Raw genomic sequence first — 69,597 nt, 5'->3', positions numbered from 1 at the left:
CATGTCAGCCAGGCCTTTTTTATTTATTCGACAGCTTCTCAGTCTCCTTTGGGGAACTTGAACTTTTTTTGGATTCAGTCTTTCTGATTTCCTCTTCCTTTTCCTGCTCCTCCCACGAAGATGTCGAGGCTGTATGGGGTGTTGTGAGGCAGCAGTAGGACTTTGCCCTCTGGCTTATATATCCTGGAAGGAGAGTTATGCAGGTTGAAGGGAAGGGGTAAAGTTGAGGGCCTTTTTGCACCCCATTCCTCATTTAAACTTCTTGTGTGAGAAGGGACAGTGGTGCTGAGTGAGCCCAAGGCAGCATGGAGATGCTGAAGAGGGCCTGGGCAGGAAAGGCATATTTGGCAGAAAGCCCAGGTTGCCCCACCTTGCCCTAGGGCACCTTCTGCTCACAGGTGGGGTGGCAGGGACCTAGAAGCCCTCCAACCCCAGGCCAGGTAGGGAATGGATGGAGTTTCAGCAGGTGGGAACTCAGAGGGCCTAAAGCGGGTGGGGAAAGGTAGGACATGGTGGCCCTGCCTGGGTCCCGTTGCCCACACTGCATGGTGACTGCTGGACCCTATTAGAATCCAGGATATGGAGCTTAGGGATTTAATCAGCAGACAACAAGTGGTAAAAAGAACAAATTTCAAAGCAAGCAATAAGATAGATTGGCAAACATGCCATAGTCAGTGGACTCTCAACCTTTTAATAATTTTTTCAATCAAAACCGCTTGGTGACAGAAAATATGTTATGCAACATTGGGGTTACTCTATAACTCTTGTCCTCTCTCAGGAGTTCGTTTCAACTGACTGCTTTTTAGGAGTTCATATTGAGCAAACGTTTATGGAGGGACAGCGAAGGGTCAGGCATTGGGCTGGCCAATACCCTGTGTCCTCTCCAGTCAACTACCACCCATCTGTGTGTCATACTGTGGGGACTTGCATGTTGCTGTGATTCTGGAAGCTCTGCCAGCAGGGTCACCCATGGTGGACAGGTTTCAGTGGAGTTTGCAGTCTGAGACACACTAAGAAGAAAGGCCTTGAGAACTACTTGTGAAATCGGCCAATAAAAATTCTATGAATCACAACAGAACATTGTCCGATATAGTGCTGGGAGGTGGGCTCTGGGGTTGGAAGATCCTCAAAATACACAGTGGACATAACAATGGGCTCACCCATACCAATGATCATGAAGATGGCACAGGACCGGGCAGCGTATTGTTCTGCTCTACTTAGGGTCACCAGGAGTCAGAGCCCACCGGACAGCAACTAACAACAACATCTCTAGTCAAAGACTCCATCTGGTGCCTCACTTCCCACTTGCAGATCTAGGCCCCAACCCCTCTGCAGCCCTTGTCTGGTCTGTGGCCTCCTTGGGGAAAGGCAAGCATAATGTTTTACCACCATTTTATAGATTAGGCAACTGAGGCAGAGGGAATTCCAATCATTCACCCAGGGCCTGGGAGTCAGTCAAATTCTGAGAACCCCTACTTGCTAGCTGCCTACAGAACAGAGAGAATAGATCCCCTGGACTCCATAGAAGGCCCAGGAGCCAACTGGGCCAGGCTTCCAATCACACTCTTTTCTTGCTCCCCCATCTCTAATCTCTTTTCACAAACTCTTAACCATGTGTGGTTGAACAAAGTCAAAATCCCAGAAATTTATCCCAAAAAGCATGAGACAATATTAAAAAAGATTGTTTTATTGGGGTAAAGTATATATAACAAAACACATACCAATTCAGCAGTTTTTACTTGTACAGTTCAGTGACGTGGGTTACATTCATCATGCTGTGCAGGCATCACGATTGTTCTTTCCCAAATTATTCCACTGCCACTAACAGAAACTCTGTGCCCCCTAAACTAAGACTCTCCCTTCCCCTCCTCAGCTGATGGATTCAAACTGCCGACCTTTTGGTTAGCAGCCAAGTTTTTAACCATTGCGCCACCAGGGCTCCACCCCCCATCCCTGAAAACCATTAATAAACTTTGGTTTCTGTGTTGTTATTGTTGTTAGCTGCTGTCGAGTCAATTCTGACTCACGTCTACCCCATTTGTGCAGAGTGGAACTGCTTCATAGGGTTTTCAAGGCTGTGACCTTTTGGAAGAGGATTGCCAGGCCTGTTTTCCAAGGTACTTCTGGGTGGGTTTGAACCACCAAGCTTTTAGCTAGTAGTCAAGCACTTAACTGTTTGAGCCACCTATTCCACGTAAGTGAGATCATATAATATTTGCCCTTTTGTGTCTGGTTTCTTTTACTTAGCATGTCTTTAAGGTTCATCCATGTTTTAGCGTGTATCAGAACTTCCTTTCTCTTCATGGCTGAGTAGTATTCCATTGTGTGTATGAACCACATTTTGTTTATCCATTCATCTGTTGATGAACACTCAGGTTGTTTCCACCTTTTGGCTATTGTGAAAGGGGCTGCAATGAACATTGGTGTACGAGGAGACAACATTTTTGCGTGCAATTCCAAGAGCCATGTCACTATAGTGCCTATCAAGCCCAGTGACTTTTTCTAGGGGCCCTGCCCAGCATTGAGCCCCTTGCCGACTGGTCCATGGCTGAGCCTTCACCCCAAAGGCAGAGGATCCCTACTCTGACCTGCGACTTTCTTACTGCCTCACTAGCCCTGATGATAAACGGCCCCACCCAGCCACTATATTTTGACAGGAAAGTCAGCAAGGATAAGGTTGGTAAGAGTGGGTTATTCCCTCTTCTCCATAATGTCATCTCTCTTCCTCTTCTTGTTTCCAAACACTTCTCTGTCCAGGATTGTGCGAGTGAGTGCCATCTCCTCTGGGAAGCCTTCCTGGATGGCTCCATATCCCATTTATCTCTGACTTCCAAGCTCCCTCTGGAGACGATCTCACTCAGTGTTGCTGTGTAAGGCGCCTTTGTTAGGCTCTTGTTCAGGCTTTGGCTGTGGTGCACCATAGCACCAGGCAGATTGAAGACACAGTTCAGACTGGCAAAAGGCCCCCTTACCCTAGGGATAACCGTGTAATGCTCAGAATAGGACCTTATGAGCTGGAGTTTAGTGGTAGGCTGAACTAGGTTAGGCAGAGCCCCTGGAAGAAGCCAGCAAAGTAACATGGTTCCTTGGGAAGCCCTTGGAATTACAAGCAAAAATGCTAGGTGTTGGTTTATTTTCTGGAGAGATGGTCCTTTAATTTCACCAGATTATCCCAATTAAAGGTCAAGAACTACAGCTTGCAAACCCAGGCAATTTCAGCCAGTTTTCTCTTTCCCTCCTATGTTTGAAATGGGTCAGTTCAGGCAGCCTCACAAGGTGGAACATATTTATGTTTCTTCAGTGATTTACGAGCCTTCCCCCGTTCACACTGAGATCCACAAGCTGGATCCCTGCCACAGTGAGCAATTACGGTCTTCCCATTTAGAGCAAAATTTAAGTTAATTGATGGATTAAATACATAATTTATTTTATTTTTTGTTGCTGTTGAGAATATGTACAGCAGAACATACACTCATTCTACAATTTCAACCTGTACAATTCAGTGATATAGGTTACATTCTTTGAGTTGTATAACCATTCTCACCCTCCTTTCCTGAATTTTTCATCCTCCATTAGTATAAGCTCACTGCCCCCTAAGCTTCCCATCCAACCTTTCAAGTTGCTGTTGTCCATTTGATAGTTCTTTATAAGAGCACGATGCTGAAGGTAGATATTCTGTACTTTTTTATTGTTTGGCTTAAAGGAGATTTCAGGCGATATTTTTGGTTTAAGGTTTAAAGATTATCTCACAGTAACAGATTCAGGTGTTCATCCAGGCTTAATGGCTCCAGAATGTCTGGATTCCATGAGGATCTGAAATTTTCTTCTGCATTTCTCCCCTTTTAATCAGGGTTCTTCTGTAGAATCTTTGATCAAAATATTCAGTAATGGTAGTTCAGTACCATCTAGTTCTTCTGGTCTCATGGCAAAGGAGGCAGTTGTTCATGGAGGCAATTAACCATGTGTTTCATTTCCTCCCCCTGTCCCTGACTCTGCTTCTTCCTCTGTTGTTCCAGGAAAATAGAAACCAATTGACGTACCTTGGGTAAACACTGGCAGTCTCTTAAGACCCTGGGCACTACACGATGAACTGGGAGTAGACCAGAAGCACTAAAAATATTAGTGCAATTAACATGGATGTCTAATGGGATTTTCTTGATTTATGGTAATGTTACTATTTTTGGAAAGGTAATGCGTACGCATGGTAAAACATTAAAATGGTATAAGAGGATAATGCTTTTATACTATTAAGAATGATGTTTCTTTTGCATTTCAAGAGCTTGGTTTTAAAAGTATCTGGTGAGTGCATTAATACACCAATTTATATACAAATGAGAGACATGGCTGTATGGCTGTATGGTACCTTACTTTACACGTTCAGCATAACTCTTTTAAAATTTATTGTGCTTTAGGTAAAAGTTTACAGTGTAAATTAGTTTCTCATTCAAAAATTTATATACATTGTTTTGTGGCATTGGTTGCAATCCCCGCATTGTGTCATCACTCTCCTGCATTCCCTTTACACGGCAAATTCCTTGTGTCCATTCGTTCACTTTTCCTATCCCTTCCTGCCTTCTCATCTTTGCATTTGGGCAGGTGTTGTCCATTTGGTTTTGTATATATGCTTGAACTAGGAAGTACTTTCCTCACGTGTGTTACTGTTTGTTTCATAGACCTCTCTAATCTTTGGCTGAAATGTGGACTTTGGGGAGTAGCTTCAATTCTGAGTTAGCAGGGTATCTGGGAGCTATAGTCTTGGGGGTTCCTCCAGTCTCTGTCAGAGCAGTAAGTCTGGCCTTTTTTGGTGAATTTTAATTTTGTTTTACATTTTTCTCCTGTTTTGTCCAGGACCCTCCGTTGTGATCCCTGTGGGAGCTGTTGGTGATGGTAGCCAGGCACCATCTAGTTCTTCTAGGCTCAGGCTGGTGGATACTTTGGTTCAGGCGGTCCATTTTTCCCTTGAACTAATATTTTCACTGTGCCTTTTGTTTTCGTCTGCTCCGGACAGGATGGGAGCAGTAGATGTATCTTAGAGGCTGCTCACAAGCTTTTAAGACCCCAGATGTTACTCATCAAAGTAAGATGTAGAACATTTTCTTTATTAACTATTTTATGCCCATTGACCTAGATGTTCCCCAAGACAGTGGTTCCCCTCCCTCAGCCCCAGTAACTTGGTCTCTTAAGGTGTTCAGTGTGTCTAGGAAGCTTCTATGACTTTGCCATGGTCAAGTTGTGCTAACTCCCCCTCTATTGTGTGTTGTCTTTCCCTTCACCAAAGTTACCGCTTCTCTACTATCTAGTTAGTGATTTCTCCTCCTCACCACTCCCCTCCCTCATAACCATCAAAGATAGTTTTGTTTCTACGTGTAAACCTTTTTTTGGTTTTTTATAATAGTGGTCTCATACAATATTTGTCCTTTTGTGATGGACTTATTTCACTTAGCACAGTGCCCTCCGGATTCTTCCATGTTGTGAGGTGTTTTGCAGATTCATCATTGTTCTTCATCATTGGGTAGTATTCCATCGTATGTGTGTACCGTAATTTGTTTATCTGTTGATGGGCAGTTAGGTTGTTTCCATCTTTTTGCTTTTGTGAATAATGCTGTAATGAACGTGGGTGTGCATATGTGAATTTTTGTGATGGCTCTTATTTCGCCAGGTTATATTCCTAGTAATGGGACTGCTGGATCGTATGGTATTTCTGTCTCTTTGAGGAGGTGTCATATTGTTTTCCATAGTAGTTACACCATTTTACATTTCCAACTGCAGTTCATAAGACCTCCAATCTCCCTGCAATCTCTCCAACATTTGTTATTTTCTGTTTTTTTTTTTTTTGATTTGTGCCAGAAACGTTGGGATAAGATGGTATCTCATTGTAGTTTTGATTTACATTTCTCTAATGGCTAATATTCACGAGCATTTCCTCATTTGTCTTTGGCTGCCTGAAAATTTTCTTTCGTGAAGTGTCTGTTCATATCCTTTGCCCATTTTTTAATTGGATTATTTGTCTTTTTGTTATAGAGGTGTTGAAGTATTCTACAGATTTTAGAGATTAAACCCTTGTTGGATATGTTGTAGCCAATTATTTTTCATGGTCTATATGTTCTCTTTTTACTCTTTTGGCGAAGTCTTTTGATGAGCATAAGTGTATAATTTTTAGAAGCTCTCAGTTATCTAGTTTCTTTTCTGTTGTTTGTACATTGTTAGTTATGGCTTGTATTGAATTTATGCCATGGATTAGGTCCCCTAGCATTGCTCCTATTTTTCTTCCATGATTTTTAACAAATGGTACTGTTTCTTTTTTTTAAAGATGGACATCCAATTTCGCCAGTACCATTTGTTAAAAAGAATATCTTTTCCCCATTTAATGGACATTGATCCTTTGTCAAAGATCAACTGAACATAGGTGGATGGATTTACATCAGTTCTATTCCATTCGGCTATGTCATTGTACCAGTACCAGGTTGTTTTGAGATTGTGGCTGTGTAGTAGGTTCTGACATCAGGTACTGTGAGGCCTCCTATTTTTTTTTTTCCTCCTCGATAATGCTTTGTTTATCTAGGTCCTCTTTCCTTTCCATATAAAATTGGTGATTAGTTTTTCTGTCTCATTAAAGAGTGCTGTTGATACTTGGATCATGATTGCATTATATCTGTAGATTGCTGCTTAACAAAAAGGTCAGCAGTTTGACTCCACCAGTTGCTCCTTGGAAACCCTATGGGGCAGCTCTACTCTGTCCTTTAGGGTTGCTATGAGTTGGCAGCAACTCAATGGCAATAGATACTTTATTCTGATTAGTAGGTTTGTTAACTTTCTTTGTGTTTACCTTAAAATTTGCTGTATTTTCCTAAGTTTGCACTAGTTTTTTATTACTTGATATCTCCTTGACTTCTTCTCCGTTTGAAAATTCTATACCTACACTGTTTAGTCCCCCTTTTATTGTTTTGACATTGTCATCATTTACAGATTAATACTCTATTTCTGTGTTTTAAGTCTTTTAGGTTTGTTTTATTATTGAAAGTTCTTTACCTATGTTGGTATCTGGCTGATGCTGACCTGTGTGCTAGAATTTGGCTGTTTTCTGATGTTGTTGGTTCTCTAACCAAAGGATTCCCTTTAATATTTCCTGTAAGTTTGGTTTGGTTTTTATGAATTACCTTAATTTCTGTTATCTGGAAATATCCTAATTTTGCCAACGTATTCAAGAGTTTTGCAGGATGTATTATTTTTGGTCGGCAGTTTTTTTTCTTTCAAGGTTTTAAGTATGTCATCCCATTGTCTTCTTGCCTGCCTAATTTCTGCTGAGTAATCAGAGTTTAGTCTTATTCTTTCCTTTTTGTAAGTGACTTTTCGTTTTTCTTGAGCTGCTCTGAGGATTCTTTCTTTGTCTTTGGTTTTGGTGAGTGTGATTATGATATGTCTTGGTGACTTTCTTTTGGAGCCTATGCTTTGTGTGGTTCATTGAGCTTCTTGGATAGTCAGCTTTTCGTCAGCAAATCTTCAACAATCTTCTCTGTGTTTTCCGTATTCTCCCCCTTTTCTGGAACTCTAATCACACGCACATTTTTGCTTTTGGTTGTAGTCCACAGAGTTATGTTTCTTATGTGTTCTTCATTTTTCTACATCCTTTTCTCTGATTTTTCCTCAAAGTGACATTCATGGATTTGTCTTCAATCTCACTGATTCTGTCTTCCATTGTTTCATATTTCTCCTAAAACATTCTATTGAGTTGTCTGTTTCTGAAGTTTATTGTTTGTCTTTTGGATTTCTAGTTGCTGTTCTTGTATGATTTCTAATTGTTTATTTATTTTGATACTTTGTTCTTATATTATTTTCCTTAGTTCTTCTATTGCTTTGCCTGTATTTTCCTTGATTTTGGTTATGTCTTCACTGGTTGTGTCTGTTTTCCATGATTTTGTCTACCTTTTCCTTTTTTTTCCTGTGTTTTCTTCAATCTCTTTCCCAATATCTTGGAGACCCCAAATGTTAGTCTTTTGAATTTCATATCAGATAGTTCCACTGGCTTTTCTTCTACTGAAGGTCATCTGATGCTTTTTTTGGTCACTTGCTGGAGCCATCTTGTCCTGCTTTTTTATATGTTTTGATATTGTCTGCTGTCTATGTGACATTAAGGTATCATTTCATTTATTGATTGTATGTTCATTTTTTTTACCCTGCTTTTTTGTTTTGTTTTGACATGTCAGGGCTGGCATGCTGCGTGTGTTTTGCTGCTTGGTCATCTGTGCGCATGATAGCTCTCATCACCTTGTCCTGTTGAGCAGGGCAGCAGCAGGAAGGGTGAGCCCTATTCACTGTTCACTGGTTTAGTGAGGTGGCTGAGGGTGGATTGGGTGAGCACTGCCTGCCTCCTGATGTTGGTCCAGTGGTGTGGGAGTATTCACAGCCCCTTGCCAGATGGGTGGGTGTGTTGGACAGGGAATGGCATGGGCTCACTTCCTGCTGTTCAGGAGCTGATTGAGTGGTGGGAGGAGAAATGTGGTGTGGATGAGGTATGGCAGCAAGCCTGACTGCTGGTAACACTCCAGTTGTGGTGCAGTGGTGGGGGCTGGTGGGAAGGGGGGAGAGGTAATGTATGGGGCTAGGTGGGAGGGAGAAAGAAAAAAGAGAAGTGAAAGAACAAAAAAAGAAGGAAAAAAGGGGAAAAATGGCAGTATGACGGGAGCCAGCTGGTGAGGGCATGGTGCACCTGGGGCAGCAGTGGGCTGGTGTGGCTGGTAGCTCTCTAGCTGCTGCAGTACTGTGAAGGTTCAGCGGGACGTGGGGGGAGGTGGTTACGGGCTGGGTAGGAAGGAGGAAGGAAAAGGAGAAAGGGAAAAAAAGAAAACATACAAACAAGGTGGCAAGGCAGGAGCTGGACAGTGGTGGCCGGCTGATGGCTCTTTGGCTCTGCTGGTGCAGTAAGGGCCTTCAGAGAAGGGGAAAGGTGGTATATGAGGTTAGGTGGGAGGGAGAAAAAAATGGAAGATAGGGAAAAACAAGCCATGTGGCGGGAGGGGGTGGTAAGGTGGGAGGGTGGAAGTGTCATTTCGTATTGTGGACCCTGGCAGTGGGGGCTGCTGGGGTGAAGGGGTTCTTGCTTTTCTTCACCATAATGGTGAGGGGACAGAATAGCATGTTTCTGTGGTTACTGGGTGCTCTGTTCCCTGTTGGGAGCTCGGTGAAGTTGCTGCTGTACTCCCTGCCTGGGCTTGTTGCTGGTGGTTTTCCAAGATGGTGACACTGTGCTGTGTTAGTTGGCAGGGGATCTGCAGTCCATATCTCAGCTTGTTCTCTGTTTTCCATCAGTTTCTTCTTCTATTCGGTGTTTGATCTTGTTCTTTATTCCTTCATTTGATGTTTAAGATTCCAAGATTGACATTCGTTATCTGTTTTACTTGGTTTTTTGGGTCTTTGTTGCAGGATAGCATGCATGGTGTGGCTATCTAGGGCACCATGTTGGCTCTGCCTAACAGCACAACTCTTGTTACTCGAGTCTCTTCACGTTGTTAGGTGTTATCTTCTATGGGATTAAGTTGTATAAAAGACATAGCTCTGTCCTAGCAGAGCAAAACCATTTTCATCGGTTAGGGCATGGTACTGGCTATGTTTCAGTTCCAAGGAGAAGCTAGCTTATTGTTGCTGTAGAACCAGTTGAATCAGGTGGTAGGGTGGGTAGTTGGTCATATGAGGCTTAGTTATAAAAACATCTTAACTGAGTATGCGTTTTGGAGAAAGAAGAAAGCATTTTAGTTTCCACAGGGGTTTTGTTTCCAAAAGGAATATGAAAGTCTGTGGACTGAGGGAAGGTAATTAAGTTGTCAGTAATTATCAGGTGACATTCTAATCTCTCCTTGTTTGAATGTGTTTTATGAACCACTAGGGTTGGGAATCAAAAAGGGAGATTGCACACAACACCTTTAGTATCTGCTGTAACTTGCATCTTTTTTTGTGTTTGCTGAGATGAGAAGGAGTCTTTTGTTTCAAAAACTTGTGGGAAAACTGCTGTAAGAATAACCAGGGAGATAGGAACCAGAATTTTAAAAAAATTGCTGTTTTGGTCTGAGTTTTCTCTATTTTCGTAGTGGCCCCTATCAGGGACCAGTAAGCATTGAATATTATCATTCCTCAGTAGCAGGGGGCTTTCTAATCTGTCGTCATAAAACTTATACATAATATTTTGGTGCAGTCAGTAGCTATTGAGAAGCCAGTTGCAGTCACTGGGCCTCAGTTCCTACGTTTGTAAGCTGGGGTTAATAGCAGCTGACCTATTTAACAGTGCCAAGTGAAGCCACCAAAAGGGGGAGGAAATGTATCACAGTTCTCTGGAATCCCATTCTTCCTGGAGAGGCTGCCTTCCGTGAGAAGGGCCATTCTTTGTTCAGGAAATTGCCCAACATGCTGTCTACAGCAGGGCCCTCTGAGTAGCTGGACAGGAAGCAACGCAAATTGATATCGCCCAGCCCAACCATCAGCTTCATCTCCTCCATGCCGCATCTGTCTTTCAGGGTCATCTGGCTCAGGGCCTCTTGCTGCATCAACTGTACGGGATGATGGAGTGGTCACTGCAGAGTCACAGGCAGGGAACACACCAGGGCCCCACAACATCATCCATTTCAACACATCTGACCTTTTTGGATGTCCACTCATGTAAGGCACTCTGCCAGATACTAGGAACATGACCATAACTAATACCCTGACTGTGCCCTTGAGTAGCTCAGGATCTGACAAGGAAACATACAGTGGTGCTGGAAGGTGGGCACTACGGCGATAGAAATGTGTACAGGGAAGGGGACTGTGCAGAGGAGAAAGTGGTTAAATCTGTTTGAGGTAGTTGGGGAGGCTGGACTCTGACAATGGGGGTTCTGTCTGAGCTGGGCTTTGAAAGATGAATAGGAGCCCTCAGAATACACAAAAGCCATTGAGGTTGAGGAAACTGCATGAGTTTCCTGGACTTGTTTAGAGGAATTTCAAGAATTTTGTAGTGAGAATAGCCATGGCTGACAAGGAAGGTCACAGTAGTTTTAATGCCAGCAGCTTCACTGAAATTCCTTTTTTTTAAAAAAATTTATAATGTTTATTTTTAAACAATAGCCGCGACAATGGCCTCAAACATACAGCTATTGTGAGGACGGCCCAGAACAGGACAATGTTTTGTTTTGTTATACATCAGGTCACCATGAGTCGGAGCTAACTTGAGGGCAACTAACAGCAACATTTTTAAATCCATAGGTAATATAGACAGCTAATAACTCCGTAAGATTCAGTTGGAATTTCTGATAAGAACTAATAACTAATAACCTTCCATTTTGCTGATAACACTGAATTATTTAGTTATTTATTTCCCACAAAGTATGAACTCCAGGTAAGTCAAAGTGGAGGTGTGCTTCAATGCTTTGCCTACTGCCAGGTGGGAACGCACCTAGAACTCCCCAGGCCGCGTGTGGGGCTCAGCTGGCTGTTGCACTGGCTGCCGCTTGAGTCCTACCTGCCTGCCAGCGTATAAGCCTGCCAGCAGCCTCCCTGAGTCACAGACGGTATGGGAAGGAGGCTGTGCAGTGCTGGGGGACCCAGAGGCACATCTCCAAGGAACACCCAGAGGATACACTCGGCCAAGGAAAGTGACCATGGATTTGATCCTAAGCTTTTCCATGGAGTCCTGGATTCTCCTGGCCACCAGCCTGGTGCTTCTCTACCTGTGAGTAGCTTTCCAGCTACCTCTGAGACCTTGGACTTGGGATTATTGTTGTTTCTCTGGCCACTTTTCCCCTGGCTGTTTTGAAGATAAAAAAAGAGATAGCAGAGGGGAAGTTGCTTAACTGTTGGCTGCTACAAAGCCATGACTGGTGATATTAGTCATCTTATGCAGATCCTATGAAGCTACTCTTTCTTAAACCATCCCCACCCCACCCCCAAATCCCAATTTCTGTGGCAAGAAGTGTTTAGTGACATTGTTTGTTCCTGGGGATTGACTACCACTTGAACCTACACAAATCAACAAGAATACAGCAGAGGAAGGTTTAAAAAAATTGGCCACTCTGATGGGGAATGTTTAGAGCAAAAGGGGCCTTTCACATAGCAATATGATTTTCATCTACTTTTTTTTTTTTTCCATGCCTTTCCTTGGCTTGCTGCCTTTTTAAATTTTTATCACTGACCTTCATGTCCTTTTACGGTTTTATTTTTTTGCATGTTATAAGATTAGCTGGATTTGTACAAAATATTTGGAACCTGTTCTGAATTAAACGGTAACTCTAAAGAAGAGGAAAGAAGGTGTCATTTCAACTGGCTGGGACATTTTATGGTTGCTTGTTTTAAGTTGGATAGCAACAGGAAGTTGCCTGGATTTTAGAAAGTCCCTTCTCTTTTAACCGAATACATTTGTAGGGCGTTTTGAACCATTTATACATTTCAGGCACATGTTCCTAAATTGCTTCTACGGTTCTAACCTTGTAGGACAAGCAGCTTTGCTGGAAATGGGTATCAACAACTCCTTCCTCAGCCTCACGACTTCCTCTAGTCGGTCACCTCTCAGTAACACTGGAGTGGCAAGGGCTGTCTACAGATGTAGATACAAACATCAGAAACTGTGGCTCTTCTGAGGCCTCTCTATGAAGGCATATTTGAGAAGGACCAGATCCTAAAATGGGGAGCAGAGAATATAGTAAAGGAAAAGTATAATAAACACGTCAGAGCAAAGTGTAAGAAAGACATCACTCTTGTTAACCCTCCATGATAAATTGGATGCAATTACACAAAACCATCAGGACAGAAAGGTCTTTTTCTTTTTTCTACCTAGAGTTGTCTTGTGTCATCGAGTCGATTCTGACTCATGGCAAAGCTATGCGTTAAGAGTAGAGCTGCTCCATTTGGTTTTCTTGGCTGTAATCTGTATGGAGGTAGATACCAGGTCTTTTCTTCTATGGTGCCACTGGGCAGGTTCTAATCATCGACCTTTTGGTAACAACAACCTTTTGTGCCACCCAAGGATCTCTCTTATTCGAATGGGAACCGCCCAAACCTGCAAGAGTCCACTTATGAAACAGGCACAAGGAAAGACCCTGGAAAAGTTCCAGCTTGACTCTCCTCAGATCCCAAAGTTTGGGAACCTTTATCAAGTATTCACTCTAGATTTGGTTTCAGGGTGATTTTAGCTGCTTTTCACTAAACATCAATTCTTTTTGTGGGTCTCACAGTGGAGGTGGGAAAGGAAATGATGATGAAGTGTGATTATTGCTGTTGGAGTTGTTATTGTTATTTATCACCTACATGTTATCTCCCTAACACTGGCATCTATACTACAGTCCTGGTGACCTGGTAACCTACATTATAGATATGGAACCTACTCACACACTGTTCTGAAGAAGCTCTGGATTCCTGGGCCCAAGCCTCTGCCTTTTGTGGGAACGGTCCTGGCCTACCGCAAGGTGAGTGTAGTAGCTCGCTCTTTTGCTTCTCATGGTTGCATATGCCTGCTCAGTTCTATCAATACAAATGCCCTTCCTCAGGAAAAAATTTCTAGAGCTTTCTAGAAGCTGTATATATGCTATAGAGAACATTGTCCTGGATTCCCTATAGGGCTCTATTGTCAAATATTGAGGTTTCTGCCCCAGTCTGACAGTCCAGTTCCCTGGCCTATTCAGCACAAGGCTTGATCTTCTACCATTGTGAACATTATGAAGAGGAATATCTTTCTGCCAGATGCTTCTTCCTAAGAAGGCACAGTGGTCCTTAGTGTTAAGAGAAACAAAAAAAGGGAGCCTTGGTAGTGGCTCATTAAGTTGTGTGGGCTAGATTCAAACTCTTCTGCTTCTAGCATGCATGAGTTCTGGGTTCCTTTTTTTGTTTTCTTTCCTGGATAGATTGTTTTAAAAAAATAATTTATTTTATTTTTTTGTTGTTGTTCCTCCTGGATAGATTTTGAACTTTAGATTACTAGGCACTTGAAATATTCACCATCTAGTAATTTGCTCATACTACATTCTCTCAAGAACTGCTAAACCTCCGTAGTTATTTCCATGGCTTTTTTTTACCCAGCTCTTGCTACCCATGACATCTTTTAGGGATTTGAGAGCTAGAACAAGATCTTTCTGCCTTTATTCTTTTCCATCAAAGCGTTTATGAGTGAAGATGAACAGGGAGTATCGCTGAGACAAGATGGTGGTTGTCAACTTCAGATATTTAACCACTAAAGTTTTTTTTTTTTTTAAACAAGAGCATGTTGCTGTTAGGTGCTGTTGAATCGCTTTCTACTCGTAATAATCTCATATGACAGAGTAGAACTGCCCTATGGGACACTCACTCATTTTCTCCAAGCTTTAGTTTTCTGGAGTTCCCATGGAGGTAATTATTCAGAGGGTTATGAGATTTTAGAGACATGGTATACAAAAGCAAAAACATTTCGGAAAGACAAAGAGTTACTTATTATTTATAGAAAAGGTTACATCATTCAGCATCTATAATACTTGGAGAAAATTCAAGTTATTTTAAATTCTCCATTTAGAATATCTCAGCTATTTTCCCTCTTTACTCCTAACGTATCTCTGAAGAAGAATTTCCCTTTATCTGATAGTGAAAAGATAGTGTAATAGTTTCCTAGGGCTGCCGTCACAAGTATAACAAAGTTGGTGTCCTAAAACAACAAATTTATTGCCTCACAGTTGTGGAGGCCAGAATCAAGGTGTTGACAGGGCAGTGCTCTCAGTGAAGACTCTTGGGAAAGATCTATCCTCGCCTCTTCCTAGCTCCTGGTGGTTCCTGGCAATCCTTGGCATTCCTTGATTTGTAGATGTATCACTCCCATCTCTGCCTTAGTCTTCACATGACCATATTCTCCCTGTGTTGATGTCTGTGTCACTGCTTCTCTTCTTATGAGGATGGCATTCATATTGGATGAGAGTCTACCCTGCTCCAGTATGACCTTATGTCCAGTTAACTGATAACATCTTTGTTGTCGTTAGTTGCCGTAGAGTCAGCTGCAACTCACGACGACCTAATGCATAATAGAATGGACCATTACCTGACCTTGCACCATCTGCACGGTTTTTGATATGTTTGAGTCTATTGTTGAGGTCCTGTTTCCCCAGAAGTTTACATTCACTGGTACAGAAGGCTCGGATTTCAACATATCCTTTTGGGGGACACATTGCAGTCCATAATAGAGAGTAAGCTTGATTGCAGTCTTTTTTTTTTTTTGCCCCAGAAAAAGGTTGAGTATATTTGAATTTATAATCTAATTTTATTTTGTTTCTCCTTGCAGGGTATGTGGGATTTTGACATGAAATGCTCTAAGAAGTATGGAAAATTATGGGGGTGAGTATTCTGGAAACTTCCACTGGATAAACTTGTTGCGATGAGGCACTCAGCTGTGTGGAGGACAATCACAGCCCAGAGCCTCATAGGATAAACTATTTCTTGTAATGCTCTAGGAGAAATGCCATACCTATGATCCCATATGTCTCCAGGTGTCAAAGTCTACAATCTGAATTGTAGACTTTGACACCTGGAGACATATGGGATCATAGGTATGGCATGGATGAGGCCTGGAAAATTGCAGATAATCGGTTTTCTCTAGAGTTTGATGGGCAGAGACTGCTAGCATTATTTTCCTACTATAAAAAAAAAAAAATTTTTTTTAATTTCATAAAAATGCATTATTTCAAACCCTTCTGTTTTTGTAGTTGTGTGTGGTTGAGTCAATTCTGACTCATAGTGACCCCATGTGACAGAGTACAACTGCCTCATAGTGTTTTCCTGGCTATGATCTTTACATGGAACAGATCACCAGGTCTTTCTCTCATGGTGCCGCTGGGTGTATTCGAACTACCAACCTTTCGGTTAGCAGCGGAGTGCAGACTGTTGCTCTGCCAGGGCTCCTTCGAACCCTTCTAGTAGGTGCTAATTCCTAATAGGCTTCATCCTAATAACTTATTTCTGAGGATCAACACTAAATATCTTCGATACTTACTCAAAACCCCTTGCTTCAGAATAGTTTAGGAAATGGATAGTAGGAAGTGCAGTGGTTCTCAACAAGTTTTATATATGATCACAGAGCCATTTGAGGTTCCTCTGTGAAGTCAAAGAATAGGCGACTTTTGGAAAATATTACATTTTGTTCCATCAAATTCAAATGACTTGTAACTGAAAGCAAAATGTCAGGACAGTGTAAGTAAACTTACACTTCATTCCATTTGTTTATTCCCACAAGTGGACATTTTAATGCCAGGAGAGCAGCCCAATTTGGATATATCACATAGAAAGACTCAGCTTTTGTGTAGCACATGTGTCAAAATTGGGATTTCCCTGATAATATCATCAACATGGAGCTGAGGCCCAGTTGGGGTCTGCGTATGAGTATAAATGTCAGTAATAAAAAGAAAAAGATGAATCATACATGCTCCTCTATATTCCTTTATACCTTTTTATACTTCTTCCAAAATTTTTCTAGCATTAATGCTACCAAAGACCTCTCCTTAGTAGGTAAAATAACATTAAAAAACAAAACTGTAAAAGAATAAGAGAATTCTTGAAAATAGGGCAAAAAATCATAATTCTATTATTACTTTTTGAACATTCTACATCTTTTTCTATGTGTACATGTATTTTTACATGTTCATAATCAGCATGTCTACAATTTTTGTCTAATAATACCATATGCATTGTTCACATTTTGACATGTCTTCAAAATTGTGATTTTAAACGACTGAGTGGATGGACTGTGCTTAATTACGTTTTGCTCTTAGATAATTTCTTGCCTTCAATTTTTCACTAACCTGGTGGTGCAGTGTTTAGAGTTATGGCTGCTAACAAAAAGGTGAGCAGTTTGAATCCACCAGTCTTGCCTTGGAAACCCAATGGGGCAGTTCTGCTCTGTTCTGTAGGATAGCTGTGAGTTAGAATCAACTTGATGGCAATGAGTTTGATGTCTTTCCAAAAACTAAATATTTAAACATATAAAAAAATTACAAAGAATGACATAAGACATAGCCATGTGTCCACCACCTCACTTTAACACTTGTTCTAATGTTCTTTCTAACCATGATCTCTTTTAAGAGCTATTTTGTCTTTAAATGTCCCTTCATTGCCTGAGAGCTTCGGTGGTTCTTTGGTCAGAAGCTTGCTGTGTATCGTATCTTAACTTGAACTAGAGGAAAATGTTTCTGTGTATTGGGCAACTAGGAGTCTGCGTTTTGTCTAATGAGGATGAACATATGGCTCCTAGGGAATAGCTCCAGCTGCATAACTTGAGTTTGATGAGATTAATCAGCTCTGTTGCCTGGCCTAGGTTTTATGATGGTCCACAGCCTGGATAGCCATCACAGATCCAGACATGATCGAGATAATACTGGTGAAAGAACGTTATTCTACGTTCACAAACCGGAGGGTAAGTATCAGTTTTTTCATTGAAAGTTTTATTCGTTTGTTTACATTCTAAATTTGAAATAATTATAGATTCACAGGAGGTTTGAAAAACAAACCAAAAACCCCAAGCATGTACAGGAATGTCTCCTGTGTCATTCATCCAGTTTCTCCCAATGTTAGCATCTTGTCTAGCTACTGTATGGTATCAAACCAGTAAATTGACATTGGTATATTCACAGCTTATTTGAATTTCATCTCTTTTATGTGCACTCACTTGCATGTGCCTTTGTGCGCGTGCAGCTCTATTTCAATTTTATCACACGTGTAGATTTGTGTAACCACCAGCACAATCGAGATATAGAACTGCTCCCTCACCATGAGGCTCCCTGTTGCTAGTCTTTTACAGTCATATTCTGTAGCTTGTCTTTTCTTCTTAACAGGGTCTTTAGCTGAGCCAACTTAAAAAAAAAAATTTTATGAGGCCAATTTATTAATTTTTCCTTTTTTGTATTTTGCTTTTGATATCAAGTCTGAAAACTCTTCACTTAACACTAGGTCCTGAAGATCTTCCTCTTCTCATTCTCCTTTCTCTCCTCTTCCTCATTCTTCCCCTTCTGCTTCCTCTTCCTATTCTTCTTCATCTTAGTCTTCCTCTCCTTTTTCATCATCTCCACCTTTTTTTTTTTTTAAGTTTTATTGTTTACATTTATGTTTAAGTCTTTGTTTCATTTCAAGTTAATTTTTGTATAAGGTGTGAGGTTTACGTTGAGGTTTGTTTTTTTTGTCTCTGGATGTCGAATTGCTTCAGTTTCATTTGCTGGAAAGGCTATCTTTCCTCCATGGAAATGTTTTTGCACCATTCTCATAAATCAGTTGGTCATATTTGTGTGGGTCTATTTCTCATTCTCTGTTCTGTTCCATTGAGCTATGAGTCTATTCCTCCACCAATACTACACAGTCAATTCCTGTAGCTATATAGTAAATCTTAACATCTTGTAGAGTTATTCTTCCCACTTTTTAATCCTTTTTCAAAATGTTTTAGCTATTCTAGGTTCTTTGCTTTCTGTATGAAATTATAATAAGCTTGTCTATATCTAAAAAGACCTTGCTTGGATTTTGATAAGAAGTAATTAAAGCTAGAGATCAATTTGGGGAAAGTCACCATCTTTATTATGTTGAGTCTTCCACAGTATATCTCTCTAGTAGTTTAGGTTTTCTTTGATTTCCTTTCATCATCATTTTGTAATTTTTGGTATACATATCCTATACATGTTTTCTTAGATTTATAATCAATAAGTTGCTGTCGAGTTGACTCTAACTCATGGGAACCCCATGTGTGTCACAGGAGACTTCGGATCCATAATGGGTGATTTTTTCAAATGCAGATCACCAGGCCACTCTTTTGAAGTGCCTCTGGGTGTACTTGAACCTCCAGCCTTTTAGTTAGCAACCAAGCATTTTAGATTTATACCAAGCATTTCATTTTCTTTGGAGTGATTGTTAATGGTAATGTTTTCTTAATTTCAATTTCCACATGTTCATTGTTAGTATATAAGAATGTGTTTGATTTTCATGTGTTTTTCTTGTATCCGGCAACTTTGTTGAACTCACTTATTAGTTTTGGGAGTTGTTTTTAGCTTTTTGGTTTTTGCATATTCTTCAGATTGTTTATGTCAACAATATGTCATCTGAAAACAGAGACAATTGTATTTCTTCCTTTCCAAACTGTCATTTGTTTCTTTTCTTGTCTGAATGCACTAGCTAGGACTTCTAGTATGATGTTGAATAAGAGTGATGAGAGTGGACATTTCTTCACTGTTCCTGATCTTTGGGAGGAAGATTTCAGTCTTTCACCATGAGTATGATGCTAGCTGTAGTTTTTTTGTAGATGCTCTTTATCAAGTTGAGGAAGTTTTCTTGGCATCCTAGTTGCTCAGAATTTTTATCATGACTGAGTATTGTAGGTACCCATTTAAAAACAAGATACGATTTTGGAATATGGAAAAGTTTTGAAATAGGTTTTCTTAATAGGCCAGTCTGAAGCTGGGAAATAGAATTACCTCCTTCCTTTCCTTTCCATTCATGGGGGAACAAGTAAGGGGTAATTTCATTTTTTTTCCCCAGAATATTTGTTATCCTGGAAGTGCTATGTGAAAGAAACCAGTCACAAAAGACCACTTATTGTATGATTTTACTTAGCAAATATTCCTAGTTTTTAAAGTATTAACTACTATTTAGAAAAAAAAAACTATCATTAACAAGACATCTCCTTTTCAAGTTGCTCATGCTATAGATACATGTAAAGACAGAATTGGTCTGAGCCAAGGTCTTCTGGCTATGCCAGCAATCTCTTTCTATTCTTCACTGGATTGGAAGATGTGTGAGGTTTTTTTCCTTTCTGTTCCCAGGGAAGAGAATTTGCCTGTATGGCGTACATTTGCATTTAAAAGGGAAGTGGCAAATAAAGGCTGGAAATCACACCAGGTGGCTGGGTGTCCATGCTCACAGGGAGCATTTGGGAGAAATATTGATTGAACATCTAGCTTACATCTGCTACCTAGTGGAGCGTCTTCAAGCATTTATTAATTGATGCCTGTTCAACAAATTATCTACAACTGTGGAGATCTCTGGAACTTACGTAGGGAAAATGTCTTTTGCTTTGAATTACAGCTTTTGGGTCCAATGGATTTATGAAATCTGCCATTACCATGGCTGAGGATGCAGAGTGGAAGAGAATACAAACGTTGGTGTCTCCAGCCTTCACCAGTGGAAAACTCAAGGAGGTTAGAAAAAAAGAGAATTGCTAATTAGAAACTCGAGGAACCAATCTGCGAACAGGTAGAAAGTGAGGTTCCTTTAGGAGGAGCAGTCAGCTGAGTTTGTACTTCCTAAAAATGGTCTTTTATTTTATGTCCTAGGAGAGACATCATAAGATTTATGATAAAACGTCACTTATTGCTCCTTGCTTGGGAAAGCCAGGTCTTTCTAGGTCTTGAGTCTCCATATTTATCAATGGGTGGTGTGTTTCATGTTTAGATGTTCCCAATCATTGGCCAGTATGGAGACGTGTTGGTGAAGCATCTGAGAGAGGAAGCACAGAAAGGCAAGCCTGTTGCGTTGAAAAGGTAAGTAGGAGTGTGGTTCCTGGGATTCTGAGCTCTGTCACTAGGCCCTCCAGCTGCCTGCCACTGATTTGAAATTCCCAAAGTTGAGTTACGCTAGTGATCAAACAAACACAGGTGTGTGGTGTTAAAATTCCAATGGGGTGCCCAAGAAAGGTGGCCCACACTAAATTATAGGGGAGCCAGGAGGGAAAGGTCTTTTGTGTACATGGGCCTGGATTCATTTATCTGCTTGTCAACTTATATTTTCTAGAATATGGAAAAAAAAAAATTTAGAAAGAAGAAACATGATTGATAGTACTGAAGTGTTGAGTGTAAGGTATTTGGAATGGCGCATGTGGAAAGGCATTTTGATCTTATTGGGTGGCATTGGTTGAAGCAAGAAAGTCCATGTGTAGAACTTGGAACAACTTAAACCTATTTGTGGCTTGGCTGAGGATACCAGCAAAATGCTATATATTATCCTGCTCTGGGCATAGACGTTATAGGGAGGTAAGACTTAGATCAGATGTCACCTTTCTGGACTCTTCTAGGAAGAATTCATTATTCTGTCCTTTGTACTGCTCCAGCACTGCTCTTACACACCTGCCATCTTCCGCACTCAACATTCACTGCGTAGTTTGTCTCATTTGTAGGTGCGTCCCTCTTACTGAGCTCCTAGAGCTCAGAGGTGCGTCAAATGCACATTCGTGTCCACATCATCCCAAGTACAGGGACAGCTTCATCGCTGTCACCTGATAAATGCCTCATGAGTGAGTGTGATGGACACATAGACCCTCAGCTGATCCAGCAGATGATTCTCAAAGTGTGTGGCTCTTTCCCTGCCTTTCCCCAGGCCTATGAATTTACACGCACTTCTTGCTGAATGGGTTGCACAGGGATAGTGAAGAGATGCTGATTTTAAATTCCCTTGTCATTCTTTCTCTACTTAGCACCTTTGGGGCCTATAGCATGGATGTGATCACTAGCACATCATTTGGAGTGAACATCGATTCCCTCAACAGCCCACAAGATCCTTTTGTAGAAAAAGTCAGGAAGCTCATAAAAATTGATTTCTTGGACCCATTGCTTTTCTTAATAAGTATGTGGGCTACTAGTTTTTCTGTTTAATAACACCTTAATTGAGATATAATTTACATACCATAAATGCATGCATTTAAAGTGTACAGTTCAGTGGTTTTTCAGTATTTTCAAATATGTGCAACCGTCACCATAGTCATATTTAGAATGTTTCATGAACTCAAGAAGAAATCTCATACCCTTTAGCTTTCACTGTCGTATGTCCCAATCCCCCTCATCCCACGTTCCTAAGCAACCATTAAGGTACTGTCTGTCTCTAGATTTCCCTAATTCGGTCATTTTATAGAAATGGAATCATATACTATGTGGTCTTTTGTGATGGGTTTCTTTCACTTAGCATAATGTTTACAAGTTTCATCCATGTTGTAGCATGTATCGATACTTCATTCCCTTTTATGGCCAAATAATTTTCCATCATATGGACATACTGCATCTTGTTAACCAGTTCTTCAGTTGATGGACATTTTGCATGTTTTTCTGCCTTTGACTGCTAGGAATATTGCTGCTATAAATATTCATGTACAATTCTTTGTATAGATACATGTTTTGAATTCTTTTGGGTATATACCCATGAGTGGAATTGATGGGTCATACAGTAATTCTATGTTGAGCTTATTGGGGAACTGCCAAATTATTTTCCACAGAGGTTGCCCCATTTTATACTACCATCAGCAGAGTACACAAGATTCCAACTTCCCCACATCCTCCCCAACACTTGTTATTTATTTATATATTATATTTTTTATTGTAACTACTCCAGTGGGTATGCACTGGTACCTCATGTGATTTTAATTTGCGTGTTCCTAATGACAAATTATGTTGAACATTTTTTTGTGTTTATTGGCCATTTGTATATCTTTAGGGAAAAGTCTGTTCATATCCTTTGACCACTTTCTAATTGGGTTGTCTGTCTTTTTGTTTTGTTGAAGGAAGTTTTTAATATATTCTAGATAGAAATTCTTATCAGAGATATGATTTGCAAATTTTTTCTGCCATTGGTAGATTATCATTTCATTTTCTGGTAGGTTCCTTTGAAGCACAAAAGTATTTAATTTTGATGAAGTCTAGTTTATTTATTTTTTTCTTTTGTTGCTTGTGTTTTTGGTGTCATATCTGATTCCATTGCCAAATCAGAGGTAATAAAAATTCATCTGTATTTTCTTCTAAGAGTTTGAACTCTTACATTTAGGTCTTTGATCCGTTTTGTGTTTATTTTTGTTAGGTAAGGGTCTAATTTCATTCTTTTGCACGTGGTTATCCAGTTGTCCCAGCATCATTTGGTGAAGAGACTTTCGTTTCCCTATGGAATCATCCTGGCACCATTGTCAACAGTCAGTTGATCATAGTCAGGTGGGTTTATTTCTGGATTTTTATTATATTCCATTGATCTCAGTGTTTATACTTATGCCTATAGCACATTACCTTGATTATTTTAGCTAAGTTATCTATAGTAAGTTTGTAGTAAGTTTTGAAATAAGGATGTGTGAATTCTCCAACTTTGTTTCTTTTCAAGATTGTTTTCACAGTTCTGGTCCCTTGCAATTTCGTATGCATTTTAAACCAGCTTGTCAGTTCCTACAAAGAAACCAGCTAAGATTCTGATTTCTTATGCTTTCTTATGCAGGGAATGCTTTGAACCTGTAGATCAACTTGGGGAGCACTGCAATCCTAACAATATTAAGTCTTTTGATCCATGAATGTGGGATGTTTTCCTGGGTTTTTTTTTTAGATCTTTAATTTCTTTTAACAGTGTTTTATAGTTTTTTTTAAGGGTGTAAGTTTTCCTCTTCTTTTAAAAAATGTGTTGTTGTTATTAGGTACCGGTAAGTTGATTCTGACTGTTAGTGACCCTACGTACAACAGAATGAAACACTGCATGGTCTTATGCCATCTTCACCATCCTCACAATCGTTGTTATACTTGAACCCATTTTTGTAGCCACTATGTGGGTCCATCTCGTTGGGGGTCTTCCTTTTTTTGCTCACCATCTATTTTACCAAGCTTGATGTCTTTCTTCAGGGACTGCTTCGTAATGATAACATAAACAAAGTATGTGAGACGAAGTCTCACTGTCCTTGGTTCTAATGAGCATTCTGGCTGTACTTCCAAGGCACATTTGTTTGTTTTTCTGGAAGTCCATGGTATATTCAATATTCTTTGCCAACACCATAATTCAAAGGTGTCAATTCTCTTCAGTCTTCCTTAATCATTGTCCAGCTTTCACACGCATATGGGGCCATTGAAAACACCATGGTTTGAGTCAGGCGCACCTTAGCCCTTGATGTGACATCTTTGCTTTTTAACACTTTAAAGAGATCTTTTGCAGCAGATTTGCCCAATATAATGTGTCATTTGATTTCTTGACTGTTGCTTCCATGGGTGTTGATTGTGAATCCAAGTAAAATGAATCCTTTATAACTTCAGTATTTTCTCCGCTTATTATGATGTTGCTTATTGGTACAGTTATAAGAATTTTTTTTTTTGTGTGTGTGTGTGTTGAGATGTAATCCATATTGAAGGCTGTAGTCTTTGACTTTCATCACTAAGTGCTTCAAGTCCTCTTCACTTTCAGCAAGCAAGGTTGTGTCACCTGCTTATTGCAGGTTGCTAATTAGTCTTCATCCAATCCTGATACTGTGTTCTTTTTCATATAGTCCAGCATAGAGATTGAATACGTATGGTGAAAGGATGCAATCCTGATATACACTTTTCTTGACTTTAAACCATGCAGTATCCCCTGCATGGTTTAAACGACTGTCTCTTGGTCTATGTACGGTTCCTCATGGGCACAATTAAGTGTTCTGGAATTCCCATTCTTCACAATGTTATCCGTAATATGTTATGATTCACATATCGAATAGTAGTCAATAAAGCATAGACAAACCTCTTTTTGGTATTCTCTGCTTTCAACCAAGGTCCATCTGATGTCCCTTGTTCTATGTCCTCTTCCGAATCCAGCTTGAATTTCTGACAGTTCTCTGTAGATGTACTGCTGCAACCTCTCTTGAATGATATTCAGCAAAATTTTACTTGTGTGTAATATTAATGATATCGTTTGATAATTTCCACATTTGGTTGGATCACTTTTCTTTGGAATGGGTACAAATAAGGATCTCTTCCAGTCGGTTGGCCAGGTAGCTGTCTTCCAAATTTCTTGGCATAGACAAGTGAGTATTTCAAGTGCTGCATCTGTTTGTTGAAACATCTTGATTGGTATTCCAATTCCTGGAGCCTTGTTTTTCACCAGTGCCTTCAGTGTAACTTGGACCTCTTCCTTCAGCACCATCTGTTCGTGATCATATGCTACCTCCAGAAATGGCCGAATTTCTTTTTGGTATAGTAACCCAGTATATTTCTTCCATCTTCTTTTGATGCTTCCTGTGTCTTTTAATATTTTCCCCATAGAATCCTTCAATATTACAACTCTAAGGGCTGAAATTTTCTTCAGTTCTTTCACCTTGAGAAATGCTGAGTGTGTTCTTCCCTTTTGGTTTTCTAATTCCAGGTCTTTGCAATTTCATTATAATACCTTACTTCGTCTTCTCGAGCTGCCCTTTGATTACATTTTTTTTTGACAAGTAATCCTAAGTATTCTGTTGTCTTCGATGCTATTGAAAGTGGAAAGTCTCCTAATTTCATTTTCATATTGTTCATTGCAGTGTCTCATAGTACAATTGATTTTTGTAGACTGATCTTGTATTTTACATCCTTGCAGAATATTTACTAGTTCTATCGATTTTTTGGAAACCCGGGTGACATAGTGGTTAAGTGTTACGGCTGCTAACTGAAAGGTAGGGAGTTCAAATCTGCCAGGCACTCCTTGGAAACTCTGTGGGGCAGTTCTACTCTGTCCTATAGGGTTACTATGAGTCAGAATCCACTCGACAGCAATGGGTCTTTTTTAATTAATTTTTTAGTGGATTCTTTAGGTTTGTATATACAAAATCATGTCAGTTGAGAATAGAGATAGTTTTATTTCTTCCTTTCCAATCTGATTATGTTTTATTTATTTTTCTTGTCTAATTTCTCTGGCTAGAAACTACAGTGCAATGTTGAATTGAAGTGGTAGGAGTCTATATTTTTCTTTTCTTACAATATGCTTTTCTGATTTTGATATCAGGATAATTCTGGCCTCATAGAATGAGTTAGGAAGTGTTCCCTCCTGTTCTACTTCTTGGAAGAGTTTGTAAAGAATTGGTATTTATTCTTATTTAAATTCACCAAGGAAGCTATCTGGTCTTGGGTTTCTCTTCAAAAATATGTATATATTTTTTATTGCTAATTCAATCTTTTTACTTTTTGTAAACCTATTTATATTGTCTATTTATTATTTGTTCAGTTTTTGTCATTCTGTGAATTTGTTCATTTTAGCTACGTTATCTGATTTAGTGGCCTTGAAATAGTTCATAGTATACCTTTATAGTTCTTTTAATTTTTGTAACGTTGGTAGTAATTGCTCCTCTTTTATATTTGATGCTAATAATTTGAGTCTTCTTTTTTCTTGGTCAGTTTGCTTAAGGTTTCCCAAATTTGATGATCTTTTTAAAGAACCAAGCTTTAGTTCCATTGATTTTCTCTATTGTTTTCTATTCTTTATTTCATTAATTTTTTTCTGTAATTTTTATTATGTCTTTTCTTCTACTTTTTAAATGTGTATTTTGCCCTTCTTCCAGTGTCTTGTGGTGGAATTTTAGGTTATAGATTTGAGATCTTTCTTATTTTTCATATGGATATTCACAGCTATTGTTTTCCGTCTGAGCGCTGCTTTAGGTACATCCCAGTACTTTTGATCTGTTGCATCTTCATTTTCAATTAATCTCAAAGTAATTTCTAATTTCCCTTTTCATTTCTTCCATGACTGATTATTTAGGAAAATGTTGCTTAATTCTACATTATTTGTGAGTTTTCTAATTTTCTCTCTTTTGCTGATTTCTCATTTCATTTCATACTTTGTACTTTTTTTTTTTACTATTGCTTCTAGAAAAGTGCGATTAAAGAAGCAGACTATGGTCTGGTTTACTCCAAGAGACTCTAGTCCAATTCATAAAGGACAGAGAGCCCAGGATTGTTAATTATGTGCCTTTGGTCGGTGCAAGGATGAGGAAGGTGCCACTTTTTTCAGCAACTGGCCTGGAAAACCACTTAAGTGTCATGGAGAGAACGGCTCCTGGCTGAGAACCCTGGTCTCTTTTATTCTTCCGATTGGTAGAGGAAGTTATAATTGTTCCAGAAAAATGTGCAGTTTCACTACTATTTCTTTTTTCTTTTCTTTTTCTACAGCACTCTTTCCATTCCCTACTCCAATTTGTGAAGCATTATTTCTCTGTTTCCAAGAGATATTACTGATTTTATCACAAAATCTATACAAATAATGAAAGAATGCCACCTTAAAGATAATCAAGAGGTACTATCTGGTGGTGGTTACATAAAAGTGTTCATGCTCACTTTTTGATGATTTATACATATGATTTGTGTACTTTCCTGCATTAAAAAAAGGTATGTAGAGAACTGCAGGGTTTAGAGCAAGAGAGTTTGTACATTTTGGTGTGAATGAAGAATGAGGAGACTGAGGAAGGAGATAAGTAATGGGTCACAGATACGGGGTTTAAAACTTAATAATGGTCATAATAATGTTACTGCATAAATATTGTCGAGGTAAAAAATGTACCGTTTCCCTTCTCTTCAATATATCGTCAAATGATAAAAATTACTGTTGAAATATTGATTTACTGGTATTATAATTTTTCTACATCTTGGCTGATAACAATCATTTCAATTTCAAGCCTTATGTTTTACATTCTCCAATTTAAGACACCTCAGATTAGCCAGCAAATATCACCCATGTTAATTTCAGCCCCCTCATAGTCTGAAGAGGGTAGGGGTCTTCTCTAGGCATTAAAGCTGAAAGATGTCTGACTTAGCTTTGCCTTCATGAGGCCTGGAGACCAGAACATGAATGCCAGAAGGTAAAGGAAGCAGGTCTGTGTACCCCAGCGTGTCATTGATGATTGTATGGAGTTTTGGGAGGGTGGAGTATTGGAAGATGCTCACAGAAAGCAGTGTATGAGCTCTGGAAATGTCAACGTTAATCTGTGTGGTCATTGATTAAGAAGAAGTAATACAAGGCTAAGCGAGGGCGTGGCATTATAGCCGAAGAACAAAAAACTGAAGTCAGGGTTTTTTTTTTTGAGCAAGAAGATATGGCAGGAGAAGGAGCAGGCAACTCTTTGGTCAGGAAGTTGTGTGCAAAAGCCAAGGAAGCTAAGAATCAAGGAGGGCGAGGTCCCAAAAGAAGTGATATATGGTAGCTAGATTTCTTTCAGGGAAACATCTTGCTCTCCAAGATTTGCACATGGATGTTTCTGTACACTGGTGACTCAGGCAACACCAGTCTGACTTATGGACTTTAAAGAGCCATATTCTCAGGAAAGAGGCCAAGCACTGCACTTAGGTTCAGTGAAATTTCTCTTTCTACTTCCAGTACTGAGTGGATTTTCTTCAGCTGGTGATTGATTCCCAGAATACCAAAGAAACTGGGTCCCATAAAGGTAACCAAGAGAGTGACTTGAAGGGCTAGTGCTGGGGTGGCTCATAGGAAGGGAGTTCTGAAAATATTCCAGAGTTTTTCCAGGCATATGAGAATTTCTGCCCAAATAATGAGACACATTCAGAAATTATAAATGACAGCCAGAGGTGTTACCCCAAAGTAGGCAGACATAACTTTGTTTGAAGATTGAAAGGCAACCATAAACTAAGGATTTCATGCACAGAGGTCAGCCAGTGTTTTGTGGATCACCCACATCAGAGCCCAAGTGGCTTGTTTCAAATGTAGATTTCCAGGCTTCTCCCAAAACCCTTAGTCAGAACTCATATCGGAAAATTTACTTTAGGTCATCACATCAGGAAGTACATTGTCCCAATATTGGTGATGCCAACTTGAAAGTCTTGGTTAAGGTTGTATTCAATAGCTTAATCTACTGCAAAGTTTTATTTGTCATTAATAATTATTTTGTCAGGGAAACCTTTGAGACTATGTAATTATCTTGTTTTTCTTCAAACTTCCATGGACCTGTTTTATTATTCATTGATTATAGAGTGAAGCAATTATTTGTAACATGGTTGTAAAATGGTGGTTTTCTATTTCTACCCTTCCTTCCACATTTATGAGTTGGTATTCCACTGTAAGGGAGAACTTTACATTCTCCCTCATTTATTTATTTACATCTGTAGGAGCTCATAAAGTATTACCTTACTATCACACTATGATGATTCATTTTGATGCTCAAACTGTCTCAGGTTTCTTCTGTGGCGCTCTTTCAAAGTTGCTGTTGTGTCCTTTTCAAATGACTATCATTTTTCTGAGTGATTTCTTGCTTTCTGGCATGAGATATTCCAGGTTTCTCTTCTATTTCACCTGATCAACCTTGAAATCAGTCATTTCTCAAAGGACAGTAGTGTTTCTTAGTAGGAAATGGTATTTAGAAACCAAAATCTAGGGATTAAATGTGCTCACTGCTACTGAAGTTTCCTTGTCCTTAGATCCTGTCATGGACAAAATTCAGAAAATAAAATATATTGACAGAGAACTGAGAAACATAAATATATATCCATCCCAGTGATTTAAACTGGCTCTCTCTCTTTAAAAAAAAAAACAAAACAAACTAATTTATAGTCTGTTTTCAAGACATGAATACGTTCATCATCATCAGTTTTAAGGTACCAACAAAATTCCTGAATATTTAACAAATGGGTCTAGAGAACAGGAATGAACTGAATCAAGCACATCACTGTAAATAAACCTATATCTCTGTATATATTTGCATTTGTCTATCTATCTATCATCATCTCTATCTCTCTTTTTCTATTTTTATCTAACTACGTGGTTCAGTAGAACTTTTGGTGATGAAGAATATATTCTCTATCTGCACTGTTGAATACAGTGACCATGAGGTAAGTGTGTCTTTTGAATACTTGGGAAATCAGCTGATGATTGATTCCCAGAATACCAAAGAAACTAGGCCCCATAAAGGTAATGTGGCTAGTGCCAGTGAACAGCTGAATTTTAACTGTATTTAATTTTAATTAATTAAAATGTAAGTTCAAATAGCCACATGTAGCTAGTGCTTACTGTCTTGTATAACATTGCTTTAAGCCTTGAGTTTGTACTCTAATTCTAATTCAATACTGTGGGGTTCATTCTAACTGGGGGAAAGAATTTGAGAGTTATATTTGCTGTGACAGCATCACAGAACCCATAGTTGGGAAGTCAGAACTCTGAAGACCTCACTTACACACATTTCATATTGTTTTTGAGTATAAATTATATGTTGGGGGCAGGCATCATGTATATTTCAGTGTTCCAGGTATCTGAAGGTTTTAATCTAGCTCTGATGAACAGACTAGAGCTTGACCGTGCTTAGCTTCTCTCAGGATAAACACCAAGAGGGAGGCCAACTTATAATACCAGGGCTGTTTGTTTGGCATAAATAGAGCAAATAGAGGGGGCACATCCTGAGGAAGATGCCATTTGGGCCATGACTGAATAAGCATTGCTAATTTTACTCATTGAACCCTATATTTCCATAGTTCGTAGTGGGCAATGCCTGTTTGTTGACACTTTCATCCTTGTGCTATTTTTATTGCCATTGATTAGATTAGGGTTGCACTAAGCAAGAGGCAAGGTGGGTAAATCTTACCTTTTTTGGCTTACTACATGGTAAGGATCAAGATGAATTCAGTCTTCAAAATGTGGGGATAGATTCAGTCCCCACCTTTCCACTCTCCATCGTTGTCGCCAACCTCTCTCTCCAACCCTGTAGCTCAGATGTGGGCCAGATCTCACACATTAGAAGGACGTCTTTCAGACCAGCTTCCCATGGAGAATTTCTCTGACCTTAGCTACCCAGAGGCAGGTTAGAGTTCACAAATTAGAAAGAGACGCCACAGTGGGCTTGATAATTTGTTGGAATGACTCAGCGAATCTCACAGAGAGTATACCATACTTATGACTAAAGTTATAGTACAATCGAGAAGGATATAAACAAACAAATGCTTAGGGTAAAGTCTGGCAGGGGTCACAGTGTGGAGCTTCCATGTCCCAAAGAGGACCATCCTTGATTACCAACCAGCCTCCATTTTCAAGGCTCTTATTGGTCTCCCCATGTGGCCTTGATAGCTTCCATCATGCCTCCTGAGGCTAGTCAATATCCAGCCCCCAGGGTGGTCCCTCTTGGTACGATCATCCTCCAGCTCCCAGGAACGAAGACCAAAGGTGACTCATCACCTCGCAAAGGTCAATCCCCACCCTTCTAGCTTTTGGTCAAACTCTGTAGTTCCTGTGCGTGTTTGTGATCATCCATTTTGAAGACTTGTACCTCAGGTCTTCTGTTACCTGATGGCTCTCAATGGTATAATCCATGATTCTCAAACTAGGCTGTGCACACAAATTACCTGGGAATTATGTTAAAATGCAGGTTTGGACTCGGTCGTTGTTTGGTGGGGTGAGATTGTGCGTTACTAAAAAGCTCCACGTGATGCTGGTTCTGCTGGTGCACAGACCACAGTTTGACCAAAGAGTTTATCTGTAGCCCAATACTGTACCTTTAAGTTTCCAAAAATGTGTTTAGATGAAAATCTCTTTTAATTTTCCCTACAATGAAGATATAGTATAACAAACTCTATTAAAAAATTTATGCTTTACTTTAGGTAGAATAATTAAAATTTTTCTTGGAGAGAATGCTCCCAGTATTTTACTGGCAACTGAAGTACTTCTAGGATTCTCCAAGGGTCATACTTATAACCCTTTGTACATTACATGGAAGTGTTATCTCTTGAAATTACCCAGCTGTGTTGGTGGTGAACAGAAGGTCAAGAGTAGTATAAACCCTGGGAAGACCAGATTAAAATGGTTTTTTATTTTTCCAGCTCTGTAAGATAGATATCAGAATGCAGACTACTCCCTGTATGACTCTGAATTTCTTTTCCATTTATTCCTCTGGGGATTTGGGAATTTCATTTGGGTTTCTCTTCATCTAAATGGTGATGTTTTTCATGCTGACCAAATTTACCTGAAGTGTATTTCCTCTCCTTTCAGCTCTGACTGATACCGAGCCTGTAGCCCAATCATTTATCTTTATTTTAGCTGGCTATGAGACCACTAGCACTGCTCTTTCCTTCCTTACATATTTATTGGCCACCCACCCTGATATTCAGCAGAAGCTGCAGAAGGAGATTGATGCAGCTTTGCCCAATAAGGTGAGTGGATGATGCATGAAGAGGGAGGGTGAAGGTGTAGCCTTAGCAAGCATGCCTTCCCACCATTTTAAGGCAAGATTTTGCAAAAACCATAAAAGTTGATTATTTCACTACCATCTTGCAGCTGGAACATGAAGACATCGTGGTAATGCTGGATGGGAATAAAGAGCTAAAGTGTTGCATGCTGGCTCTCAAAATTCTTTTGCCCAAAGTTGACATACCTCACCTCAGCTCACAGCTCCTTAGGAAAGCTAATAACCTGGTTTCCTCTAACTGCAAATGGCCTGGAACATGTGGGGGATATTTAATGAGCTGTAAATATTTACCACACAACCCTATGAGATAGTGATTATAATTAAATCCACGTATGTTATGGATTGAATTGTGTCCCCCCAAAAAAATGTGTGTCGGCTTGCTAGGCCGTGATTCCCAGTATTGTATTATTGTCCACCATTTTGTGACCTGATGTGATTTTCTTATGTGTTGTCAATCCTACCTCTTTAATGTTGATGAGGTGGGATTAGTGGCAGTTATGTTAATGAGGCAGGACTCTAGGTTTTGTCTAAATCAGTCTCTTTTGAGATACAAAAGAAAGAAGAGAACAGAGAGACAGGGGGACCTCATACCACCAAGAAACAAGAGCCAGGAGAATAGTGTGTCCTTTGGACCAGGAGTCCCTGCGCTGAGAAGCTTCTCAACTGGGGAAGATTGATGACAAAGACCTTCCCCCACAGCTGACACAGAGAGAAAGCCTTCCTCTGGAGCTGGCACCCTGAATTCAGACTTCGGGCCTCCTAGACTGTGAAAGAATAAATTTCTCTTTGTTAAAGACATCCTCTTGTGGTATTTCTGTTATAGCAGCACTAGATAACTAAGACAATGTATCATATCAGAAACTATGTTGCAGAGCGATAGGATAACTCCCCTGGGTTGTACATCGAGTTGTGAGGAAGCCAGATATGCACCTGTGTGCCTGGCTCCTGAGCCAAAGTGTTAACCTCTGTAATATTGCCTCTGCAATACAGCACCAAGTGATAGCCATATATTGCCTCTACTGTTTGCAGATCTCTGCAAAGTTGGAATTCTTTATGGTGTGAAGAGACCTTGCCCATGGGGCTGGAGTGGCTTGTTTGGCAGTGAGTGAACACAAAGGAATCTCATATCTCACAGTTAAACCTTGAAGCAACAACTAGGAGAGTATCCTAGCAGCAGAGGATGGCCCCAGTGTGGGGCTCTGACTTCCTTTATAACTTTCCCCGGAGCTGAAATTGTGTGGCTTGGCACCATCCAATCATAGTTTTCTTTATTCATACTTGGTATATTAAGGACTAATTTCTCCCCAAATTATTTATATAGTTTCTATACAATACTTAGTTTCTCTCCATGTTCTCTCTATGATTCACTCCCTGTCTCACTCTCTGCCTTAACTATCTATCTATCTAATCTAGCTATCTATCTCCCTACCTACCTGCCTATCATCTATCTATCATATATCTGTGCTGGTATATGTATCATAATAGTAAGCAGTATTTCTGAACAACAAATCTTATGTGAAATTGGAGATTTGGTCATTTAAAATTTCTCTTACCTTGGTATACATACGTGGCCTTTCTTTTAAAAGGGTACTGTAACTTGCACATATAATACCTAAAAGTAATGATCATAGTATGTTAGTTACATTTGTTGACAAGAGAAAGTCCCAGATGGTAATAACAGGAATTTCAGGCCCTGTTTAGAGGATTTTCCCAAGGGTCTCCCATATTCATAACTGCTCCACCTGTCTCAATGGGATATCAAGTAAATTAAAGGATCATGGTAGATGTAAAAATGATTGATAAATGCTAAGGTCCTTTCCAATTATGGAATGCATAAACATCGATATCCTAGGCATTAGTGAGCTGAAATGGACTGGTATTGGCCGTTTTGAATTGGACAATCATATAGTCTACTATGCTGGGAATGACAACTTGAAGAGGAATGGTGTTGCATTCATCGTCAAAAAGAATGTTTCAAGATCTATGCTGAAGTACAACGCTGTCCGTGATAGGGTAATAACCATACGCCTACAAGGAAGACCAGTTAATACGACTATTATTCAAATTTAGGCACCAACCACTAGGGCCAAAGATGAAGAAATAGAAGATTTTTATCAGCTGCTTCAGTCTGAAATTGATGGAACATGCAATCAAGATGCATTGATAATTACTGGTGATTGGAATGCGAAAGTTGGAAACAAAGAAAATTAAAGCCTTGAGTTGCAATAGTGAAGGATTCCATAGGGAAAATATTAAATGACACAGGAAGCACCAAAAGAAGATGGGAGGAATACACAGAGTCATTATACCAAAAAGAATGAGTCGATATTCAACCATTTCAAGAGGTGGCATATGATCAGGAACCGATGGTACCAAAGGAAGAAGTCCAAGCTGCTCTGAAGGCATTGGTGAAAAACAAGGCTCCAGGAATTGATGGAATATCAATTGAGATGTTTCAACAAACAGATGCAGCGCTGGAGGTGCTCACTCATCTATGCCAAGAAATATGGAAGACAGCTTCCTGGCCAACTGACTGGAAGAGATCCATATTTATGTCTGTTCCCAAGAAAGGTGATCCAACCGAATGTGGAAATTATAGAACAATATCATTAATATCACACGCAAGCAAAATTTTGCTGAAGATCATTCAAAAACGGCTGCAGTAGTATATCAACAGGGAACTGCCCGAAATTCAGGCCGGTTTCAGAAGAGGACATGGAACCAGGGATATCATTGCTGATGTCAGATGGATCCTGGCTGAAAGCAGAGAATACCAGAAAGATGTTTACCTGTGTTTTATTGACTATGCAAAGGCATTTGACTGTGTGCATCATAACAAACTATGGATAACACTGCGAAGAATGGGAATTAAAGAACACAATTGTGCTCGTGAGGAACCTTTACATAGATCAGGAGGCAGTTGTTCGGACAGAACAAGGGGATACTGATTGGTTTAAAGTCAGGAAAGGTGTGCGTCAGGGTTGTATTCTTTCACCTTACCTATTTAATCTGTATGCTGAGCAAATAATCCGAGAAGCTGGACTATATGAAGAATGGGGCATCAGGATTGGAGGAAGACTCCTTAACAACCTGCGTTATGCTGGTGACACAACCTTGCCTGCTGAAAGTGAAGAGGACTTGAAGTACTTACTAATGAAGATCAAAGACCACAGCCTTCAGTAGGGTTACACCTCAACATAAAACAAAAATCCTCACAACTGGACCAATGAGCAGCATCATGATAAACAGAGAAAAGATTGAAGTTGTTAAGGATTTCATTTTACTTGGATCCACAATCAACATTCATGGAAGCAGCAGTCAAGAAATCAAAAGACGCATTGCATTGGGCAAATCTGCTGGAAAGGACGTCTTCAAAGTGTTGAAGAGCAAAGATGTCGCCCTGACCGAAGCCATGGTATTTTCAATCACATCATATGCATGTGAAAGCTGGGCAATGAATAAGGAAGACTGAAGAACAGTTGACACCTTCGAATTGTGGTGTTGGTGAAGAATATTGAAATATACCATGGACTGCCAAAAGAATGAACAAATCAGTCTTGGAAGAAGTGCGGCCAGAATGCTCCTTAGAGGCAAGGATGGCGAGACTGCGTCTTACGTACTTTGGACATGTTGTCAGGAGGGATCAGACCCTAGAGAAGGACATCATGCTTGGCAGAGTACAGGGTCAGCGGAAAAGAGGAAGACCCTCAAAGAGGTGGATTGACACAGTGGCTACAACAGTGAGCTCAAGCATAACAACGAATGTAAGGATGGCTCCGGACTGGGCAGTGTTTCGTTCTGTTGTGCGAAGGGTTGCCATGAGTTGGAACCAACTCAACGGCACCTAACAACAACAACAAGGTCCTTTACCAATGTAAGATACTCTTTGGAGATTCTAACACTTCAGTAGTACTTCCTAGTTGGAGTTGAGTCTCAACTTTTTGAACTCTGTTTTTTTTTTCCCAGGCACCTCCCACTTATGATGATGCCATGTTGCAGATGGAGTATCTTGACATGGTGGTGACTGAGGCACTCAGATTATTCCCAGTCGCTGGCAGACTTGAGAGGCTTTGTACGAAAGATGTTGAAATCAATGGAGTGATCATTCCCAAAGGGACAGTGGTGATGGTGCCAATCTTTGTTCTTCATTGAGATCCAGAACACTGGCCAGAGCCTGAGAAGTTCCTTCACAAAAGGTACAGGACCCCTGGGAAAGGGAATCTCATCTAATTCAAGCTGGTTTAAGCACATTCCTTTTTTTTTGAAATTGTGCTTTTAGTGAAAGTTTAGAGTTCACGTTAGTTTCTCGTAGAAAAATTTATACACACATTGTTATGTGACCCTAGTTGCTCTCCCTATAATGTGACAGCACACTCCTCCTTTCTACCCCGGATCTCTTGTGTCCACCCAACCAGCTCCCATCTCCCTTTGCCCTCCCATCTTGCCTTCCGACAGGAGCTGCCCATCTAGGCTCATGTATCTACTTGAGCCTAGAAGCTGACTCCTCAGGAGTATCACTTCAAATCTCATGGCCATTCTAATCTTTGTCTGGAGGGTTGGCCTTAGGAATGGTTTTAGTTTTGGCCTAACAGAGAGTCTGGAGGCCAAGTATTGCGGGATCCCTTCAGTTTCAGTCAGACCATTAAGTTGGGTCTTTTTACTGGAATTTGTGCTCTGTACCCCACTTTTCTCCTGCTCCATCAGGAACTCTCTGTTACATTACCTGTTAGGGCCGTCATTGGTGGTAGCCGGGCATCATCTGGCTCTTCTCGTCTCAGGCTGATGGAGTCTCTGGTTTATATGACCCTTTCTGTCTCTTGGGCTCCTATTTTCCTTATGTCCTTGGTGTTTATCATTCTCCTTTGCTCCATGTGGGTAGGGACCAGTTGACGCACCTTAGATGCCTGCTTGTTAGCTCTCAAGACCTCAGATTCCACTCGCCAAAGTGGGATGCAGAACATTTTCGTAATAAACTTTGTTATGCCATTTGACCTAGATGTCCCCACAAACCATGGCTCCCAGACTCCTGCCCCTGCTACCCTGTCCCTCAAAGTGGTTGTATTCAGGAAACTTCTTAGCTTTTGGTTTAGTCCAGTTGTGCTGACTTTCCCTGTATTGTGTATTGTCCTTCCCTTCACTTAAGATAATCCTTACCTACTATCTAATTCCAATCTGCCAGGCCCTCATTGGAAACTCTATGGGGCAGTTCTACTGTGTCCTGTAGGGTTGCTATGAGTTGGAATCAGCTCTATGGCAGTGGTTTTTGTTTTTTTTAATCTAATTAGTGAATACCCCTTCCCTTCCCTCTCTATCCTTGTAACCATCAAAGAATGTTTTCTGCGTTTAAACCTTTTCTTGAGTTCTTATAATAGTGGTCTCATAAAATATTTGTCATTAATTTCACTCAGCATAGTGCCTTCCAGGTTCACCCATGTTATGTTTTGCAGATTCACCATTGTTCTTTCGTTGTGTAGTATTCCATTGTGTGAATATACCATAATTTGTTTATCTGTTCCTCTCTTGTTTCCATTTTTTGCTATTGTGAACAGTGCTGCAGTGAACATGGGTGTGCATATATCTATTCATGTGATGGCTCTTATTTCTCCAGGATATATTCCAAGGAGTGGGATTGCTGGATTGTATGGTAGTTCTATTTCCAGCTTTTTAAGGAAGTGCCAGATCGACTTCCAAAGTGGCTGTACTATTTTACATTTTACATTCCCACCAGCAGTTCCAGTCTCTCCACAGCCTCTCCAACATTTATTATTTTGTGTTTTGGGATTAATGCCAGCCTTGTTGGGGCGAGATAGTATCTCACTGTAGTTTTGATTTGCATTTTTCTAATGGGTAATGATCGTGAACATTTCCTCATGCATCTGTTAGCTGCCTGAATGTCTTCTTTGGTGAAGTACGTGTTCATATTCTTTGCCCTTTTTTAAATTGGGTTGTCTTTTTGTTGTTGAGGTTTTGCAAAATCTTGTAGATTTTAGAGATTAGACCCTGATCTGATTTGTCATAGCCAAAATTTTTTTTTTCCAGTCTGTAGGTTGTCTGTTTACTCTTTTGGTGAAATATTTTGATGAGCATAAGTGTTTGATTTTTAGGAGCTCCCAGTTATCTAGTTTCTCTTCTGGTTTGTGCATTGTTATTAACGTTTTGTATTCTGTTTGTGCCATGTATTAAGGCTCCTAGAGTTGTCCCTGCTTTTTGTTCCATGATATTTATTGTTTTAGACTTTATATTTCGGTCTTTGATCCATTTCGAGTTAGTTTTTGTGCATGGTGTGAGGTATGGGTCTTGTTCCATTTTTTTGCAGATGGGTATCCAATTATGCCAGCACCATTTGTTAAAGAGACTGTCTTTTCCCCATTTAATGGACTTTGGGCTTTTGTCAAATATCAGCTGCTCATAGGTGGATGAATTTAAGCCTGGATTCTCAATTCTGCTCCATTGGTCTATGTATTTGTTGTACCAGTACCAGGTTGCTTTGACTACTGTGGTGGTAAAATAGGTTCTAAAATCAGGTAGTGTGAGGCCTCCCACTTTGTTGTTCTTCTTCAGTAATGCTTAACTTATCCAGGACCTCTTCCCATTCCATATGAAGTTGGTGATTTGTTTCTTCATCTCATTAAAAAATGCCATTGGAATTTGGATCAGGATTGCGTTATATCTGTAGATTCCTTTGGGTAGAACTGACATTTTCACAATGTTGAGTCTTCCTATCCATGAGTAAGGTATGTTTTTCCACTTATGTAGGTCTCTTGGTTTCTTGCAGAAGTGTTTTGTAGTTTTCTTTGTATAGGTCTTTTACGTCTCAGCTTAGATTTATTCCTAGGTATTTTATCTTCTTGGGGGCTACTGTGAATGGTATTGATTTGGTGATTTCCTCTTCGAAGTTCTCTTTGTCGGTGTATAGGAATCCAACTGATTTTTCTATGTATATCTAGTATTCTGATACTTTGCTGAACTCTTCTATTAGTTCCAGTAGTTTTCTTGTGGATTCTTTAGGGTTTTCTGTGTATAAGATCATATTACCTGAAAATAGAAATACTTTTACTTCTTCCTTACCAATTTGGGTGTCCTTTATTTCTTTTTCTAGCCTAATTGCTCTGGCTAGGACCTCCAGCCAGAATAAGAGTGGTGATAAAAGGCATCCTTGACTGGTTCCTGTTCTCAAGAGGAATGCCTTCAGACTCTCTCCATTTAGGATGATATTGGCTGTTGGTTTTGTATAAATGCCTTTTATTATGTGGAGGAATTTCCTTTCTATTCCTATTTGGCTGAGAGTTTTTATCATGAATGGGTGTTAGACTTTGTCAAATGCCTTTTCTGCATTAACTGATAAGATTATGTGGTTCTTGTCCTTTGTTTTACTTATGTGATGGATTACATTAATTGTTTTTCAAATGTTGAATCATCCCTGCATACCTGCTATGAATCCCACTTGGTCATGGTGAATTATTATCATTTTTGATATGTTGTCGAATTCCATTGGCTAGAATTTTGTTGAGGATTTTCACGTCTATGTTCATGAGGAATATTGGTCTGTAATTTTCTCTTTTTAGTGGTCTTTACCTAGTTTTGATATCAGCATTATGCTGGCTTCATAGAATGAGTTTGGGAGTATTTCATTCTTTCCTATTCTCTGAAATAACCTTTAGTAGTAGTGGTGGTAACTCTTCTCTGAAACTTAGGTAGAATTCTCCAGTGAAGCCCATTAGGGCCAGGACATTTTTTTTGGCGGGGGAGGGGGGGGAGTTTTTAAATTAGCTTCTAAATGTCTTCTTTTGTTATAGTTTTGTTTAGTTTTTCTACCTCTGTTTGTATTAGTTTGTTTCTAGAAATTTGTCCATTTCCTCTAGGTTTTCAAATTTCTGAGTAAAATTTTTCATAGTATTCTGTTATGATTCTTTTAATTTCAGTTGAGTCTGTTGTGATATCATGTATCTCATTTCTTATTCTGGTTATTTGGTTCTCCTGTTTTTCTTCTGTCAGTTTGGCCAGTGGTTTATCAATTTCGTTGATCTTTTCAAAGAACCAGCTTTTGGTCTTGTTAACCCTTTGAATTGTTTTTCTGTTCTCTGTTTCATTTAATTCTGCTCTGATTTGTATTATTTGCTTTCTTCTGGTTCCTGAGGGCTACTTTGGCTGCTTTCTTCCTATTTGTTTGAGTTGTAGGGATAATTCCTTGATTTTGGCACTTTCTTCTTTTTGGATGTGTGCATCTATTGCCGTCAATTGATCTCTGAGTGCTGCTTTTGCTGTGTTTCAAAGGTTCTGGTAGGATGTGTTTCCATTCTCATTTGAGTCTATGAATTTCTTTATTCCGTCCTTAATTTCATCTATAACCCAGTAGTTTTTGAGCATGGTGTTGTTCAGTTTCCATGTGTTTGTTTTTTTTTCCTTGCCTTTTCTGTTTTTGATTTCTACTTTTATGGCTTTATGGTCAGAAAAGATGCTTTGTAATATTTCAATGCTTTGGATTCTGTTAAGGCTTGCTTTATGGTGTAGTAACGGTCTACGGAAACCCTCGTGGCATAGTGGTTAAGTGCTACGGCTGCTAACCAAAAGGTCAGCAGTTCGAATCTGCCAGGTGCTCCTTGGAAGCCCTGTGGTAGAGCTCTGCTCTGTCCGATGTGGTTGCTGAGTCAGAATTGACTTGACGGCAACGGGTTTGGTTTTCTTTTTGGTTAAGTGGTCTATTCTGGAGAATGTTCCGTGTGCGTTGGAAGAGAAAGAATAGTAGGCTGCTGTTGGGTGGAGTATTCTATATATGTCTATGAGATCAAGTTGGTTGATTGTGGCATTTAGGTCTTTCGTATCTTTATTGAGCTGCTTTCTGAATGTTCCGTCCTGTCCTGAAAGTGGTGTGTTGAAGTCTCCTACTATTATTGTGGAGCTGTCCATCTCTCTTTTCAATGCTGTTAGAGTTTATGTATTTTGGACCCCTGTCATTGGGTGCATAAATATTTATTATGGTTATGTGCTCCTGGTGTATTGACCCTTTACTCATTATATAGTGCCCTCCCTTTGTGGTGGATTTTATTTTAAAGTCTATTTTGTTCGAGATTAATACTGCCATGCCTGCTCTTTTTTGATTGTTGTTTTCTTGATACATTTTTTTCCCATCGTTTGAGTTTTAGTTTGTTTGTGTCTTTAAGTTTAAAGCGTGTCTCTTATAGGCAGCGTATAGACGGATGGTGTTTTTTTAAATCCATTCTGCCACTCTCTCTTTATTGGTGCATTTAGTCCCTTTACATTCAGTGTAATTATTGATAGGTATGAGTTTTTTTTTTTGAGTTTAGTGCTGTCATTTTGATGTATTTTTTTGTTTGTTGTGGACAGTTTCTTTGTTCCATTTAATTTTCTGTGTGGAGTCGTTTTTCTTTAGGTATTTTCCTTTTCATATTTTTCTTTCTTACCTATTTTGTATTTGCTGAGACTTTATGTTTTTCCTGTTTCTTATTTTGATGTGTAAGATTGTTAGTTCCCTTTGTGGTTACCTTGATATTTACCCTTATTTTTCTAAGTTTAAACCAATATTTTATTTCTTTATATCGCCTTGACTTCTCCATATGAAAGATCTATTACTGCATTTTTTAGTCCCTCTTTTTTGTTTCAGTGTTGTCATCTTTTATATATTGACATTTCTGTTTCCCTATTTTCAGTATTTTAGCTTTGATTTATTTTTGTGGCTTCTCTATCTGTGTTGATACCTGTTTACTCTGTCCTATGTTCTAATCTTGGGTTGTTATCTGATGTTATCGATTTTTTAATTGGAGGACTCCCTTTAGTATTTCTTGAAATTTTGGTTTGGTTTTTGCAAATTCCTTAAACTTCTGTTTATCTGGAAATGCCCTAATTTCACCATTGCATTTGAGAGAGTTTTGCTGGATATATAATTCTTGGTTGGCAGTTTTTTTCCTTCAAGGCTTTATATATATTATTCCATTGCCTTCTTGCCTGCATGGTTTCTGATGACTGGACTGAGCTTAGTCTTATTGACTCCTTTGTAGGTGACTTTTTATTTATACCTGTTGTTGTTTTTAGGTGCCATTGAGTTGGTTCCAACTCATAGCGACCCTATGCACAACAGCACAAAACAGTGCCTGGTCCTGTGCCATCCTTACAATCATTGTTATGCTTCAGGCCGTTGTTGCAGCCACTGTGTCAGTCCACCTTGTTGAGGGTCTTCCTCTTTTCTGCTGACCCTGTACTTTGCCAAGTGTGATATCCTTCTCCAGAGACTGATGTTTATACCTAGACGCCCTTAAAATTCTCTTTATCTTTGGTTTTGGCAAATTTCATTATAATACATCTTGGTGAATTTCTTTTGGGATCTACCTTGTATGGGATTTGATGAGCATCTTGGATAGATATCTTCTCATCTTTCATGATATCAGGGAAGTTTTCTGCCAACAAATCTTCAACAATTTTCTGTTATTCCCTCCTGTTCTGGTACTCCAATCACTTGTAGGTTATTCCTCTTGATAGGGTCCCACATAAATCTTAGAGTTTCTTCATTTTTTAAAATTCTTTTATCTGATTTTTCATCAAATAAGTTGGCATCAAGTGCTTTATCCTCAGTCTCAATAATTCTGACTACCATTGCCTCAATTCTGCTCCTATGACTTTCTATTGACTTGTCTAATTCTTAAATTTTATTGTTAATCTTCTGAGTTTCTGTTTGATATCTCTCTATGGATTCTTGCAGCCTGTTAAATTTGTCATTATGCTCTTCTATAATCTTCTTAAGTTCCTCTATTGTTTTGTTTGTTCCTTGGCTTGTTCTGCATTTTGCCTAATCTCCTTCCTGATCTCATGAAGAGTTCTGTATACTAACTGTTTGTATTCTACCTCCAGTAATTCCAGGAAATTATCTTCCCCTGGAAGATTTCTTGATTCTTTGTTTTGGGAGCTTGCTGGAGCCATCATGGTCTGCCTCTTTATGTGATTTGATATTGACTGTTGTGTCCGAGCCATCAATAAGTTATTGTATTTATTCATTTTATGTTTGCTTACTGTGTCCTAGCTTCTTGTTTTCTTTTGATATGTCCAAATAGACTGCTCGAGTGAGCTAGTTCGAGTATTGGTGCCTTTGAAGCTCTAACGCCTCGTCACCAGGTGGTTAGATCTGTTACTAGGTATGTGATGCCAATAGTCCATTTACTTGTATGGATTCAGCTCAGGTGTCCAGGTGGTCAGTAACCAAGTCTCATCTACAGTTGTAGACAGGCAAGGGTGATTGGTAGTAGGAACAGGTATCTAGCTGCACTAGGAGGTCACACGCTGAGCAAGGCAGGGGAATGATGGCTGCCTCCGAGTGTCTGGGAGGAGAGCATGTCCCTGTTGCCTAGAGTGCACAGGTGGGTGGGTTTTGCAGCTGGATTGTGGGCATCCAGTGCTGTTGGCTGTAAGGACTGGGAGGCACCACTTATTCTTGGACCCCAGTCATGGGTGGCTAGATGGCATGGGTGCACCAGTCCTCAGGTCCCCTGATGTGGGTAGGTGAGGACCCTGCTAAATGGGCAGAATGGTGTCTATATCACTAACTTGCCACCCCACCATATAGCTATTACAGTTGAAGTTAGGCTTCAGGTATATACCCTGTTGTACTGTGCAAATGAGGGCCTACACTGTTGAAATGGGCCTACATAGTACCATGCAGGGTGAAAGGCACTCAGAGTCTGTGGACCACCTTTCTCTATGTCAGGGCAAAGGAGCTGTGCTTGCCCTGAGTTCTTGGCTTAGGGAAGCTGGCAGATTATTTTTTCCTGTTTGTTAGTTTGTTCCCTCTCCAAGGCTGGGAGAACAGCTCAGGGTACATAACCAGTCCTACTTCTGGCCCAGGGGACGTGGAAATCACTGAAGCCAGCCTGGTACCTTGTGCAGAGCAGGGAGGGGGCAGGTAAATGGGAGAGACACTTTTCCCAAGGGGGATGTTTTTCTATCCACGAGGTAGGTTAGACAGATATATTTACCTTTTGCTGATTGAGAACCTTTTTTCACTGGTTCTGGAGGGCTGAGCAGGCTCTCTGCCACTTGGTCTCTCCCGATGTGTAAAACGTGTCTGAGCGCCCCTGCTTGCCTCACCACTCCCATGAGCCTATCCAGCCTGCAGGGTTCTGGTTCCTGCTGGGTTGTGTCTGGCAACTCCTTGCTGCTTCTGAACCATCTCTCCCTCCCTTTGCTGCTCAGTCTGATTCCTCAACTTTGCTGTGTTTGGGGCCCCTAGATTGTCACATATAATCAATTCACTTGTTTTTTGGGGACTTTGTTATAAAAGGGACCACAGGAGGGGTCAGACTACTTCACCATCTTCACCCTGCCTCCTGGTTTGAGCACATTCTGACACCTCATAATGTAGATGACAAACCTGTGACTGTGCACCATTTGCCCATATATCTTTCTATTTTCAGGAGCTTTGTTCTTATTACAAAAATGATCGTTGTTTTTTGTCAAAATTTTGCACAACACAGACTGGAAAAAAGAATATGCATCCATAGTCTCAACATATTTAGATAATCCTTTTTTTTTTTTAATAATGTGATGTGTGTGCTTGTATGTTTTTCTATACATATAACCCCACTGCTGTCAAGTTGATTCCGACTCATAGGACCCCCTATAGGACAGAGTAGAACTTCCCTGTAGGGTTTTGAAGTGGTGCCTTGTGGATTTGAACTGCTGACTGTTGTTTTAGCAGCTGTAGCTGTTAACCACTACATCACCAGGGTTTCCTTACTATGCATATATAGATTTTTAAAAGTTAGAATAGTATATTTTATTTGGTTTTGAACTGTTTTCTTCATTTAATAGCATACTATAAACAGTATCCTATGTTGCCATACATGTAAGTGTATCATAATTTTTGATGGTTGTATGCGTAAACCATAATTTATCTAAGCACTTTCTTATTTTATTTGTATAATTTTTTTCTTTCTAGTTTTTCTGTGCTGCTGTCTTTAGCTCCCTAAATTTACCATCAGCTTTAGGAAGCATTTACTAATTTGATTTTTTTTGAGAGCGTGGAAGTCTTCATCCCTGAAAGGACTTGTAGAAAGGGTAAATCTAAGTTGACTAAGTCCTCTGTTTCCTGGACCAGAGGGCTTCTATGGTTCTTCTAAGCTCCACAGTTTCACCCACTATAGCTTCATGATCAGAAAACCAGAGACCACTGGCTGTGCTTGTCTCTGATTAATTCAATAATCAAACAGATATTAAGTGCTTACCATGTGTTATGGACTGGACCAGACAGTGAGACCTTTAAATATTAAAAAAACCTGTGCATTACTTTTTTTGACATATGGCCATTTTTTTTTTTATAGATACTATTAATGTGTCTCCATGCACCCATTACCAGCCCTATAAACCATCAACCCATGGCTGCTGCCACTATACACTTGCCACCACTACCCTCTATTCCCATATTGTTTTGAACCACATCACATTATTTAACCTGTAACTATTTTAGAATGTGCTCTAAAATATGAGGACTATTGAAAAAATTCATAACTACAATACCATTTTCATTTTCTCCAATCAATATGGTTTTCATTATTATAATAAAATATTTAGGAATCAAATATGAATTAAATTTGGTCTAACCTTCAAAGAATTTATAGCCTAGTAGAGCAGGTAGAGAAGGAAATTAGTGATTATACTACAGTAGAGTAGCATCACATTTTTGTGTAAATTATTGGTTTAACTATTATATTCTACGAGAGAGGGAGAGAAAGGGAAAGAGAGAAGAAGAAGAGGAGAAGGAGGTGGAGGAGAGAGAGATGAAAAGTATGAGAAGGAAAAGAAAAGGTGGAAAAGGAGAATAAGAAAAACCAGAAAAGGAGGAGGAATGAAGTGAAGGAAAAAAAAAAAAAAAAGAGGAGAGAAGACAAGAGGGGAGTAAAGAAGGAGGGAAAGGAAAAATAATAAATAGTGGGGACCTTTTCCTCCTGCTTCCTCTCTGAATGAGAATATGACCAACACAAGTGTGAGCTAAGTCAGGAACCTACTTTGCCTTCAATGAGTCATATTTCCCAAGTGCTTTTCATAGTGTTAAAATCTCACCACCTTAGTGGAATTGTAGTGTTTAAAGATACATTTTCTTTAAACAGCATTCATCTCATCTCCTCAACAAGACTGTAAGGTCCAATAGCATAAGGGGAATGGAAAGGATCTGTAGCTTATAATACTCATAGCAAAAAAAAAAAAAAGTCCACACAAACAAACAAAAAAAACAACACAACAACAAAAAAACCATAGTAGGATTTCAGTGTCTAGTCTGTGAATGTATCTTGTATATACTATTGGCTGAGGGTTCTAAGTGAGAACCCCAAACGTATAGCTTTTGTGATTTTTATGCTTCATTAACTTGTTTTCATCTACTATTGTGGAACCAGGTTCAGTAAGGAGAACAAGGACAACATAGATCCTTACTTATACATGCCATTTGGAAGTGGACCTCGAAATTGCATTGGCATGAGGTTTGCTCTAATGAACATGAAACTTGCTGTCATCAGAATTATGCAGGAGTTCTCCATCAAACCTTGTGAAGAAACACAGGTTAAAAAACACAGGTTAGAGAGTACATTTTCTTCATAAATAACATTTTATTGGGAGTGTTTTAAGGAGAGGAGTTTGTATAGAAAAAATGTACTCATTCATGTTTTAATAAGTTGTTCTATTGGCCATAGAATCTATTTGAAACCATCTATGAACTTTCATGGCTTTTCAGTTCTGGAGTTCTATGTGGGTGGCTTTATAAAGACCAATCTATAAAGATGACTTACAGTCAATGCAGATAAATGTGATAGGATTAAATGAAGTCCATTTAAACTAGAGCAAAGTTTTAAATTATTTTTCAAGGCAGTTGGAGAGATGGAGAAGTATTGTGTGTAATCATGTAGCCCAGTAATGGCCCTGTATGATGCTCTTCTCCAACAGAACTTACAGAATCTACCTTGTGACAGTGGTTCTTGACCACCAATTGTACATTAAAATCACCAGGGAGCTTAAAAATTCCTGATACTTGGGTCATCTCAGAAATTCTAATACCATTAGCCTGATGTGGCTTTAAAAGTTCACCCTTTGATGTTCCTATGTGCTCAAGGTTGAGAAGCACTGATTAAAACAAAGCTTTTCTGCCAGAAGTAAAGTACTACCACAATCCAGGACCATCCTGAATACTTCATGTCCCTTTCCTTGATCCCTGCTCCAGACACCCTGGACTCTTTTGGCAATCAAATAATAACTCTGACTTGGGGAGGTTGAGATGGCTTTCTTCTTATTTGTGCCTTTAGGGCAGCTGAGTAGCAGTCCTGGAGTGTGTTCAAACAGGGGACTCAGACCTGAGAGAAAGCAGACCTGTGGCACATTTGGGGTGGAGGGAGTATCCTCCCTGGCTATCTACCAGTGAAGGGTCAGCACTACTCACATTCCACCACAATTTGCTTGCCGTTTAGTCAACGAAGATCAGAATTTTACAGTGTTGGTAGTGTCAATGCTAGATTGAAAGTGAGAAGTTCATAATTTACATTACATTTGGGAGTTCAAGGAGATGTTAGAAAACAAAGGCATAATGCCCCTGAAGCCGTCTTCTCATCATTAAACTAGGTTCAATGAGGAGGTGTGACTGAACTCTTTGGAAGTCAGGGACTGCCTGCACAATTAAAGTGTTTAACGCCTACTTATGATTACCTTGAAAGTTTCAACATACACAAAATTAACTTTATATGGCTTTTCAAGAATAATTTGAAATAATACCTAAGAATCTAGTGTAAATTTTAGCAGCTTATACTTTCACTGTGTAGTCTTAGAACAGCATATATAATAGGTACAAAGAAAAGATATATGATGGTAAAAGTAGTGTTTATGTTTGTACAGCAGTGTTGTCCTTACCTTGTCTGCTTTGCTTTTGTTGTTTGTTAATGCTTTGTTTATTGGTTCTCAGTGTGCCTGCTTCACTGTTGCAGATCCCCTTAAAATTAGACAAGGGAGCAATTATTGCACCAGAAGTACCTGTCGTTATAATGTTTGAGTCAAGAAATGGTAATGCAGGTGGATCCTGACTTTCCCTAAGGACTTCAGCTTTGTTCTTCAAGGAAGTTGTTTTCCAGATAACCAGAGACTCTACTGACTCTGTGAATAAATCCTGGAAATAAAGATCAGCACATCCTATTGTCCTTTATGAATGATATGGATTCTGTCCATTCCTTTAGCTTTCTTAGTGTCCACACAGAGTGCTATACACATTTTGTAATATTAAGATGGTGATTAAATCAGTACCAGATGTGTAAATTCAGCTTATATGATTCTTATAATCCTCACAGCTGGATTTATAAGCCACATCCTGATAAACAAAGAAAAATTGAAGTTATCAAAGATTTCATTTTACTTGAATCCACAATAAACGCCCATGGAAACAACGGTCAAGAAATCAAAGGATGCATTGCATTCAGCAAATCTACTGCAAAAGACCTCTTTAAAAGTGTTGAAAAGCAAAGATGTCACCTTGAAGACTAAGGGACTCCTGACCAAAGCCATGGTGTTTTCAGTCACTTCATATGCATGCAAAAGCTGGACAATGAATAAGGAAGATGGAAGAAAAATTGACACCTTTGAATTATGGTGTTGGTGAAGAACAATGAATATGCCATGGACTGCCAAAAGAATGAACAAATCTGTCTTGGAAAAAATACAGCCAGAATGCTCCTTGGAATCAAAGATGGCAAGACTTTGTCTCATGTACTTTCAACATGTTATCAGGAGGGACCAGCCCTCAGAGAAGGACATCATGCTTGTAAAGTGTCGGTGAAAAAGAAGACCTTCAACGGGATGGATTGGCACAGTGACTGCAACAATGGGCTCAAGCATAACAATGACTGTGAGGGTGGCACGGTACTGGGCAGTGTTTTGTTCTGTTGTACGTAGGGTTGCTGTGAGTGGGGAGTGACTCGATGGCACCTAACAACAACAACATGCAAGTTCTGTGTGGGCAGGATATTTTCTTGTTTTCTTCCACACAGTAGATCCCACTTTGAATACAATGCTTGCCACTCAATAAATAGCTGTTAAATGAATACATGAATGAATTATATCAATATTTAAAATCCCAAAAGTCTAGGCACTTTGGTTTGAGTTTGAAAATGTATCATACCTTTCTGCCATCCTACTTCTCTAATCCTTTGTGCCACCTCTCATCTGTCAGCTTGTCAGACCATGGTGACATATATGTTGCTGTGCTTCTGGAAGCTCTACCACTGGTATTTCAAATACCAGCAAGGTCACCCATGGTGACTAGTTTCAGTGGAGCTTCCAGACTAAGACAGACTAGGAAGAAGGACCTGGGGATCTACTGCTAAAAAAATTGACCAGTGAAAGCCTACCCAAACCGTGGTATTTTCAATTGCCTCATATGCATGGAAAAGCTGGATAGTGACTAAGAAAGACCAAAGAAGGGTTAATGTCTTTGAATTATGGTCTTGGTGAAGAATATTGAATATGCTGTGGATTGCCAGGAGAACAAACAAATCTGTCTTTGAAGAAATACAGTCAGAATGCTTCTTAGAATCAAGGATGGTGAGATTTCGTCTCAGGTACTTTGGACATATTATCGGGAGAGACCAGTCCCAGGAGAAGAACATCATGCTGGTTAAAGTAAAGGGTCAATGAAAAAGAAGACCCTCAATGAGATTGATTGACACAGTGGCTGCGACAATGGGCTCAAACATAGCAATGATTGTGAGGATGGTGTAAGACCTGGCAGTGTTTCATTCTGTTGCTCATAGGGTCATTGTGAATCAGAACCAACTTGCTGGTGAGACAGATAGGGTTAACTGTGCTGGCAGAACAAAGGAGCTATTGAAAGATTACCATCTAGAAGTTGGGTAAATAGGAACCACACCCTGTCAACATGAGATAAGGTTGAAACAACCCGTGAATTACTATCTCCTTCTTAGTGTTTTTCTAGTCTCTTCCCCCTTTACAGGCTCCTGCATGCACAGAAGAACAAAGTGTGACTGCTGTTTAACCTTCCTTAGCCCTCGAAGATGGTGAAACAGTGCCAAAGGTCAGTGCGCTTGTGCTATATCCTATAATAAGTGATGCCAAGGACTGCCCAGAGAACTCCATCTTGAATATCAGTGGGTTACATCTTGGATTCCAGATGTGTGATCAACCTAATTAACATGCACCGGGGTTCTGAGAAGTACCCGCCCTTTGAAAGAAGCCCACTAAATAGTCATTACCCTACTGTCTCCACTGAACCCATATAAGCCCTAGCCTTGCTTCCCTTTTAGAGTCAGTCTTTTGGAGAGGGTTAGTCCCCCGCAGACTCCTTTTGCTTGACTCAAGCAAAATAAAGCTTGCTGAAGGTAAAGTTTGTCTTTCACGTGTATTCTTACTCTGGAAAAGACAAGGACCCTTTGTGTCAGACTGGCGATTGGTAACAATAGAACCTAAAAACGGCAACAATTCTTTGTAACCCCTTGTGTCTAATAGAGCAGCCAGAGCCCAGGAGACCCTAGGAAAACATTTGCTGAATGCACTGACACATCACCGAAACTCATTTGGGCTCGCTTGAATATGGAAGATTTTTTTTTTTTAAATAATTTTTATTGTGCTTTAAGTGAAAGTTTACAAATCAAGTCAGTCGCTCACATATAAACTTATATACACCTTAGTACATACTCCCATTTACTCTCCCCCAATGATTCAGCCCACTCCCTCCTTCCAGTCTCTCCTTTCGTGACCGTTTTGCCAGTTTCTAAGCCCCTCTACCCTCCCGTCTCCCCTCCAGACAGGAGATGCCAACACAGTCTCAAGTGTCTACCTGATACAAGTAGCTCACTCCTCATCAGCATCTCTCTCCAACCCATTGTCCAGTCCCTTCCATGTCTGATGAGTTGTCTTCTGGGATGGTTCCTGTCCTGGGGCAACAGAAGGTTTGGGGACCATGACTGCTGGGATCCTTGCAGTCTCAGTCAGACCATTAAGTTTGGTCTTTTTATGAGAATTTGGGGTCGGCATCCCACTGTTCTCCTGCTCCCTCAGGGGTTCTCTGTTGTGCTCCCTGTCAGGGCAGTCATCGATTGTGGCCGGGGACCATCTAGTTCTTCTGGACTCAGGATGATGTAAGTCTCTAGTTCATGTGGCCCTTTCTGTCTCTTGGGCTCATAATTACCTTGTGACCTTGGTGTTCTTCATTCTCCTTTGATCCAGGTGGGTTGAGACCAATTGATGCATCTTAGATGGCCACTTGTTAGCATTTAAGACCCCAGACGCCACAGTTCAAAGTGGGATGCAGAATATTTTCATAATAGAATTTATTTTGCCAATTGACTTAGAAGTCCCCTTAAGCCCCCACCCTTGCTCCGCTGACCTTCGAAGCATTCAATTTATCCTGGAAACTTCTTTGCTTTTGGTCCAGTCCAGTTGAACTGACCTTCCGTGTATTGAGTATTGTCCTTCCCTTCACCTAAAGTAGTTCTTATCTAGTGTCTAATCAGTAAATAACCCTTTCCCACCCTCCCTCCCTCCCACCTCTCGTAACTACAAAAAAATATGTTCTTCTCAGTTTATACAACTTTTCAAGATCTTATAATAGTGGTCTTCTACAATATTTGTCCTTTTGCATCTGACTAATTTCACTCAGCATAATGCCTTCCAGGTTCCTCCATGTTATGAAATGTTTCACAGATTCATCACTGTTCATCGATGCATAGTATTCCATTGTGTGAATATACCATAATTTATTTAACCATTCATCCATTGATGGACACCTTGGTTGCTTCCAGCTTTTTGCTATTGTAAACAGTGCTGCAATAAACATGGGTGTGCATATATCTGTTCGTGTAAAGGCTCTTATTTCTCTAGGGTATATTCCGAGGAGTGGGATTTCTGGGTTGTATGGTAGTTCTAATTCTAACTTTTTAAGAAAGCGCCAGATAGATTTCCAAAGTGGTTGTACCATTTTACATTCCCACCAGCAGTGTAGAAGAGTTCCAATCTCTCTGCAGCCTCTCCAACATTTATTATTTTGTGTTTTTTGGATTAATGCCAGCCTTGTTGGAGTGAGATGGAATCTCCTTGTAGTTTTAATATGCATTTCTCTAATGGCTAATGATCGAGAGCATTTTCTCATGTATCTGTTAGCCACCTGAATATTTTCTTCAGTGAAGTGCGTGTTCGTATCCCTTGCCCAATTTTTAATTGGGTTGTTTGTCTTTTTGTCGTTGAGTTTTAACAGAATCATACGGATTTTAGGATCAGGTGCTGGTTGGAGATGTCATAGCTGAAAATTTTTTCCCAATCTGTAGGTGGTCTTTTTACTCTTTTGGTGAAGTCTTTAGATGAGCACAGGTGTTTGATTTTTAGGAGCTCCCAGTTATCTGGTTTCTCTTCGTCATTTTTAGTAATGTTTTGTATTCTGTTTATGCCTTGTATTAGGGCTCCTAACGTCCCATTTTTTCTTCAATGATCCTTATCGTTTTAGTCTTTATGTTTAGGTCTTTGATCCACTTGGAGTTAGTTTTTGTGCATGGTGTGAGGTATAGGTCCTGTTTCATTTTTTTGCAAATGGATATCCAATTATGCCAGCACCATTTGTTAAAAAGGCTATCTTTTCCCCAAGTAACTGACACTGGGCCTTTGTCAAATATCAGCTGCTCATATGTGGATGGATTTATATCTGGGTTCTCAATTCTGTTCCATTGGTCTACTTGCCTGTTGTTGTACCAGTACCAGGCTGTTTTGACTACTGTGGCTGTATAATATGTTCTAAAATCAGGTAGAGTGAGGCCTCCCACTTTCTTCTTCTTTTTCAGTAATGCTTTACTTATCCGGGGCTTCTTTCCCTTCCATGTGAAGTTGGTGATTTGTTTCTCCATCACATTAAAAAATGTCGTTGGAATTTGGATCTGAAGTGCATTGTATGTATAGATGGCTTTTGGTAGAATAGACATTTTTACTATGTTAAGTCTTCCTATCCATGAGCAAGGTATGTTTTTCCACTTATGTAGGTCCCTTTTAGTTTCTTGCACTAGTACTTTGTAGTTTTCTTTGTGTAGGCCTTTTACATCTTTGGTAAGATATATTCCTAAGTATTTTATCTTCTTGGGGGCTACTGTGGATAGTATTGATTTGGTGATTTCCTCTTCGTTGTTCTTTTTGTTGATGTAGAGGGACCCAAGTGATTTTTGTATGTTTATCTGGTAACCTGAGACTCTGCCGAACTCTTCTATTAGTTTCAGTAGTTTTCTGGAGGATTCCTTAGGGTTTTCTGTGTATAAGGTCATGTCATCTGCAAATAGAGGGAATTTTACTTCTTTCTTGCCAATCTGGATGCCCTTTATATCTTTGTCTAGCCTAATTGCTCTGGCTAGGACCTCTAGCACAATGTTGAATAAGAGTGGTGATAAAGGGCATCCTTGTCTGGTTCCCATTCTCAGCGGAAATGGTTTCAGGCTCTCTCCATTTAGAATGATGTTGACTGTTGGCTTTGTATGGTGGTGGTGGCTTTGTATGCCCTTTATTATGTTGAGGAACTTTCCTTCAATTCCTATTTTGGTGAGAGTTTTTATCGTAAATGGGCGTTGGACTTTGTCAAATGCCTTTTCTGCATCAATTGATATGATCATGTGGTTTTTGTCTTTTGTTTTATTTATATGGTGGATTATGTTAATGGTTTTTCTAATATTGAACCAACCTTGCATACCTGATATAAATCCTACTTGGCCGTGGTGGATTATTTTTTTGATATTTTGTTGAATTCTATTGGCTAGAATTTTGTTGAGGATTTTTGCATCTATGTTCATGAGGGATATAGGTCTGTAATTTTCTTTTTTTTTGTGGTGTCTTTACCTGTTTTGGTGTCAGGGATATGGTGGCTTCATAGAATGAGTTAGGTAGTATTCCACCATTTTCTATGCTTTGCAATACCTTTAGTAGTGGTGGTGTTAACTCCTCTCTGAAAGTTTGGTAGAACTCTGCAGTGAAGCCATCTGGGCCAGGACTTTTTTTTATTGGGAGTTTTTTGATTACATTTTCAATCTATTTTTTTGTTCTGGGTCTATTTAGTTGTTCTACTTCTGATTGTGTTAGTTTAGGTAGGTAGTGTTTTTCCAGGAATTCATCCATTTCTTCTAGGTTTGCAAATTTGTTAGAGTATAATTTTTTGTAATAATCTGATATGATTCTTTTAATTTCAGTTGGGTCTGTTGTGATATGGCCCATCTCATTTCTTATTCGGGTTATTTGTTTCCTTTCCTGTATTTCTTTAGTCAGTCTGGCCAATGGTTTATCAGTTTTGTTAATTTTTTCAAAGAACCAGCTTTTGGCTTTGTTAATTCTTTCAATTGTTTTTCTGTTCTCTAATTCGTTTAGTTCAGCTCTAATTTTTATTATTTGTTTTCTTCTGGTGCCTGATGGATTCTTTTGTTGCTAGCTTTCTATTTGTTCAAGTTGTCGGGACAGTTCTCTGATTTTGTCTCTTTCTTCTTTATGTATGTGTGTATTTATCGATATAAATTGACCTCTGAGCACTGCTTTTGCTGTGTCCCAGAGGTTTTGATAGGAAGTGTTTTCATTCTCGTTGCATTCTATGAATTTCTTTATTCCCTCCTTAATGTCTTCTATAACCCAGTCTTTTTTCAGGAGGGTATTGTTCAGTTTCCAAGTATTTGATTTCTTTTCCCTGATTTTTCTGTTACTGATTTCTACTTTTATGGCCTTGTGGTCTGAGAAGATGCTTTGTAATATTTTGATGTTTTGGATTCTGCAAAGGTTTGTTTTATGACCTAATATGTGATCTATTCTAGAGAATGTTCCATGTGCACTAGAAAAAAAAGTATACTTTGCAGCAGTTGGGTGGAGTGTTCTGTATAAGTCTATGAGGTCAAGTTGGTTGATTGTAGCGACTAGATCTTCTGTGTCTCTATTGGGCTTCTTACTGGAAGTCCTATCTTTCTCTGAAAGTGATGTGAAGTCTCCTCCTATAATTGTGGAGGTGTCTATGTCACTTTTCAATTCTGTTAAAGTTTGTTTTATGTACCTTGGAACCCTGTCCTTGGGTGCATAAATATTTAATATGGTTATATCTTCCTGGTCAATTGTCCCTTTAATCATTATATAGTGTCCTTCTTTATCCTTTGTGGTGGATTTAACTTTAAAGTCTATTTTGTCAGAAATTAATATTGCCACTCCTGTTTTTGATTGTTGTTTGCTTAGTATATTTTTTTCCATCTTTTGAGTTTTAGTTTGTTTGTGTCTCTAAGATTTGTCTGTTGTAGGCAGCATATAGACGGATCATGTTTCTTTATCCAATCTGAGACTCTCTGTCTCTTTATTGGTGCATTTAGTCCATTTACATTCAGCAAAATTATAGAAAAAAAATTTTTTTTATTTATGAGTTTAGTGCCGTCATTTTGATGCCTTTTTGTGTGTGTTGTTGACAATTTCATTTTTCCACTTACTGTTTTGTGCTGAGAAGTTTTTCTTTGTAAATTGTGTGTTCCTCATTTTCATAGTAGTTAAATTTATGTTTGCTGAGTTATGTTTTTCTTGGTTTTTATTTTGAATTATGGAATTGTTAGACCTCTTTGTGGTTACCTTATATTTACCCTTATTTTTGTAAGTAAAAACCAACTTGTATCGTCCTACATTTCCTTGTTTTCCTCTCCATATGGAAGACCTATGCCTCCTGTATTTAGCCGTTCTTTTTGATTATTGTAATCTTTTACATAATGACTTCAATGATTCCCTGTTTTGAGCATTTTTTCCTTTTTAAAATTAATCTTATTTTGTTTTTGTGATTTCCTGATTTGAGTTGATATCAGGATGTTCTGTTATGTGGCCTTGTGTTGTGCTGGTATCTGATATTATTGATTTTCTGACCAAACAATTTCCTTTAGTAATTCTTGTAGCTTTGGTTTGCTTTTTGCAAATGCTCTAGGCTTGTGTTTATCTTTAAGTGTTTTAATTTCACCTTCATATTTGAGAGAGAGTTTTGCTGGATATATGATCCTTAGCTGGCAGTTTTTCTCCTTCAGCACTCTATCTATGTCATCCCATTGCCTTCTTGACTGCATGGTTACTGCTGAGTAGTCTGAACTTATTGATTCTCCTTTGTAGGCGACTTTTCTTTTATCCCTGGCTGCTTTTAAAATTTTCTCTTTATCTTTGGTTTTGGCAAGTTTGATGATAATATGCCTTGGTGATTTTCTTTTTGGATCAATCTTATATGGGGTTCGATGAGCATCTTGGATAGATATCCTTTCGTCTTTCATGATGTCAGGGAAGTTTTCTGCCAACAGATCTTCAACTATTCTCTCTGTATTTTCTGTTATCCCTCCTTGTTCTGGAACTCCAGTCACACGCAAGTTATTCTTCTCGATAGAGTCCCACATGATTCTTAGGGTTTCTTCATTTTTTAAAATTCTTTTATCTGATTTTTCTTCAACTATATTGGTGTCAATTGCTGTATCCTCCAACTTCCCCACTCTGCATTCCCATTCCTCAATTCTGCTCCTCTGACTTTGTTTTGAGTTGTCTAATTCTGTAATTTTACTGTTAATCTTTTGGATTTTTGAATGCTGTCTCTCTATGGATCCTCGCAGCTTTTTAATTTTTCCACTATGTTCTTGAATAATCTTTTCGATTTCTTCAACTGCTTTATCAATGTGTTCCTTGGCTTTTTCTGTAAAAAAAAAAAAAAAAAGATGGCCTTATTTCATTTCTGAGGTCATCCCTGATGTCTTGAAGCATTCTGTAAATTAGTTTTTTATATTCTGAATCTGGCAATTCCAGGATTGTATCTTCATTTGGGAAAGATTTTGATTCTTTAATTTGGGGAGTTCTAGAAGCAATCGTGGTCTGCTTCTTTATGTGGATTGATATCGACTGCTGTCTCTGAGCCATCTATAAGGTATTGTAATGATTTATTTTATATTTGCTCACTGAGTCTTGTTTTGTTTTGTTTCAGCATACCCAGATGGGCTACTAGACTGCACTGTCTTGATTGTTGTAGCCTTCAAATCACTTATGTCCTATTACCAGCTGTTTTGGGCTGTTACCAGATATATAAGCCTAAGAGTCCATTCACTATTCTTCAATAGAATCAGCTTAGGTGTTCTGATTTTGGGTCACCAAGTGTATGGTGTAGACTGTCACCTATTAACTTAGAGGAGTAGTGGTGATAGTTGTGTGCACCAGATTCTAGTAGTGGCAGGGGGTCACACTGCAAGGAGGCAGGATGCTGGCAGCCTTACCCCATGTGCCATTTAGGTAGATGTGTCTCTATTCCTAAAGCACTTTGGTGGGTGGGCTCTGCAGCTGTACCTTAGGCACCCAATGTGTGTACCTCTAAAGATTGGTAGGCCTCAGTATCCTCAGACCCCTTTGGCAGGTGGCTAGGTGGTTTGGGTGGAGCTTCAGCTCTCAGTTCACCGTTGTGGATCAGTGAGGGCTCTGTTTAATAGGTAGAGGTATCAGACCTGGAAAACTTGTCTTTGTAGTGCTCCACTAAAACAATTACAGTCAGATCTCTATCAGAATTGCCTTTGCATTATAATAGCCACCTTGTTCCCTGTCGGGGTGAAAGCCAAAGGCTGTGGATCTCATATGCTTGGCTGGAGCTGGTTCTGTATTTTTATTCCAGTTTAGGGAAGTCAGAGAAGGATTTTTCGTCCCTGGGTGGTTAATAGCTGCTTCTCTCAGGCCAGGAGAATGGGTTAGAAAAAAAAAAAACAACCCGCAGAGCAGTTCACTCCCTGGCCCAGGAAATTCCAATGTTAATGAAGCCGCCTGGGGCAGGGAGGGGAGGGATCAGATAGATAGGAGAGAGTGGCACCCAGCAATATAGACAAAGTTACTTATCTTGCTTGGTGATGACTGTTTTTTCTGAGATTCCTGTGTGGATGGGTCGAGATTGCCCCTGAGGGTCAGGTCCTTCGCTCCTAGTCCAAAGCCCAGCACCAAGGTTTCCTGGCTGGGATGCTACACTCCAGGCTCCAAAACCAGTCGCTGGTTCCAGGTGATTTCTCCTCTTGTCAGCCGTGTCGTTGTGCTGCCTGCGTGGGCTGGCTGAGTTTCCCCCAAGGTTACTTCAGGGGGCTAGGGCTGCATCCTGTGCTTGTGCCATCTCAGGAAGCTGTGCTTAGCTCCTCTGCTCTTAGTCCAAAGCCCGGCGCCAAGGTTTTCTGACTGGGACATGGCACCAGGCTCCGAAAACAGTCGCTGCTTCCCCGTGGTTGCTCATTCTCTCGTTAGCCACATCAGTGTGCAGCCTGCTTGCACTGGCTGAGTCTCTACCGAGGTTACCCCAGGGGGTTAGGGGTTAGGGCTGTGTCCCATGCTTGCCCCCGTCTCAGTTAGCCGCAATCAGCCCCGCCACTTGGCACCAGGGAACCGCGAGGGCTCAAGGCTGTGGAGTGGGACGCTGGCTTCAGAAGTGGTCGCTGCTTCAGGGCGCGGCTTTTTGCTCCCCTGTCACTCAGGTCAACTCTTTAGATCTGTGTTTGATGGTCAGGGTTCATAGATTGTCATGTATGTGATCGAGTCACTTGTTTTTCCAAGTCTTTGTTGCAAGAGGGATCTGTGGTAGCTTCTACCTAGTCAGCCATCTTGGCCCCACCTCATGGAAGATTTCGATGTACATTATTACCATAGTTGGAGATAAATATTTCCTGGGAGTTGAGCCTGGCTCTGCAGAGGCAAGGGGATGCTTGAGTTAACTCCAGAAACCTTCAAATTCAAGTGGAATCCTGCCAGTTTTAGTCAGCAGCCATGTAAGGAAGTAGACAATTCTAACTTGCCCCTATGTTCCAGACCCAAGGCAACCCAAGCTTGTTGGGCAGAAAGAGCCAACATCTAGCCTTTAATCCACTAGACAAGTCATCATAGCCCACACAGCGGGGATCAATCCTTGAAAGTGGAATCCTTTCAGAATTCAAGGGGTTGTTGATGAAAGCCAGCCTCCATGGGGTGAGCAGTCACTGCTGAGTGATGGTCCAGTGGGGCAGCAGAATTCTGAAGGGGGCAGTATGGGCCAGTGTGTGTGGTTCAAACAAACGGACAGCCAAACCAGTTGTCATTAAGTCAACTCCGACTCATGGAAACCTCTGTGTATCAGAGTAGAATTGTGCTCAATAGGATTTTCAGTGGCGGATTTTTCAGAAGTACATCACCAGTTCTTTCTTTGAGGTGCCTCTGATTGGACTAGAACTACCAACCTTTCAGTTAGAAGCCAGAACATTAACAGTTTACACCACCCCCCCCCAAAAAAAAAAAAAAAAACGAAACCAATTGCCATTCACTTGATCCCAACTTGTGCTGACATTATGTGTTGCGGAGTAAAACTGTGTATAGGGTTTTCAAGGCTATGACTTTTTAGAGGCAGATCACTAGACCTTCCTTCTGAGGTGCCTCTGGATTGGTTTGAACCATGAACCTTTCAGTTAGCAGCCGAGGGCTTAACTGATTGTGTCGCTCAAGAATTGTGGACGTGAGCACCTCTGGTCAGAGAAACTTCCGAAAAGGGTAAAGCCAGAGACCTCCAGGCACCAGAGAAGGCAAGGGCCAGTGATGGCTGACATCTTTTGAGGTCAATGACACTCCACCTCACACTCCTCTCACTTACTTCTGTAGGCTTGACCTTGTTTCACCCAAACTTTTGTACACTACTCAGTGACACTCCTAATGGACTTTCTTCTCTTATACTGAGTCCAAACTTCCATCTGGCACCCGGTAAAAGAATGTTTTAATCTACTGCACTGTAGTGCTCCATGGTAGATCAGTGGAGGAACAACACCTTTGTTTTCTGACCAGCAGGGCATGTTGCACCATCATTTGAATGCTTTATTGCATTTTGCCTGGTAATTTCACAAATAATATTACAGACTCCTCCCTAGTGTGAAAAATATTGATAAGAAGCATTGAATGCGGAAGCCATCCAAATTGAGACAAAGATAGAAATCACTGTGTGTGGAAAATGGTGAATCTTTGTGTTGGCTGTTGTTATCTGTCCGTGAGTCATGGTGACCTCATGCACAATAGAAGGAATCGCTGCCTAGTCATGCACCATCCTCATGATCAGTTTCGGATCAGACCACTGATATCCATAGAATTTTCATTGGCTGATTTTTGGAAGTAGTCTTAGTCTGAAAGCTCTGCTGGAAGCTGTTCAGCATCATAGTAACGCACAAGCCTGCACTGACAGACAGGTGGTGGCATCTCATGAGGTGCATCGATCAGGAATTGAACCCAGATCTCCTGGATGTAAGGCAGGAATTCTACCACTGAACTACCAAGGTCCTCAATGGTGGATCTTTACTCAGGCGAATTCAACTAGTAAGGAGATGAAAGAACACGTGTAAACTGTTGGAATATATCATTCAAGATTGTCTCTAAAGGGCCTTCAGTTAGAGATTTTACAGTGTTTTTGGCCTCTCTGAGGGTGGAATCCTCCCTGGTGAGAGCGAGTTGGTGGTTTGCCTTTTGCTTGTTTGACGTACATGTGTATTTCCGGGAATGCATTCTACATGACATTAGAGGGCTGCCCTGTATCTTTATCACCTGTGTTAGTGTCCTGTGGCTGCTGTAACAAAGAACCACAAATCGTGTGGCTTAAAACAACAGAAATGGGTTCTCTCAGAGTTCTGGAGACCAGAAGTCTGAAATCAGGGTGTGAGCAATATTGATTCCTTCTGAGGGCTCTGAGGGAGTATTTGTTCCATGGCTTTCTCCTAACTTCAGGTGACTGCTGGCAATCCTTGGAGTTCCTTGGCTTGTAGATGCATCACTCCAATCCCTACCTCATCTCCACATGACTGCCCTCCCTCTGTGTCTGTCTTTATGTTTCTTCTCCTCTTTTATAAGGACACCATTAATATTGGATTAGGGCCCATCCTATTCCAGTATGACATCACGTTAACTGATTACGTCTGCAGACACCCTATTTCCAAACGAGGTCACATTCACAGGTACCCTGGGTGAGGAGTTCAACATATCTAGATAGTTTTGAGGGCCGCAATCCAACCCATAACATCACGGTAAAGCCTTCTTGAAATTCTTTATCTGCCTCTTGAATTTCCAGCAATATGTTGCTTAATTTTCTGGTTGATTATCTCCTAGAACATCAATATGAGCCTTTGCTAACTTTGAAATTAACAATCATCTTTTGTTTCTTAAATCTCTATAGATTTCTTTTCTTTTTCCTTAGTTTTTCTTTTAGCTTCCATTTTGCTGTGATCATCTTTCAGCTCTGTAGCTTTGTGGACAACATGGTTCAGATCATTCAGCCATTAAACTGGGCTCCGTTTGTCTTTAAGGAACTCTGTGGGATAAATTATATTCTCCTAAGCTGGTGTGGACACTGATGTGGACGTTTTTCCCCTAAGCCTTTCTCTCCTGCAGAGCCTAGCTGGTGATAGAAGCCATAATTATCCTCAGGCCTGTAAATCTTCCCCTTTATATATTTTTTTGGGTGCTAGTAAAAAACACTACCTTCGTCTTTAAAGCTTTAAAACTTGACGTTTATTTGGGATTGAGGTTTCTTTATAAATCTATTGTGGATTGTCTTTTAGTTCAGAAATTTCATCTTTAAAAATTTCCTTGATGATGGTTTCCATCGGCAGGTCCTGTTTCTAGTCTGACATGGATTCTCCTTGACCTATTTTCTATTCTTTCTGCCCTCCTTTCTTTCTTTAGTAGCTGTGAATTAAGTTAGTTGTCTTGGCCCAGCCTGAACAGACCTGATTTTTTGTCTGTCCCTTTTTCTTCCATTTATACTTTGTGGGTTTGCCTTAATGTTTGGGTAAAATACTTGTTTCCCTAGACTCTTGAGTTTTGACAGGTTTTAAAAATGCAGAATCCATGTCTGCCAGACCACTGCAGTGCTAAGAGAATGCTACACAATCTCCTCCTCCTTCCTGGAAGTAGTTGAAAAATCCTGGTGTTTGTTGTTGCTAAAATAACTTCACCAGCATTGGGCTTTATCTATTTCAGTGCCTAAATAATTGAGTAGGTATGAACCTATGATGTTTCAGCCAGTTTCTGTACGGCCTTTTCTTTGGCAAATACAATTTCTGGGCATGCAAATAACTGCCTTTTAGGTTATAGTTCAATGTACATATTCTGGGAGAGTTGAGACTGTCAAATAAATCCCAACTTTCAGTGACAGATCTAGAGTTGTCCCATAGTAGTATATCTCTGGGGTGAGTCAAATTCATATTCTCAGCGTGTCTGAAGCGGCCTGATTATGAGCTGAACTTCCTAAAGTTCATCTGTCCAACGAAGTTTGTTGTTTAATATTAAACGGGGTTTATACCAGCAAGGCAGAGTTGTAGGAAAACATCAGATGTGTGTTATCATCCAGTTGCAACATTTTCCAGCCTGCTTTTGATCCCAGAGCCAACCCCTGCCCTCTGTCCCCATTTTCTAGGTTTATAGCCTTGGAAGTTTTGAACTTAATTCGTGGAATAGAGAGAGAAGAGACTTGCACAAGGTCAAGTGAATGACTGCAGGAATGGAATGGAACCCACGATGACTTCGTCCTGAGAATTCTGTTCCAGTTATCCCTTCATTTCCTCCATAATCTCACATCCAGTCTGATCTGGTTGTTTCCTGTCTCCCATTCCTGGCCTTCTCCAGTGCCCTCTTCAGTGGTCAGCCTGTGGCGAGGAGACCCTTGAGGACATTCTTCAAATAAATTCTGAGTCTCAATTCACAAAGCTGTGCTGGGTGAAACAGATGAGTTATGTGGGCCTTGCCCATTTGGTGTTCCCTTCTTTGAATTTCTGTTTACCACCTCTGTTGATGACCCCTGTTTGAAAAAAGCAGATCTGAGTGTCAGACTAGACTCTTTGGCTCACCTTGGAGTACTTACTCAAGCTGGTTCACTGTTCCTTCCAGCTCTGTCTGTCATGCATGTATTATGGGTTTGATTGTGTTCCCCCAAAAGATACACTTTTTGCATGGAATATTCTCCCTCAGATTTTTCTCTGTGTTGGAAGTCCCCAAGATTACCATGAGGTTCAATGATTCACTATAAGGACTCACAGAAATCAGAAGTGATGTTATACTCATGGCAATGGTTTATTAAAAGGATACAGATAAAATTAGTAAAGGTGAAAGGTGTAGGGAAGGGTCTAGGATACACCACGAATGAGCTTCCAGTTGTTCTTTCCCAGTGGAATTGTACAGCTAGCCTTTAATTCTTTCAACAATGATGTATGACAACACGCACAACATACTGCCCCCAAGGGAGCTCACCTTAGCCTTGGTGTCCACAGTTTTTATTGGGGCTTGGTCATGTAGGCATGGAGTGCCCATGTTGCTGACCTTAGTTATTCAATCTTCAGCCCCTCTAAGGCCAAAATGATACAGCATACCCAAGACCTCCAGTATAAATCACATCTTTAACATCAACTAAAAATTCCCAGTCCTTTTTTTGAATGTGCAAGAATTGGACAACCCAGGTCTGCTGACTTAACCCTTTACTGCATAATCTCACAGCTCTTTCTTCTCATTCAAGACTCAGCATGAACATGACTTCCTCAGAGAGGCCCTTGTTGACCAACCAGCCTGAACGACCCTCCGTTACTCCCTGTCACTTCACCTTGATTTCCTTTCATCACTGTTCTGACCATTGCATATTCCCTGTTTATTTGTATGTAACTGTTTAGTGACTTCATTTTCAACCTCAATTTCCTTACCATTGTTGTCGTTGTTAGGTGCTGTCCAGTCAATTTCAAGTAGAGGAGAACTGCCCCATAGGGTTTCCTAGTCTGTAATATTTTAAACATAATTTCATTAATTTTGTTGTTGTTGAGAATATACACAGCAAAACATACACCAATTCAATAGTTTCTATATGTATATTTAGTGACTTCGAGTTATATAAGAGTTCTCACCCTCCTTCTCTGAATTATTTCTCCCCTGTTAACAGAAATTCACTGCCTCTAAGGTTTCTTCCTATCTAATCTTTTGAATTGCTCTTGTCAATGTGATCCCATATGGATAGTTCTTAAAAGAACATGATGTTCAAGGCAGACTTTTTTTTACTAGTTAAGCTAAACTGTTGTTTGGTTTTAAGACGATTTCGGGGCATATTTTTAGTTTAAGTTTTAAAGATTATCACAGGGTTTTCATCCAACCTTCATGCCTCCAGAAAGGCGACCATAAGAATTTGAAATTCTGTTTTACATTTTCCCCCTTTTGATCAGGATTCTTCTGCGGAACCTTTGATCAAAATGTTCACTAATAGTAGCGGGGCATCATCCAGTTCTTCTGGTTTCGTTGCAAAGGAGGCAGTTGTTTATGGTGGCAATAAGCCACACATTTCATATTCTCCTCCTACTGCTGACTTTCCTTCCTCTGTTGTTCCTTTGCTGCATCTTCACATGATGCCTTCCCCCTGTGTGACTCTGTCTCTGTGTTTGCTCTCTTATTTTAGAAGACTCCAGTCAGAAGGGATTAAGATTAGGACCCACCTTATTCCAGCATTATCTCATGCCATGATAACTTGTTGTTAGTTGCTGTTGAGTCGATTCCGACTCATGGTGACCACATATGTGTAGAGTAGAACTACACCATAGGGTTTTCAAGGCTGTGACATTTTGGAAGCCAATTGCCAGGACTTTCTTCCAAGATGCGTCTGGGTGAGTTTGTACCACCAACCTTTCGGTTTAGTAGTCCAGTACTTAAATATGTATACCATCTAGGGACTCCCCTTGTTAATTTAGCTGATAGCTTCTTCAAAGTCCTTGTTTTCAAACAAGGTCATGTTTACAGGTGCAGGGGTTAGGAATTAAACATATCTCTTTAGGGGACACAATTCAGCCCATCACAGGAATAGAGATAGTTTGAGCTAGGGAAACTAGAGATGTATTTTGCAGTAGAAATGGAGTGGCCTTGATGATGGAGCAAAGGTGGGAGTGAATGTGAGAGAGCAATCCAGGGTTTCAGGCTTGAGCAATCGGTCTTTACTGACAAAGACTTTGCTTCCTACCCGTTCTGTTCATACTTTCCATCTTTCAGGTGCTCAGATGTGACCTCTTTGGATGCCGCCAGGGCTCACTAGAGAGGTCAAAACCCAGAGAAGGTGAGCTAGAAGCCAGGCAGTAGAAACTGGGGTGTCCATGTCAGGCATTCTTGATTTATTCAACAGTCTCCTTTGGGGACTTGAATTTTTTTGAATTCAGCCTTTCTGAATTCTTTCCCTTTTCACTGCTCCTCCCAAGAAGATATCGCGGTGTATGGGGTATTAGGAGGCAGCAATAGGACTTTGTCTTCTTGGTATATATATCCTGGAGGGAAGGTTATGAGGCTGAAGGACCTTTTGCATCCCGTTCCTCATCTAGACTTCTCGGGTGGGAGGGGCAGTGGTGAAGGGTGAGCCCAAGGCAACATAGAGATGCTGAAAAGGGGCCGGGCAGCCAAGGCATCTTTGGCAGAAAGCCCAGGCTGTGCCACTTTGCCCTAGGCACCCTCTGCTCCCAGGTGAGGTTGCAAGGACCCAGAAGTCCTCCAGCTCCAGGCCAGGTGGGATGTGGATGGAGTCTCTGTGGGTGGAGACTCAGAGGCCCTAAAAAGTGTGTGGAAAGTTGGGACATCATGGTCCTGCCTGGGCCCTTTGCCCACACAGCATGGTGACTGCTTATCCCAATTAGAATCCAGAAAATAGAGCTTATGGACATAATCAGCAAACATCAAGTGGTAAAAAGAAAAATATAAAAGCAAACGGTAGGGTAGATAATGGCAAACATGCCACAGTGAACTTCCAGCATTTACTCATTTTTTCATTCAAAATTTCTTGCTAAAAGAAAATACGTATGTAACATTGGAAACGAACAAATAGTGATGGTTGCACAACATGAAGAATGTAACCAATGTCACTGAATTGTACATGTAAAAAATGCTGAATTGGCAAATGTTTTGTTATATATACTTTCACCCAATAAAACAATTTTTTTTAAATGTTCTCTCGTACTTCTTGGGGTAAATTTTTGGGATTTTGACTTTGTGCAACAACAAATGGTTGTAAGTTTGTAAGAAGAAGTCAGAGGTGAGCGGGACAAGAAAAGACTGTGGCTCGGAGCCTGGCCCACTTGGCCCCTGGACCTTCTAGGGTATCCAGGGGATCTATTTGCTTTGTTCTGTTGATAGCTGGCAAGTAGGGATCCTCAGATTTTAAACATTTTTTCCAATCAAAACTTCTTGCTAAAAGAAAATACTTTATGTAACGTGGGAGTCACTTTGTAACTCTTGTTCTCTCTCAGCAGGTCATTTGAACTGACTGTTCTTTAGGAGTTCATAATGAGCAAACATGTTTGTGGAGGGACCACTAAGAGTCAGGCACCAGACTGGGCAATACCCTGTGTTTTCTGCACTCACATCACTACCCACCTGTGTGCCGTACTGTTGGGCCTTGCGTGTTGCTGTGATGCTGGAAGCTAGGCCACTGGTGTTCCTAATACCGGCAGGGGCACACATGGTGGACAGGTTTCAGAGGAGTTTCCAAACTGAGAAACTCTAGGAATAAAGGTCTTGTTATGGATTGAATTGTGTGTCCCCAAAATATGTATCAACTTGGCTAGGCCATAATTCCAAGTATTGTGTGGTTGTCCACCATTTTGTGATCTGATGTGATTATCCTGAGTTTTAAATCCTAACCTCTGTAATATTAATGAGGCAGGATTAACGGCAGTTATGTTGACTGGCAGGAGTCAACCTACAGGTTGTATCTTGAGTCAATGTTTTTTTTTAAATTGTACTTTAGATGAAGGTTTACAGACCTAATTAGTCTGTAGTTTATTAATGAATTTATAAATTAATACATATATTGTTCTGTGACATCGGTCCCCAAACGCTACATGTCAACACTCTCCCCTTCTCGACCCTGGGTTCTCTGTTACGAGTTTTCCTGTCCCCTCCCACCTTTTCGTGGCTGCCCTCAGCTGGTGTGCCGATTTAGTTGAAGGGTGAACTCAGGAGTGACTTCAGCACTGAGCCAGAAGGGTTTCCGGGGGCCACACTCTTGGGGCCTCTCCAGTCTCCATCAGACCAGCAAGTCTGGCCTTTTTTTTATGAGTTATAATTTTATTCTACATTTTTGCCCCACTCTGTCTGGGACCCTCCACTGTGATCCCTGTCAGAACAATGGGCAGTGGCAGCTGGGTACCATTCAGTTGTGCTGGACTGAGCCTGGTGGAGGCTGTGGTAGTTGTAGTCCATTTGTCCTTTGGACTAATCTTTCCCTTGTGTCTTTGGTTTTCTTCATTCTCCCTTGCTCCAGAGGGGGTGGGACCAGTGGAGTATCTTAGGTGGCCTCTCACAAGCTTTTAACACCCCAGACATTCCTCACCAAAGTAGGATATAGAATATTTTCTTTATAAAGTATGTTATGCCACTTGAGCTATATGTCCCCTGGGACCATGGTCCCTAGCCCTCAGCCCAGTGATTCAGTCCCTCAGGGAGTTTGGATGTGTCTATGAAGCTTCCATGATTTTGCTTTCAAGTTGTGATGACTTCTCCAGTATTGTGCACTGTCTTGCTTACCCTTCACAAAAGTTACCACTTATTTATAGTCTAGTTAGTGTTTTACATTATTAGGTTGTATATTGAGTCAATCTCTTTTGAGATGTAAAGAGAGAATCTAACAGAATAGAGGGGGACCTCCTATCACCAAGAGAGAAGAACCGGGAGCAGAGTGCATCCGTTGGACCTGGGGCCCCTGTCCCTGGAAGCTCCTAGACCAGGGGCAGATTGATGATAAAGACCTTCCCACAGAGCCAAGAGTTAGAAGAAGATCCCCCGGAGCTGGTGCCCTGAATTTGAACTTCTAGCCTCCTAGACTGTGAAAAGAATAAATTTCTGTTTGTTAAAGCCACCCACTTGTGATATTTCTGTTATAGCAGCACTAGATAATTAAGAGAGGCCTTAAGATCTAAATGTGAAAATCAGCCAATGAAAATTCTACTAATCACAACAGAACATTGTCTGATATAGTGCTGGAAGATGGGCCCTGGTGTTAGAAGTCCTTCAGAATACACAGTGGCCTCAGCAGTCGACTCAGACATACCAATGATTGTGAGGATGATGCAGGACCGGGCAACGTTTCGTTCTGTTGTACATGGGGTTGTCAGGAGTTGGAACCAACTGGACAGCAGCTAACAACAGCATCTCTAGTCGAAGCTGCCATCCTTTTCCTCACTTCCAACTACAGATATAGACTCTGACCCCACCGTAGCCCTTGTCTGGTCTGTGGCCTCTGTGGGGAAAGGAAGGCATAATTATTAACTGCCATTTTATAGATTAGAAAAGTGTGGCAGAGGGAGTTCCAGTGACTCACCTAGGGCCTATGGGTCAGTCAAATTCTGAGGATCCGTACTTGCCAGTTGTCTACAGAACAAAGCAAATAGATCCCCTGGACACCCTAGAAGGCCCAGGGGCCAACTGGACTAGGTTCCCAGACACAGTCTTTTCTTGTCCCCCTCACCTCTGACCTCTTCTTACAAACTTATAACCATTTGTTGTTGCACAAAGTCGAAATCCCAGAAGTTTACCCCAAGTAGTATGAGACAACATTTAAAAAAAATTGTTTTATTGGGTGAAAAAAGTATATATAACAAAACATTTGCCAATTTAGCATTTTTTACATGTACAGTTCAGTGACATTGGTTACGTTTTTCATGTTGTGCAACCTTCACTATTGTTCATTTCGAAATTATTCTGCCAACATTAACAGAAACTCTGTGTCCCTTAAGCTAAGACTCTCTCTTCCATCCTTCCCCACATACGTGGTAGCCATTAATAATCTTTGGTTTCTATGTTGTTATTGTTGTTGTTAGTTGCTGTTGATTTGATTCCAACTTATGGCAATCCCATGTGTGTAGAGTGGAACAGCTGCATAGAATTTTCAAGTCTGTGACCTTTCAGAACAGATTACCAGGCCTGTTTTCTAAGGTGCCTCTGGGTGGGGGGAGGGGGGGTTTGAACTATCAGCCTTTCAGCTAGTAGTTGAATGCTTAACTGCTCCACCTGTTTCATACAAAGGGGATCATACAATATTTGCCCTTTTGTGTCCAGTTTTGTTCACTTACAGTGTTTTTAAGATTCATCCATGTTGTAGCATGTATTGGAACTTCATTTCTCTTTATGGCTGAGTAGTATTCCATTGCTCGTAGGTACCATGTTTTGTTTATCCATTCATGTGTTGTTGGACAATAGCATTGTTTCCACCTTTTGGCTATTGTGAAAGTGCTGCAATAAACATTGGTATACTAGGAGACCACATTTTTGCATGCAATTCCAAGGGTGTCATTATGGTGTCCATCAAGCCCAGTGACTTTTTCCAGGATGTGTTCTGGAGCCTTCCAAGGGTAGCTCTTTATTCATCATGGTGTTGGGGGCTGCCACAGCGAGATGCCAGAGGTGGGGGTTCACCACACCATGGTGTGGTAGAGAAATTCCTAGAGGGACACAGAGGCTGACAGAAGCAGGTGGATATGTAGGGCCTGAAGTTTGGGATAAAGAGAACTTTGATTCTGTTAGGTCAGTTCTGATCAATATCCTTCAATGGAAGATGAAGAAACAGGCCCAGGCATATCCAACGTCACAATTCCATCAAGTTCCATTGATTCTGTTGTTTTCATAGGAGGAGGGAGTTTAAGGAAACAGAGAACAGCCAACTGTATCAAATTCTGCTGGGAACCTAAGTACAGAAGTTCTTTTACTTGGTAGCATTTATCCCAATTTGT

The 69,597-nt window shown here is 40.2% G+C and overlaps 1 pseudogene; it reads left to right on the top strand.

Moving 5' to 3' along the window:
- The first annotated feature begins 11,624 nt into the window (after positions 1-11,624).
- On the top strand, positions 11,625-48,118 carry LOC100659365 (cytochrome P450 3A8-like; annotated as a pseudogene).
- The last annotated feature ends 21,479 nt before the right edge of the window (positions 48,119-69,597 follow it).

The sequence above is a fragment of the Loxodonta africana genome, chromosome 12 (assembly GCF_030014295.1).
Source record: "Loxodonta africana isolate mLoxAfr1 chromosome 12, mLoxAfr1.hap2, whole genome shotgun sequence".
Classification (NCBI taxonomy): Eukaryota; Metazoa; Chordata; class Mammalia; order Proboscidea; family Elephantidae; genus Loxodonta; species Loxodonta africana.
This window is presented reverse-complemented; position numbering and strand designations above follow the sequence as displayed.